The 60,948-nt window shown below is 39.8% G+C and overlaps 1 protein-coding gene, 1 long non-coding RNA gene and 1 pseudogene across 2 annotated transcripts in view; 1 reads left to right on the top strand and 2 right to left on the bottom strand.

Annotated features, from left to right (window-relative positions):
• Nucleotides 1–2,740: 2,740 nt before the first annotated feature.
• On the bottom strand, nucleotides 2,741–4,829 carry LOC113841284 (zinc finger CCCH domain-containing protein 11A-like). The gene is made up of 4 exons (XM_072041890.1): nucleotides 4,826–4,829; nucleotides 4,608–4,684; nucleotides 3,728–3,920; nucleotides 2,741–3,087 (listed from the first exon to the last, which is right to left on the bottom strand). The coding sequence occupies exons 1-4, from the start codon at nucleotides 4,827–4,829 to the stop codon at nucleotides 2,741–2,743; spliced, it is 621 nt and encodes a 206-aa protein (XP_071897991.1).
• Nucleotides 4,830–7,916: 3,087 nt separating this feature from the next.
• On the bottom strand, nucleotides 7,917–31,319 carry LOC140003078 (kinesin-like protein KIF27; annotated as a pseudogene).
• Nucleotides 31,320–52,867: 21,548 nt separating this feature from the next.
• Nucleotides 52,868–60,948, top strand: part of LOC140003061 (uncharacterized) — an 8,720-nt gene continuing 639 nt past the window's right edge. The window contains exons 1-4 of the long non-coding RNA XR_011811010.1: nucleotides 52,868–53,079; nucleotides 54,325–54,483; nucleotides 58,495–58,655; nucleotides 60,539–60,948. The exon at nucleotides 60,539–60,948 is cut by the window's right edge and continues 639 nt beyond it. This is a non-coding gene — a long non-coding RNA (uncharacterized lncRNA). The remainder of the gene's footprint in view (nucleotides 53,080–54,324; nucleotides 54,484–58,494; nucleotides 58,656–60,538) is intronic.

Below are 60,948 nucleotides of genomic sequence, written 5' to 3'. Positions count from 1 at the left end.
GTTCCCAGTGCTGGCAGCCTTGGGGACACCAGAGCATTCCAGACACGAGCTGGGGCTCTCTTCCGAGCAGCTGCGAACGAGGCTGTCCCTTCTCAGATCCGCTTTCCAGCCAGCAGCAGAACAGAGGCAGAACCTCTTCCTCCAGCTTTCCTGCTTCTTTCGCGCAGTTTGCCTGCCTGTTCTTTGTCTCCTTGTCCTGGCCAGCCTGTTGTCCGGCGCCCTGTGGGCTGGACACACAGCTCTCTGTCTCCTCAGGCTTTTCCTTAGAGCATCAACAAGTCCTGAGCCCTGCGGGTTGGATGGCTGAGAGAGGGAGTTAGGGGGATACAAGAAATCATTAGCCACTAAAAAGGAGGAATTATCCTTTCAAACAAGGCTTTAGAGTCCAAGGAAGAGGCTTTCTGCCCTAATATGTGATGCTGGGGCCTAAAAAATCATGCACAGCGCAGCCCGCTTCCTCTGTCTGGATCCTAAAGTGATGCTTTGATCCCTCCAGATGGGTGTTTGGACCCAAAGAGGAGGCTTTGGACTCTAACATTCAGGCCTCATCTCCTAGCATGAGGATTTGGGAATTTGAAAGGAGGGCTGTTCCTCTCCAATAAGGCCTCGCCATCTAAGAAGTCCGCATTGCAGGGAACCAGGTCCGTTGTGTCTGTTGGGACAGGACCTGCCACAGAGGCCCTGCTCCCGGTTCCAGAGATGGTCCCTGGGCCCTGATGTGGCAATAATAAGGTTATAATAAAATTGTGACCCTAAAAATAGGGGTTTGTTCCTTGTAAGTGGCAGCCTGGTCTGTAAGATTAATGTGTAAGCAAGAAAAAGCCACTAAAAAGGAGGGGTTACCCTTTCAGACTGCGGCAGAGTCCCGACTTCTCGCCCCGGAGTCCTCACACCAGCAAAAAGCACCAACCAAAGCCTGGGGGAACTTTGGTACAGCACAAGAGAAGGGAGTGGGGGTAGCGGAGCCGCATGGCAGAGCTGCTGCTTTTCACCATTTGATCATCCCTGATAATTGAAAGTAAGGCTGGGTGGGATGACCCCCACCCCCAGTCCTGGCAGCAAGCTTGGTCCACAACACACTGGAATAACGATTCTGCTCCCTCCCACCCCTACAGCTTCATCATCTGACACGGGTACAGTCAAAACAATGTCATACACGAGTAAAAGTCAAGAGTTGACATAGTAACTCCAGGATTTGGGTATCAACTGTCCGAGAAATCAGAACACCGAAGCTTCACAATGTGCCCAACATCGAGTTGTGCCAAGGGGGGAGGAAGGAAGAAGGTTTACGTTTAAGCCTTCAGAGCATCGCTCCATCAGAAGATCGATTTGCAGCCACCGTGGCGTGCCAATGGAGATCTTTCTGTGCCAAAAGAAGTGCTTTGTCCTCTCGATATCGAAGGTAGCCACCTATAGTTACAGAACGGATGCACAAGCCCTTAACTCTGACCAGCAGGGAAATTTAGGACAACTGAGTGCAGATCCTGCCAATTTCTACCCGTTCGGACTGTGCTTTAAGTCTCATTGCAAAGCCTCAGTTAGAAAAAGGATCACCTCGGGGTATCCAACAAGAAGAACAGTTTCAATTTTTTTTTTTTTTTTTTAAAATATACCATAGGACTACACAGTTCAACTATCAATCATCTCGGAGAGTTCAAGGAGGAGCTCATCCTCGTCCTTCCCTAGGTCTAAGTCAATCTCGGCTTCCAGTCTGCCTCCTGAGATTTCCCAAAGTAGCTTCTCCAAATCTTCATCCGCAGATAAGGGCGCGTTCCCTGTGGAACTCAGCCGGCGTGTCCATGCCTCTTCTAGCTGGGAAGAAGCTGAGGTCGAGGTCTCGAGATCGATCTCCATCTGCTCCTCTAATCTTGCCGGGCTTCCAAGACGCACTTCAGGTCTTGGGAGAGCAAGAAAGAACAATCAGGATGTGCCATTTCTTAACGGGAAATCCCTTTTCTGCAAACCGGCTCTTAAAACTGTAGGCAAGCCCTCCTACGCTTCAATCTTACACAGGGATTGTTATCAATCAACCCAGGGCTACATTTAGAGCCCGATGTGTTACCAGCTACATTTTTCAGTCTGGGGCTTTATCTGTGAAGCCAGGGCACCTGGAGTTGAGGTGGCATTCTTGAGGACCAAAAGGCAGAGGACACTACTCCTCATCTATCACCTCACGAGGAAGTAGAACTTCACCTCCTCCTCGTTCAGGTATTCAGACAACCCAAGAAGTCACTGGAAAGCTGTGCTGACTTGCAGCATTTAAAGAAAGCCTAATTAAGCAATCCTGCTAGCTGCTAGAAAGTGGTTTCAGGTGACTTATTCCTTTGATGGATTTTGGCTTTAATTATCTCAGAACCCTCCTTTTTACCCACATGTGACAGAACTTATGTTTCCCTGGGGATATACACTGATTAAGAAAAAGAACAAGTTGGGGTTGTCACCTGTTTTGGGCATTTTCTTCAAGTCTGATGGCTGGGGCGTGCTCCGGCACGTCTGAAACACCCTAGAAAGCAGCAAAACAGTATTTATGACACATGGGTAAAAGATTCCTTAATAGCTTTTTCCTCCACACTGCTTCTCCTCTGGCATTGCGGAGCCATGGCCAAAATACAAAACCAAGGTGCTCCTGAAGAAAGTTCACATTCACCTGGAGGTTACTCATGATCTTGTGTCTTTTAAGAACATGGCATTCATGGACAAAATCCCCCCCACCAGAGAAATCACAGCATCAGAGTACCGGTTAAAGAGTGCCATTCAGCTCATAAATACAGAAGGGTTCTACAAGCATCCTGTAGACAGCTACTGGATTTCCAAGGAAACAGAAGGCCTGCAGAACGTTTGCCTTTTCCACCTTTTCTCCTAGAGGAGGGTAGGAATTTAACAAGGGATCCATCTCTGCGTTAGCTCCTGGCCTTACCATGGCTGCTTTTTTGGCTGGAGGTCCCATAATGTCAGCATCCAAGGCAGTCCGGAGTTCCACAGCTGCTATGGCAGAGGGATAACTCCCAGGTGCCTTACGTTTCAGTGCCTTCTTCTTGGGGAAAGTGACTTTCCCACCCGAAGGCTTCGCAGATGTCATCAAGTTGGCTAGAGTAAAAGGAAGAGAGAACTGATACAGTCTTGCTCTGCCTCAGGAAAAATCCAGGTTCTCTTCATCATTTCCACAGTCCTTCTACACAGTTAAATGCATTTGGCCAGCAGAATTGCACCACCATTGCCTGGATTCTCAGGAATGTTTTCCACATAGTAAACTCTGTCTACCAATAATCCATACAAAGGAACCAAGAAACCGAATAGCTACAGTAAATAAGAATCCAGGACAAGGGAAACCTCAGACACATAGCAATCCTAAGTGCAAGCTAGGTTCACAAATATAGACAGCTTTTATATTTCAAGTCCTGCTCCCTCTAGGAAAGGGAAAAGCAGCAGTTAGAGTAGGACAAGAGCGTATGCAACTGTTGTACCAGCTTCCTCTCCCTTGCAGTGATGTCCCACAGTTAAGTTGTTCTACAAAGTCCAAATTTGTAGTGTCATTTTCTAGTCTCCCGTTCCTTACCTAACATCTGGCTGGCAGGAAAAGAAACAAACTAAGAAAAAGAAAGTCCACACTTCGCTTCGTAGCATTGCGTGGCAAAATGCACCCAGCCAGAGTTACAGCATGAGAATTGTCATCTTCTGTCTGTATTTCAGAAGACAACCTAAGTAACTCTTAACCTTCAACACTTACTTTTATCTTCCCGGCCCTGAAATTGAGCTGCCACTTTCCCTGCTGGTTCAGTATGAAAGAAGCCAGCAGTAGATTTGACAGCAGCTTCCTCCTTCCCAAGCTTCTCTTGTTGTTCTCGCTGTTGCCACTTCTCCCACCGTCTCTCTTCAAAGCTCTTCTCTGGACATTTACGAGTTCCACTCTGCTGAGTGGGCTAGAAGGAAAGAAAAGTAGTGCATGAATAGGACAAAAAAAAAAAAAATCCGTGCGTGGAGATTTCGTTAAGAAAATCTGATCAGCAATCCCTCCAAAATGGTCTTGATGTGGAACAGCATATTAATATCGTTCAGGTTACTGTTGTGTTCTTTTTTCCCTAAAATTCTGCCTGTAACAAGAGCCATGCTTTACTATGGACACAGTCTCACATATCTGCAATATCCACTATGGCAAGCTTCTTTAAACAGCTAGGGTGTTCTGCTGTACATCTATTTATCCCATTCTTTTTAAGCAGCAGAAAGTCATACAAGTTCCCCTAGACAGTATCCACTGAGAGATTGATTTCCTTCAACACAGAACTCTGGCCTTCTGTATTAAATCCTTCATGTCTGACAGATCAAGTCAGTAAGAACAAAAAGAATTCCCTCCACGTTAACTGTGTAGATTTCAGCTGGTGCTAACAGGGTTTCTTTGTTGCTGTGGTATAAACAGACTGATTCCAAGTTTGAGGAGTACAGAGTTGTCTGGAAATGCTGCTGGTGATAGGATTTAGACTGCACTGCAGCTCCTACCAGGTGCTGAAGGGTAAGAACACACTCAAGAGGGTGGCACACGGTGAGTAACCAAACTTGTCAGAATGATCAGAAATTGTACGAATGTATGTGTGTCTTCACAGAGGACTCACCTGTACATCAGGTACAGAGGAAAGTTTAGGAAAAGGCCGGTTCAATTCCACTGCCTTCTTTTCTTTTTTTAAAGCACCTGAAAAAGAAGACCAAAAAAAGTTTGGTCAACGGCAGAAATAAAGAAAGCTGGGTACTTGTTTCCTTTGTGCATTTATTTCCTTGTGCCCCATGAGAGAGAGAGAGAAAGGCTACAACGTGCAATCCATTCAGCAATTACCCATGAAGCAGATCCTGAGCAAACTGAACTTGCTCAAGATGGGAAGCACCTCACTGGGGCAGGCATTAAAGCATCTGTTTATGGAGCACCTGTTAGTTTTGTGCTCCATAAAGATTTCTGCTCTGCTGGGGCAGGTCCGGGTTGTGCTGAGGGAGCTGCACGAGCAGGTCTTGCCCCTGCGCTGGAATCTTCAGTTTTACCATGCCCTTCAGCCTTGGCTTTGGCTTGAGTTTCGCTTCTCTGAAGAGCTTTCTCACGACGGATTTCCTCCAGTGTTTTCACATGGATCTCTCCCATCGGCTTAGCAGCCTTCCCTGTCATCATCAAGAAATGAGGAGAAGCACCGACATTTAAAGAGAGTCCAGCAATAGTTTCAGTCTCCAACATTTGTCAGAGCACTAAGGAAAACTAATCTTGAGTGTTCCCAATAATGCATCTTAGAACAATATCCTTAGAACAACATTCTCCTCCTCCTCTGAGCCACTTGTATTTTGAAGACCAGCCCTATCCAGAGAGAACTGCTACACAGAAATGCTGCTTTACTTTAGTACTTTTTCAGACTGCATTTCAAATTCCTGCTCCTGGCAGTGGTTCTATTCTAATTGTACGGAACGGTTCACAGAAGCAGCTAAAAACCTTGACAAGGCACAAGTAGAAAAGAAACACACACCTAGAGCCAGATTTCTGATAGTGGCTGTCAGAAGAGCTTCAGCACTCAAGCAAGAGGCATCAGTTCTTTGTTTTCGTTTCAATTAGTTTTTAGGGATGGATGAAAGCAGTCCAAGTTCATGGAAAGGAAGGAGGAGAAAGCATATTTAATATCTAGCTGTTACCTCTCTCAGTACTGGTCTGTTTAGGAGGTAATCCCAGCCTGTCCTTCAGAGACTTGGCAACTTGAACTGCAAAACAGAAACAGAACGAATTAGGGAGGCTGCAGAATGTCAACTTCAGGTTCACATTGCAAAACAAGACAGGAAAGGGAACTTTGAATCCCAGTGATTACCACCTCAGCCAACATGCAAAAAGAAACATCACTGGAAAAGGACAAACAGAAAGACTAAATACAAAACCCAGGAATCCAATCCAGATGCCCGTTTAGTACCTGGATCTCTCTTGGGTGCTTTGTCAGCATTTCCCGGAGCCTCTACCTTCTTCCCCAGCCTTTCAGCAAGGCGGCGCTTCACTGGAAGGGTGCTTACATCGTCTTCAGAGAAAACAAGGAATATTGTAAGAACTTTTCTTTGCAGGAAGCTTTGAGAACAGTCAACAATAAGCTTCTATTTTTCAAGCATATTTTCATAGAATTGCCTTTCAGCTGATAAATGATTTTTTTTTTTGGCCATTTCTGCAGTCAACACAGATCTCCACTGCAACGTATTTGCCTTTCATACATCAAAAATACTCTTTAATGCAGTCATATATAGAAGGCAGCACCTACGTAACAGCTCATAAAAAGTTCTTACCCGCGGAGGCTTTCCGTTTTCCTTGTCTATCAGCAAGATCTAGTCGAACCACAGGTTCCTCCCCTAAAACAAAAGGGATTTTTTTTTTTCTATGTCACAGAAGCCAGTAGCCAACAGAAATATTATCCTGTTAGCCCATCTCCACCATATCAGACACTGTTTTGACAGCTAAACCACATAAACTCATATTTTAACTATAATTAACATAGAAAAAAAATATTAATAGTCTCAGTGCTTGCTTCAAATTCCAGCTGAGATAGTAGAGAGTGAATCTGAGTCTGCTTGACAGCTATACTTTGTGCAGAACAAAGCTGCATAAGCAAGCAGAATATTATTAGGTACAAATGCTGACAAATAGTCCTTTCGAAGGTGAATGTCTACAAGTAAAAGTACTTCCACACTTTTTTCCCTTTCAAAGGCATTTGCACAGCTCTAAACAATGTATACACAAACTCCTGTCAGACTGTGTCCACACCTGCCACTGTCAGCCTCTTTAATGCTTCAGAAATTGCTTCTTATATAGCACTGTCTTCTACAGCTCTTTCTTCTCGTTATTCTTCTGTTTTTCAGTTACCCCCCTATTTGCATACTGACACTTTTTTTTTTCTCCTGCCACCACACTTAACCTGAGCAAATCTTGCCAGTACAACCAGGGACTTTAAGCATAAAAGCACGTTTTGAACACAAGGCAGCACCAGAAGGCTCGGCTGCCTTCTGTTCAAAAGTTGATCCTTTTTGGCGCCCAACGTGGGGCTCGAGGAAATTCAGATAAGGATGATAGTTGATAGAAGTAATGGGCAAAATATGTGCAGGAAGATTGTTAGGAATGTATTAGTTGTGAAGAATTTAAGAAAGCACAAAAGCTGCCCACCTGAGTAAAACCACAACAGTCCTTTTTGGCGCCCAACGTGGGGCTCGAGGAATTTCAGATAAGGATGATAGTTGATAGAAGTAATGGGCAAAATACGTGCAGGATGATTGTTAGGAATGTATTAGTTGTGAAAAATTTAAGAAAGCACAAAAGGACTGTGGTGGTTTTACTCAGGTGGGCAGCCGAGCTCCACCACAGCCGCTCTGTCACTCCCCCTCCTCAAAGAGGAATGGGGAGAAAATGGGGAACGGGGGAATGGGGGTTATGGTCAGTCTACAGCGCTTCTTCTCTGCCGCTCTTTCTCGGTCACTCTCGTCCCCTGTGCTGTGGGGTCCCTCCCACGGGATGCAGTCCTTGATGAACTGATCCGGCGTGGGCTTCCCACAGGCAGCAGCTCTTCCAGAACTGCTCCAGTTATGGGTCCGTACCACGGGCTCCATCCCTCAGGAGAAAACTGCTCCAACCTGGCTCCCCCACGGGCAGCAGCTCCTGCCAGGTCACCTGCTCCTGCATGGGCTCCTCTCCACGGGCTACAGGTCCAGCCCGGAATCTGCTCCGGCAGGGGTCTTCCACAGGCGGCAGCCTCCGTCGGTGCAGGGCCACCTGCTCCACCGTGGTCTCCTCCACGGGCTGCAGCGTGGAACCCTGCTCCACCGTGGTACTCCATGAGCTGCAGGGGGACATCCTGCTTCACCATGGGCCTCACCACAGGCTGCAGGGGACTTGCACCTGGAGCACCTCTCCCCCTCTTTCTACACCGACCTTGGCACCTGCAAGGCTGTTCCTCACTCCCTTCATTCTCCCAGCTGCTGTGTGGCACAGCGTTTTTTTCCCTGTCTTAAATATGCTCTCACAGAGGCGCAAGACAACATCGCTTATTGGCTCAGCTCTGGAAAACAATGGGGCCCTTCCCAGACATGGGGCAGCTTCTAGATCTTTCTCACAGAAACCACCCCTATGGCCCCCTGCTACCAAAGCTTTGCCATGTAAACCCACTACACCATCAACAAAGAAATCTAACACAGTACCTTCAGTACCAACAGCTATTAAAATTCAATGAAGAGTAACTATGTCTTGGTGATACTAGACTTTTTGTCCATTTCGATGGAGTCTGGAGCAATAAAACTGACACCTGCACCAAGGCTTGAGCGTCTCAAAGATAATTCTGAGGGAGGGATACGACGTAGCTCTCTGTGAGATAATTTTACAGAGGTTACTCCTTGAAATTGTGTTATGGTCTCTCTTCTGTGGGTGACAGAAGGTAGCTGAGGATGAGATTTTGAAGGCTGAGCTTCATCTCTTCCTATTTTGTCATCACTAGTGCTTGACAAACGCTCTTTGTTGCATCCAAATTCTGATATATCTTCTCCAAGCTTGTATGAATTCTGCCGTGACCTTAGAATATTTGTTCTGTCTGCTTCCTTTACTTTTCCTGCTTGACAGTTGGTTTCCAGGTTATGTGTTAGCTTGAATTCCTCAGAAGCAGCTTGTGATTCATCTTGACTGGATGCCCTGTCACCAGCACTGTTACCTAAAATGAAATTTTTATCAGGAAATACACAGCTAAAAGTTATATCAAGAAACATTAGTAAGTTGGTATGCTTTTACAGCATGAGTAACTTGTAGTATGAAAGTGGTAAAAAATTACAGTAATCTCACTTTTTTCTGTTAAAAAGTTTATCACCTACAAAAATATCAGAGGGATTTACTTTCCGCTGGCTCTGTGCTTGTAATACAAGCTTCACCATTCTAACTTGCAATTTAGGCAATCTTAAAACAACTGAACCATGACAGTAAAATATGAAATTCTTCGTATTTTCAAAAGTAGTCTGCAATTTCAGTAGCAGAACACACAAAACATAGTCTTTGAATGTGACTTTAATGTACACAGGGATTTTTGTTATTTTTAAAGCTCATCACTTTTTTATTACATTGTATTATGCCCCAAAATATATTCAGAGGAGAGATAACTAAAGGTAATTATACAAAAATACTGAGCGCTTCTTACAAACGTTACAAACATACGGATTTGGAAAAGTTAGAAATTCACAGGGACATTCACCCTTCTACATTTCGCTACAGTTTGGCTGCGATGGATGTTTCCTCACAGCAAAACATGTCCTGGACTACATGCTTCTTTGTGTATTAGACACAGAATAATCTTCCCCATGCTCATTTACAGTCCAACCTGTGCAATATTCATGTTCACACCGCCACAGCATACTTTCGAGTAATGAACCTCTAGGCTTATTATCCTGCCTGGAGAGCTAAACCTCAATTCACTCTGGTAGCAACAGATGCATATGTGACCAGCATCTACGTGTTACAAAGACATGGCACTACCTCAAGTGTGACGAAATAGAACCATCAGTTAAGAGGAAGAATGAGTCACGCTGAGCCTTAAGACGAAACACGGGGCCAAGAAGGCTGCACTGTGCATGTGAAGTGGTGGTGGTGGCAGTGTGAGGTGTAAGACAACCAAGATAATGACAATGATTAAACCATTTTTCCTCCTACACTAGAACTACTTCATTCAAAATCTTTTCATAGTTGTTTGTTGGTCCTTTTTTTTTTTTTTTTTTTTTTTTTGGTCAAAGCATAGATCACATTAGGAAGTATGTCTTCTTACTACAAATATCTAGGTCTTTTAACCTTAATAAAGAATGATTTTAGTTAACTGGAAGTATGGACCTCCTCATTGACAATCTTCCAAGAAGTAACTTCTATGAAATCAAGTGCTGGCAGCAAAATCAAGTTGATTGTTTAAAATACTGGCATCTAAAAGCATAGCATATTACACATTTGTTAATTATAATGCCATTCAGAGTCTTTCAGATCATAAAATACCGTTTTCTCAACCACAACAGTGTGAGACTGTAGCTTCTGAAATTATGCTCGAATCCACAGAAAACCAAACACGAATTTAGAACAGTGTTATACCACTGCCTCTATTACAAACTGATGTTGTCTCTCCTTTGCAAGTGAGGGGAGATGTAGTACCTTCCTGGATAAGAGTTAGTTCAGTAAAAATATGAGTTTTATGTCTATCTGATATATTTCTGTCTGTTTGCTACCCCTCAAATGATCTACTGACAAACACAAAAGCATTTTAAGATCATGTACTTACATTTAGTAGGTGCCATTAGTTGATGGGGTGACTCTCCAAAAAAGCCCTTCAATTTCTTCTTCAGCTCTCTGCTGGTTTTCTCTAGAGTAAAAGAAGTCTTTTTCCAGTTGCTGGACTTTTACTTCATACTCTTTCAAGGTTTCTGCAATACCTTCACCATCTTGTTCTAGGGCAAGTAAAACTAGTATGAGAATCAAATCTTCACTTCACTTCTCTGTGCCAAAATCAAGATGCCCAGCTAGAGAATGTCCTGTATTTTGCTGACACTCTGCTTTCAGGGTGTACATTTAAACTAGTATGACAGAGGAGCAAAAAGCCCATGCCAACCCCAATTCTCCATTTTAATAGGAGCATTTAGAGGATAAAGATCAAGGGGATTGCTATCTTTCACCTTTCCAATGTCAACAAATTGAATATAAAAATGTGACAATTCTGACCGTTTTTTAAAAATGGTCAGCTTTTTTCTTTTATACAAGCACCTTGTGTCTGTTCATCAGCATCCTACACGACATCAGAATTAGTAACAGCCAAAATGTTATCTTTCTACCTCATATCTTCTATTTTCTTTCATATGAAACACAGTATTTCTCAACAGTGACTAAAGATAGTATCTGCTGTACAATTCCCCTTGGAAAACAAACAAGCACCCTTGAAATGATGCAGTATCAACTGTAGTTTTTTCTCATGTTCTCTGTGTTGTAGCGTCAGCTGCCTGTCACACTGCAATTTGATGTGCTCAAGTGCAGATTCCAATTCACGTATTATATTTTCCTGGTCTATGACCTTCATCTCCTGTTCTTCAGTCTGCAGTTGTAATTTACATTCAGACTCTCGCAGGCCAACAATCTAAGACAATCTAATACACTTCTATCAAACCATTTCAACAAATGCTTTTACAGTTCTGCTTAACAGATGAATGGATACAAAAGCAATTGTCTGTATAAGCTGTAAGCTTATACTGGAAACAGATTTGCCTGCTGACATGAGTTCACACTTCAGAATTGAGCTCTGTAGATTTTGATCACATGGACTAGTGGATTTTTTAATGCCCTGTGCAGAACTTAAACTGATGCAAGAGTTTTTTTCCTGTTTCTGGAAAACTGCCAATTTGTGTACCACAGACAACTTGTTCACAAAATCACCCAAGGTTCACCCATGGGCAAAGAGAGACACCAAGTCCTAATGCATTTCTTTTTTATGTTTCCAGGTGTCATTACGATTCTTCAGTATATGGTGGTAAGCGCTTGTTTGCAGAAAGATTTTATAATGGATTTGGAAAAAAGAAATACTATCCTGAGGTTGATAAAGACTGCAGGTGGGAAGAATTTCAATACGACACCACTGTTTAAATATGTTGCTACTTGAGAAGTTAGCAGCATAAAGCAGTGGAAAGGAGCAAGGAAATTTCCAGAGTTGCAACACCTTTTAAGCTAATGACACCAAAACAAGATACAAACAAGTAATAGAAAAGCATCCTTTTTTATGTTGATGTCAAGATGCAAAATATCCAAATTAACAACAGATGTGAGTAACCTAAGCAGGCTTTCAAGGAAAGTGGATTAAATTGACTTTACTTCTTGACACTATTTCCTTTAACTATTTAGCGCAATAACAGGTAATAGGCTAAAATATTGATCATTAGCCAAAGCAAACCTTGTTAAAGTATTTGAAGAGGATAGCTCTGAGCTCATCAGCAGACAAGGAAACTAGTTTTCCTATTGCATTATCCTCACTCTGTGAAAGGATCTGTGAAGAGGATCTAAGCAAGTACTGGTGACTCGGAATACTTTCATTCTTGTAATCAATAGCAGCCTCCAGGGCTTCAATTCCTTCTTCCAGCTGCAAAAGGACATGTTCTTCCTACACAGAAACACAGGAGTGAGATTGTATAAAAAGTACAAAACAAATCTTTGTGTGCATAAGACATTAACTTCATTCTCAAAGGTGAATCTCAATTTAAGAGCAAGACTAACTAGTAGTAGTACAGAGAATGGAATGGGAAAAATAAGAGGAAGAGTACAAATCTAGAACCTGCTTGGAGCAAGCAGGAAATGTCTTGATATCCCTTCCACAGACCAGAGTTCAAACAAATGGTTCATCACCACAAAAGCCTACATTCTATTCTTCCTCCATTTTCCCCTCCCCACAATTTGATGACTTCTATTACTTTTTCAGTTGAACTAGTTTTCTAATTAGCGATTAATGAACCAATCAGATCTGTAAGCAGTTTGGTGACCATTATCTGTGCAGGAAGGTGGCAGAAATTCACGCCCTGAAGTATTGCAGAAGATTCTGTGGAGTGAAGCAAATAGGATTCTTTCTGGCATGCTATCAGCTCAGTAATAGGCCCCAACTGCTGCTTCTCAAGACCTAAAACAAAACTGTGTATTTGACATCAATTTATTCAATCTTCAACTTAATTATACTGATCAATTCAAGTGTGTAACATCCACAATATGGCTTATCTTCATTGTAACTATATGGAGGCCTTCAGGTGAGGTTTGGTCTTTCACAAAAGCCTATGAAAAAAAAAATCAAGGGACATCACTATTAGAGTACTTCACCTTGTTCTATGTCCTGATAGGAAAATAGCTGCCTAAGATAAATTGATGGACATCCTGTTTCATTATTTCTAATTATAGAATTGTTAGGCCAGCGACATTTGTCCGGACTCTAGCTAAAGTAAGTAAGTCCCTCTGAAAGTATATGTTGTTCACTGTTATGGAAGTAGTGCCATTATAGCAGTATTTTCATGTCGGCTGTTAACAAAAACACCCAACCTCAGTTCCTTGATTCTCTACTGTCTAATACTGGGAGACATTTTAGGTCATGATTGGAATACTTTATTATACAACATTGCCTAAAACTTTGATGTATCTCAGAGGTAGTTACTTACTTCAGCTGACAACGCTTTTCAGTTACCCTCTTTCAGTTTCTCATCCACACTATTTCTTCTTCTGAGTAGCTGATCCCTTTCCTTCTGAAGAACCTGAATTTTTTCCAGAATGTCTGTCTTATCTTCAGTAGTGCTGTCCTGAAGCTGCATACCTTTATCACACAATTCCTGGTCCAGCATACTTAAGCGAGTAGACAATTTCATACTATCTTTGTTTAAAGCCTTTAAAAAAAAAAAAAAAAAAAAAAAAAAAGAGAGAGAGAGAGAGAGAGAAAGAAATAAGAGGAAGAATGAAAGAAACCGTAAGTATAAAACTCCATCCCCATAAACATGTACATGAGACTGTCGCATCCTAATGTGGAAGACCTGTCTACTTCTTGTAAAGGGACGCCATTTAGGCTAAGTAGACAGCTACCATAAAATTTACTATTTAATCAAAAGATGAAAGAAAACAAAGAAAAGCAATGTGCAGTTTTCTACATATCTTACATGAGTTAGTCATTACGGTGACAATGACATTTCAATTTCTGTTTCTCAGTAGCCAAAGTAAATAATACAGAATGTTTCTCTGCCATGTTCTCTACTTTGCAGGCATTGAGCAATTTTTTAGATATCGTTATTTAATGTGCTGCAATAACAGAACTTTGGAAGTCAGATTTTGTTTTGTTGTTAGAATTTCAGGGATATCATGTAAATAAAGGTTATTACATTCTATTACTCATGTTTAAAATGTTCATTTGATCAAGCCACACAATAATGTAATGGCAGCGCTAGAGATACAAGTCGCATGGCTTAAACCTCTTCTGTTATCCGGCTGCCCTCCTCCCATAGTCTTTTCAGGCAGTTCTACAATTGTGTTAAGTTTCTTTCTTTCTTTCTTTTTTTTTTTTTTTCTTGAATCACCTGGCTAGATCTCAGTTTCTTGATTTCTAGGAGGCTCTTCTCTTGCAATAATGCTTCTTTTTTAGCTACAATGGCTTCTCTTTTCTTTAAATCTTCTTCTAGTTCCGCTAACTGTTGGTGCTGTTGAAGAATTCTTTCCATTTCTTCATCCAGCCATTTCTTTTGCTCTTCTAACTTCTACAATTTAAACAGAGATCCAGAGAGCATTAACGAGGACTATTTGGGTCAGAATTTTATGACTATGTTTTTCCTCTTTTAGAGTAACTGATAAAACGTGAGAAATCAACATTTCAATTCTTAACATTAAGTGTTCAACAGAATCCTGATTCAGGATAATACAGAAATAGGACTGACTTAAGGAGAGGCTCAGCAATGTTATATTACTACATCTTATGCAAACAATTTTATCAGATGCTTTTAAGGAAATGTATTATTTTCCTAAAAACAGTTATAGAAATAGATGTCATATATAGAATGACAACAACTAAGTTTGAAAGGTACCACAAGAAATCAGCTAGCCCATCCTCATTGCATGATTCTTGCCCAAGACCAAGATTTGTGGAAAAACACATCGTGATGAGAAACTGTGATGCTGAAAGAAAAAAAAATGGGAGTTCTGATCCTGCTAGCAGAGTCTATTATAAGTCTCTTCTGAAGCAATGGTTTATCAGTGGGCATATTGCTGGTATGGCTAAGAAGTTGCTTTTATTTCGTTTTTTAAATTGATTTTCACCTCTAAAGACTTTGGTTAACTCATGAAACTCTCATGTTCCAATGTCTAGTTCTGAAATCATGCAGGTAGCACTGTTGCACAGGAAACCTACTATTCTAACACTGTCATGAACAACCAAAACCATAGCCGTCTGTCATATTTGTCAGATGGGAAAAGAAATAAACAAACAAACCGTGCAACATTTATAACAGAGCTCATCAGAATCACCTTCAAGCCTACCAGACAACCAAACTCGTTGAATTTCCAGCTATCTGAATTACTACCTTTGACAAGTCATAGAAAAAACAAAGACATTACAGCCCTCTCCTTTCGTTCATTCAAAACCAGTTAAAGAGCTTCTTGACTTGTCTCAGTTTTTGCTACAACAAAAAAATAACAATTTAAAAAAAAAACAGGGGAGGGAGGATGGAATACTCTTCTTCCAAACGCTTTACAAAGATGACAAGGGGTGAATAAAGACACCTTTCTTTTCAGTGTCCACACAGATTTGGAATAGATTAGCTACCTCTGATTTCTGTAAAGTCCCCACCGAGTTATTTTTCTTCTTTTTAAATGCAGCAATCTCTCTGTCTTTAAGTTTAAGAATCTTCTGTTGCTGTTCCATCTTAAGCTGAAGTTCCTCTAAACAAAAACAAACAAAACTTTCTTTCTGCCTCAATCAGTGTGTTTTTCAAACACATTTAATGACAGAATCTACACAATCATGAAATCAGAAATATTGAACTAATTTACATGCAAAATTGCAACTCAGGGCTAGACATCACATAATAACATTTAAAAACATAGCTGAAGAGAAAGGAAGAATGAAGATTTCTGTGAAAATACTTATACACAATTTCTTCAGTGTCAAGTAAGCAATTACTTAAAAGGACAAAATCTGGTAGTATAGTACATTGCCTTTGGGAAAACAAAGGTCAAGCTGGTTGATCTTATTCTTTGTCGTAAGGAAACAGAAAGAATCCTACTTTAATTTGTAGCTGGTCCCGCTGAAGCTCTGCTTCTAGTTGCTTCTTTTTTTCACTCTCCTCACGCAGTCTTTTCTCTAGCAGGGTCTGCTGATGCTTCATCTGAGCCACGTTCTGCTCAAGTTCTATTGCTCGTTTTTCACTTTGGTTAGATAGAGAAGCCAGTTTCTTAGTGTCTTGCTTCTTCTTCTGTAAGACCTGAATGTTCATGGAAAATTTCAGCTTAACAACAGGAAAACTTAAAACTAAAACCTGACTCAGGTTAATTCTCTATTTCACTGAGTTAGGACAGTGAGCAAGACTTGCTACATTTTGCCACAACAATCACACATTATCTCTAAGGTCTCTGAGCCTTCGTAAAATCATCAAAGACAGAACTATCTAACTACTTAGTTGTTAAATAGTAGTGGGTATAACTGTGTGAAGGTTCTCATTGGCTACTTCAATCCAACTAGCTTCAATTGTGTGAAGCTGGTGAGAGTTTCACAAGCAGAGTGTACGGATTTCAAAGGTGATGCTGAGACAGGAATTTGCAAATCCTAATGGTCATATTGGAAATACCTGCACTTTCAGCTTAGCTGTATCCATCTTCTTTCAGAACTCTCTTTGCAGCTTGGCTTTCTCAGGAAGCTCTCTCAGCTCCTTATTCTCCAGCTCCTGAAGCTGTTTTTGAGTTTCGGCCAGTTCCATTTTGGCCTGCTCGGATTCTTGCTCCAGTTTAGTTATCTTCAAAGAATATTGCCTGCTTACAGACTCTGCATCCTTACCTTAAAGACATCATATCCAAATAGTTTTAAAACAGCAAGATAATAATTTGCAATGTATTACTTAAACCTGTAATTGAATCGTTACTTACTTCATCCTGATTAAACCAAAAATTTCTGAGACATTTTCCAAACCTAAACAAACAGCTCCCTTATAACACTGAAATATAGATGAACGAAGGAATCTTAAATCTGAACTCTTCATAAACCATCTGATGTCACCAAAGAAAGTAACACCTGCGTGCCACATCAAGTGAAAATTTTCTGCCTACTGCAGTCCTTGACAAAATAGCTTGCCTGTATTATTATGTTTTTGTTGTTGTTGTTGTTGTTGTTTTGTTTTTGTCTGTTTGTTTGTTTGTTTTTCCCCAGAAGAATATGCTACATATTTCTCAGCTTTCAACTTGGTAATCAGCAAAAAACTCTCGATTGTGTTTCTACTGATTTGCCCTGTTCGGGCAATCTGATTTGCTCTGTTTGGGATTCCGTAAGTACTGTTACTGGGGGCGCACAATGTTTCTCAATGCCAAAAGACTGCCTCAGGAGAATATGTACACACTAGAAGAGTGTGATTGAAACAGGTAAGCACAGATCTTTAGGGTCATCACAATGATAAGTTTCTGGCAAGCATATATATATCAGGACAGGTGTGTAATGATATAGGCTAACAGGGACACTGACCTTTTCCCTCATCTACTTCTGACTCCTGCTTCTCTACTGCTATGATGGCAATGCAAGCAGCCAGCACAGTGTCGTATCTTCTCTCCTATCCCAGACACTGGGTGACAAACACATGTCCATGAAGAGATCAGTTGCACTAAGCATACGTGAAAAATTACACTATAGGTGGATAAACACAATAAGCCACAAAACACAAAAAAATATTTAACAAACAAATCTGCAGATCACAACTGAGTAGGACACAATAAAAATTTGCAGCCTTCAATGCACTCATAGCAAGTAATTCATAGAAGTTAGGAAACTGTAACTTACCAGAAGTATTCCCGCAGAAGAAAATTACCCAAAAACTAAAATATGCAGGTCTTCAGAAGTTTTGTGTCTTTTTTCTTGCTTATTTCTGAATGTCTTCATTTCAATTTTTCAGTCACTTACCTGTTCTTACTAATTCCTTAATAAGTTCTTCTTTCATTTTGATGTTAAGTGCAAGTTCTCTCATTTTTTGCTTGGCCTCAGTGAGTCTCAACTCTGAATTCTTTAACTTCTGCATGTTAAAAACATGACTTTTCTGGAGGCAGTCGATTTCTTCACCTTGAAAGAAAACAAAACAATGTGGAGACCAAAAAAAAAAAAGGAATAAAAAAGGAATAAAAGGAATACACTCTTTAGCCAAAAGACAGTGATCTGAAATATAGTATGTATAGAATTCTTACAAATGAAGTGAAAGAGCCAAACGGAGAGAGTATTGCAAAGAGTCTTTTCCCTGCCGTCTAAATATGGAAATGACAGCATGCATTAGCATTTCAAGAATGCTAATGAATGCTAACCTGAGAGAGAAAAAAATATATTTTTTAAGCATTTTCAGTGCATCTCTGATGAAACAATAGCATGTTTCCTTTTCTTGAACTAGTACTAGACTTGTATGTCAAGTGCTTTCTCGATAGTAAGTAGTACTCAAACATTAAGGTCACTGATGTCAATTTCAGAAAAGGAAAAGGAAAATAATTTAAAAATAAATTTATGTTGAGCTATCATGAAAAAAGTATTTGTAGCAAATAAAGACATTTTGATGAGAAAAATAATTACATGTGATAAAGACATTATTGCATATTCTAATATTATATCTAATACAATTTACTCTCATGACTTCCATTTTACCTGTGGCTGTATCAGTCTGTGGCACAGATTTGTCACATAAGCTGGACTTGTCAACTTGACATTTCATGTCACTTTGCTCAAAGGGAAAGCACAGAGAAGCCTGTTTTCGTGTCCATCTTTGGTTTATTGAACGCCTAAGAAAGAATGGAAAACATGATACATTCTAAACTCAAAGGGATTTTTTTTTCTTTTAACTTTATATAAAGTACATGATATTAAAAAGAAGAGTGCCAAACTGAGAAAGCTTACATAAGCATTTGCACCTTCTTCTTCCCTTGCTTGATCTTGTTGGATGATGTCCCCAAAACAAAGATCATGCAATCTTTATCGCATCAAAAAATGTGGTTTTTAAACTAGTTTCATAATATGCCTAGTTGGTCCTGCAAATTTATTTTAAGTAGTATCACAAATGGCCTCACATTACAGTAGGATTAGGCAGTAATATTATATTTGCTATATATTTATCTGTAACAAAAATTAAAGAAAAAATTACTTAATTAAGTAATAAGAAAAAAAAATGAAATTACTTTTGACTGTCTGTATTTTCTTTCTCTTCATCACTCTGATCAGAGAGGTGGCAGTGAAGGACTTCATCTTGATCTTCTATGTAGCTCAGTATAATCTGGCTACGAGCACGGAATCCTGCCATCATCCGAGCCAGGGAAAAAGCAGGGGGACTGGTATACACCTGCCAAAAAGCGCCCAAAAAACACTTGGAATAGTTCAGTAATTCTTTATTGATATTCCAATAGTATTTCAGTTTAAAAGTCTTTCACTACCTGACCTTGTATGCAAAATTGCAGGTGTTTAAATAATATTTCTGAGTACCTGTGTACCAGAAGGTTTTGCAAGAGAAGGTTCTGCTTAGAACACTTGTCCCAAGTGCAAAAGAAGGTACTGTTACCAACTTATTACCCAAAATGTTCAGTTTATCAGTACAGAATAATCATTCATTTTGGGAATGCTTCCTATCTGAACTGTTAAACATTGCACAAAAAGATCACTAAAGACTACAGCTTTATGACTGTGATAAATTCTGTGTTTTAAGTCAATTTGTATGGGGCTTTGAGCAACCTGATCTAGTGAAAGGTGTCTCTGTCCATGGCAGAGTTGGACTAGATGATTTTTAAAGGTCCCTTCAAACTCCAGCCATTCTGGGATTCAAAATGTAAGCCCATAGATTTTGGACAATTGGGACATAGCGTGTGTCGCAAGACATTCGAAAGTACTTTTTCAGTCTTCAATGCTAAAATGCTTCAAAGCCAAACAGCAGCTGACAATAGGTCACCATAATTTGTCACGCCCAATAGAATTATTGAACGATAACTGTTAAAAAAAATGTAATGCTTAGGTAGACCTTACCTTTCGTGTCTCTGTCCCTGAAGATGGGTAAAGGGAGTGTAGCAGACTCTTTGTGAGTGGGACACTGTATGGCCTTCTTGCAGATGCCGTAACAGCAGGCCCATCTCCACAAGCACTTGAGAAGTCCCAAGTTTTCACAACCATAAACTTCTGTATTTTTTCTTTTAGCTGATCAATAAGGATTTGCTGTTCCACCATTTTTTCATTCTCATATGAAAAAAACAAAAACAAAAACGGTTGCTGATCATCAGGTTTGCATCATACCTTTCTAAATTCATTATAAAGGTCAGTCTTCTTGTATATCATTCACCAACTCTAAATTCTTCTGCAGTGCACAGGCAAATTCTGCAACAAACTGAAAATTCTCTGGCATGACAGGTAGAATCTTACCTCTCCCCAAACTCCAATCATTTTTTTGAGACATTTTTGTCTCTAAAGGACCTGTCCTATATAAATTATGTCAGCTAGATTTAGACATCTAGTGAGAAGTAGATGACATATTTATCAGCCCTTGCTTGCCTTATTTGTGTGTTCATGGATAAATAAAACGGTAATTCAAGAAAAATGTTCAAATGAAGCACATGGTCTGAGTTTAAAGAATGAAATGTACATACATGTAGGCTTCCTCTTCCTCTTGGAGCGGTCCAACTTGAAAGATTATTTTTATTAATTAACATTCATAAAATTGGACGTGACCCCAGGATCCCCTGTATCAACCCTTACTTTCTTTTCTACCCAGCCTCAAATTTGTCGGTAATGCTAGTTTGAAGAACTTACTTGCCTTTCCTACAGCAATCTCTGTGCATTGTTCAAAATTACATATCTTCACTGAACTGATTTATCCATAAGGCCAAGACCATACAATTTTCAGTCTTCTCTGTTCCTTTCAGAATACATCGAAAATCTTGCCTACCAACAGGAAATTTGAATAACAGCTAGAGATAGTTAACTAAAGTATGCATTCTCCTACTTTGAATCATATATTTTTTATTTATTCTTTTTTTCTCATCTTCTTAGACTGCAAGTCCTTTCCCCATACATAGACAATGCCCCACAAATTGACATTTTGTTGGAATACAATACATAATATTTCTGTGTCATAGCAAAAAGAATATATATGTCAATACCATACATTTTATGATTGTGGAAGTAGTAATGGGCAACTCCACCTTGCAACTTTTTTTTTTTTTAATCCCTATAAGACTCTGTCCCTTATGCCCTTGTACATACAACCCCATAGTGCATAACCTGTTACATAAATACATGGGTACAAACATTTACATGCTACTTTTACAGTTCTTATTCTATCATGTATCATTGAAACGACACTTTCCTGTGCATACAACTTTAAGCCATTTGACACAAGCATTTGATTTAATTATTATACTGATTTTTCTGTTTTTAAGTAAAAGTGAGAGCTGCGATCTTTTGCCTACAGTACAACTGTTTCTGTTCATATCATCTGCCTCGTATCCTCCATAAGATACAATTATAAGCATAATCATATATAAGCATCTATGGGTATTAGAAGCATGGATTGTTTCAGTCTAATAAGCTGACAATATGCAGTATGGGTTAAAAAAGGAAAACACACAAAAAAAGCCTATCCAGAGATGACAGAACAGAAAAAAAGTTACAGAGGGAAGGAAAAGATGGTGACCAGTGTACTTACCTTTCATTCATTGACTCTCCCCAAGCCATCAGCAAAGAAGAGGAAAAAGGAGAAAAAGGAGAAAAAGGAGAATAAGGAGAATAAGGAGAAGAGTACTAACTAGCCATGTTTATGCTGTTCCCTTTAAAAAAGGTCAGATCTATCATCCTATAAAGTCAGATCTATCAACTATCCTATATATGGTCTCCTGGATCTTGAAATGCTATTCACTTACTACCCATTACAATTTCATTAGCATATACAAGATCTAGAGAGGGAAGGAGGCAAGCAGTGTTTCCACTGTGTCACTCAGCTTCTTGTAATAGTAAACTCTCAGAATACTAGGATGAAATTCTGTCTTAAAAAATCAAAAGGCAACAATACTTTACTCTCACACTGAATAAAGATATAACAAAGCATGTTTCTACACAGCCTTTCAATTAAAGGATTATGTAGGAACTTGATGGTCTTTTTGAGATTCTAAACAAGCTTTAAAAGCCTTTCAAGTCCTAAATCATGAATCGTCCTGAAACAACTTAGCAACAACACAGATCTGGAGGAAGGCAGGAAGCAAAGAGAGGGTGAATGAATCACTTAATATCATACAGGAAGGCTGTGGCACAGTTAGGCTGATCCACAAACTTCAGGAATCACAGTACTGTGATTCACCCACTAGATGATCTCAGCTCATTAGGGAATACAGCTCTAATTCAAACAAGGTGCTTGTAAGACTGGTAGGTGTTTACATCCAAAAAAATTCTGAAGGATCTGTCTTGAAATCATGAGTACATTCCTATAGTGGATGGATGGTTCGATATAGATACGTGTAATATATGCCAGAGGAAAAATACCTGTAATCTATGTGTTTCTTCAGCCTTCTTTAAAGATTCCAGTTGCTCTTCATTTTCCTGTATTAATGTCTTTATCTGATTCTGCAATATCTTCAATTCATGATCCTTCTGGATGAATACTTCCTCATCCATAGCTAGAGCCTGCTAGATAATAAAAGGAAAATTCAGCCAGTGGAAAAGCAGGCATTGTTATTCTTGAAGTTGGAAAATTAAATACATACATATATTTATTTGTTGTTCAAAGATGTGAGTGGAACTGCAAAGTTGGGACGTATATATGGCAAATTCTCCCACCATAGAATCACAGAACAGCTGAGGCTGGAAAGGACCTCTGGAGGTCACCTGGTTTAACCCCTGGCTCAAGCAAGGCCACCTTGAGCAGGTTGCCCAGGACCATGTCCAGGTGGCTTTTGATGGTCTCAGAGGATGACTCCACCTCTTTGGGCAACTTGTTCCAGTGCACAGCCACGGCCACTACACAGTACACAAGTGCTTCCAGATGTTAGCCTAGAAGCTCTTGTGCCCACTGCCTTTTGTCCTGGCTGCACGTTCACTGCACCTTCCCTTCAGGTATTTGTAAGACATTGCTAAAATCCCCCACTGAGCCTCCTCTTCTCCAAACTGAACAGTCCCATCTCTCTCAGCCTTTCCTCATTGGAGAGGTGCTCCAGTCCCTTAAGCATCTTTGTGGCCCTCTGCTGCACTTTTTCCATTATGTCCCTGAATCTCTTGCATGGGGGAGCCCGGAACTGAACAGAATCAAGCAGAATGCAGTAGAAAAGTTGGAAAGGACCTACAAAGATCATCAAGTCCAACTGGCTGACCACTTCAGGACTAACCTAAAGTTACACCATGTTATTGCGGGCAGTGCCCAAACGCCTCCTGAATACTGACAGGCATGGGGCACCAAACAGCTCGCTAGGAAGCCGGTGCCAGTGTCTGACCATCCTCATGGTACAGAAATTTTCCCTGATGTCCAGCGTGAACTGGACATCCCCCACAGCTTTGTGCCATTCCCATGCATTCTTCCCTCAGTTACCAGCAGCACAGACCAGCACCTTCCCTCCTCAGCAAGTTGCTGAGAGCCATGAGGTCGCCTCTTGGCCTCCTATTCTTCAGACTGGACAACACAAGTGTTCTCAGTCTCTCCTCATAGGACCTGCCTTCCAGCCCTTCTACCAGCTTTGTTGCCTTCCTCTGCACACTTTCAATTATCTTCACATCCTTTTTCAACTGGGGTGCCCCTGAGCACACGATACTCAAGGTGAGGCCACATCAATGCTAAATATGGTGGGAGACTCCTCTTTTGACTGGCTGCCTATGCTGTGTATAACGCACCACAAAATAGAGTTTGCAACTTCAACTGGACACACTACTCCAGCTGTGGCCTCACTGAGCGGAAGGATCACATCTGTTGACCTGTTAGTGACACTTTGCCTAGTGCAGCCAACAAAACCACTAGCCTACTTAGGAGGAAGGGCACATGGCTGACTCATGTTCAACTTGGTGGCCACCAGGACGCCCAGCTCCTTTTCTGCAGGGCTGCTTTCCAGCAGGGTGGCCCCCGGCATGCACTAGTGCCTGCAGTTGTTCCTCTTCAGGTGCAGGACTCTGAACTTGCCCTTGCTGAATTTCATGAGGTTCTTGTCAGCCCACCTTTCTAGGCTGTCAAGGTCCCTGTGGCTATGGCAGCATGGCCCTCTGGGGAATCAGCTGCTCCCTTCAAAAGTGGTTTCCACCAGTCGTTTCTTTACTTCTGTTTCTCATCTATTGATTTTGTTTTGACAAGTTTCTTTCTCCCAGAGGAAATAATGGACCCATAACCAAGACTACCTTACAAAGTGGGTATTTAAATCCAGTTATTTTCTTCGGTGTGCTGTGAGATTTGGCTGTAAAATCTCAGCATCAATCATAATATTAATACACTTCTCAAACAAAAAAATAAGGATGGCCCTCCTCATTTTTCATCTCAAAGAAGAGCCTAAAGATTAAAGAAATTATAATGTTATTTTTTTTCAGATGTTTTTCTGGGTAAGTAATCCAATAGTGATTGAAGGTTACTTCCAAATGTAGTTGGCCTTCCAGAAAACCTTTAGGAGCCAAATGCAAAGTATAGACACACTATGTCTTACCATTCTAAAGACAGATACTTCTGTACAACTCTATCTTTTCTGTACAACCTATATCTTTCAAGTAAATACAACTCTTAAGAGCTGCTCAAGAGCCCTTATTGCCCTGTTTATTTTAGCATCTCCCTAACCATCTCCTCCGAGCTGTGGATGGCATGCTCACCTGGGTATCTTTCAGTTTAAACCCAGCTCTTACACTGTTTTGAACCTGGGAAGCAGAGCTTTACAATAAGCCAGAGAAAAAAAATGAAGAATAAATAACAGAGCTGTAATTTAGGATGATGAGAACCAAGAAAAGCCAGAATTTGTGTATGCGATTGCAAGGTAACAATCTACAGGCTTACCAGAATTCAGTGTGAAAAATGAAAATAGGTTGATTTTATAAAATTCTAACTTGTTGGAACTCTATCTCCTCCCCCTACAAGACAGACACATTAGCTTTCCTGATTTGTTCATAGGTACCTAAACAATCAACTTAGAATGAAATACCTGGCAGTTCTTTAGTTCTCTCCTCAGCTGAAGAATTGTGATATGATGGGGCTCTTGCATGGTGCCAGTTCCAGTGTCAATTTGCTGCACGGTGAGAGCTTCCTGCTTTTTAAGCTAACATCATCATTCAAATCAACAAGGAATGGGAAGGCTTCGTCCAAACAGTTTCTGTAGCTGAAGCACTGAGCTGGAAGCCGGGTGAGCTGTTCTTCTAGCAAACTGATTCAGGTTCTTTCTTGATTTAAGTCATGTCAACACTGATTACCAACTTGTTGGTTCTGCAAAGCTTCTCGGAGCAATCTGATTTCAAGTTCCATTTCATCAATCCAGTCTTGATCGGGGTTGTAGTTGACAACTGGTTTATTTCTAATGTTTTTGGCTCTGTTTGCATATTTGAGCGAATTTAAAGATTCATCAAAGTCTGATGAGGATGGACTTATACATGTTATCATGACAGTCTTGGCGTTCCCTCCTAGGGAGTCTTTCAGAATGCGAGTGATTTTAGCATCCCTGTATGGAATATGTACGCTTTTCCTTTTTGGGTCTCCAAGCGCACTGATGACATTTCCCAAGGCCAACAAACCACTATTGATTTGAATTGATTCTTTGAATCCTTCACCGGTATTTCCAGTCTTTGTCACCCTCTCTGATCCTGCCAAATCCACAAAATGGAACTTTGAAGCAATCATCTGGACTGATTTCCAAGATGAATCCTGTGGATCACTATTTTTTTTGAGACTCTGCAGATTGTTTCTGACAAATACTGATAGTAAAAATGGCATGTGATCGACTAGAGTGTTCGTTCATTTGTGTTGTGCCTGCGTGACGAGATGCATTGCCACTTTCCAACAGGCTCATCACTTCATCTGCACATTCTACTTGGAATTCCTTAGCACCAACAATCACTTCAAACACCAAAAGAAAATCAGAATAATTACATTAATTTTAAACTTTTCAGTAAAAGTTTACTGCAATTATGAAGAGTCAATCTATAAACACAAATCACAGAAGCATACAAGCCTGCATTATTATAAGGTCGTAGCACATAGCTAAATAAAATAAAACAGTATGTGGAAAGCACGAAGTACAGCACATCTGAAACCTGCAGAAATAGAATATATGGGTGTATTTTGTCACAGCATTTGAAACAATATCGTAAACAGAATACACAGACTTAGGTGTTTACACATCGTCTTATGCAATTTGCAACCTAGTGCTATCTAGAAAAAAAGTGTGAGCAAACCTAGCTCAAAGCTTACTTTGTCAGTTAAAAAAAAAAAGACAGAAATTTTGAAAGTTTGTAGTAAAAGTGACTCCCAGCCTATGTTAAGAACATAGTTCTTAGTGGAATGGAAGCAGATATTTACAGCATAAGTAGCTTAACAAATATAACTTTGAAGTGAGAAGCAAAGGCTTAATCTTAAAGCATTCATTCAACTGAATAATCATGCACAATTGTGTTTCTATGCTGAATATGCAGAAACAGTAACAGTACTACCTTACCACCTGATGCTGCTTCTGGAGGAACATTGATATTGTTCATAGGAATCTCAAATGAAGGCTGCTTCAGATCAGCTAAACTGAATTGATATTTTGAAAACGTGACTTCGTCTAGTATTAGTCATCGATAAGCTCTCTTTTCAAGAGGTGGAAACAGTAATTTGTGCACACAACAGAAATCAAATGCACGAAGTTCTAGAGCTGAAATCCTACCTGTATTTCCCTTTTCATCTTCTCGGATATGTAAATCTTTCACAGAGGTCTCCAACTCCAATAAATCTCGAAGTTCTTCCTTGTAAACCTCTATATAAGATACCTTCACACGGAAATCGATGTTATGGTTTTCAGAAATATGCTGAAATAACTCCTGAATAGCCCGTGGGATTATGCCTTTTTCATCCTCTGAAACTGATGCTAAAATATAAACACAGATGTCACAGACACTTGCAGTCATTCTGTCACACAAATTACAAAGACTAAAACTAAAGAGAAGTCTGCGAGGTTTATCACTCAATATAATAAGGAATAGGAAGAGCTCAGTTTTCCCAAGTTTTCATGTAAAGATTTGCTTTTCTGTTGATCAGAAATGCATGGAAATGATACAGAACTTTACTACTTTCTGCGGGTACGAGACTACAAGAAAATTAAATTAGTAAAAAATCACGCTAGAAGAAAAAAATATTTTGAACTTGCTAATGAATTAATGATAAAACTTCAAATCCTTTATGCAAAAAGAACGAATACATAATTTTCAGGGTTTCAAATTCAGAATCAAGGACCAAGAAAAATCCAGATAGTCTTCTAATTCCTGCTACTCCACTTCTTCTCTCTTCTTCAGCAGAACAGACAAACAAATTGTGACTTCTCCATATGGAAGGGAAGATAACCAGAGCTGGTGATACAGGATTCCAGAGAGAGTCAGAAAGCAAAATCGTATACATGCAGAAGCTGAAGAATTCTTCTGCGAACTAATACAGAAAAATAGTAGTTTCCAGTCTCAGGTGTTTGAGAAACACTGACTTGGAAATACCAAGTAAGTCGAATAGTAGAGTTTCAGATATCTGCCTTTAAAAAAGCAAAATTTGAATTCCACATAAAGTTCAACAAGGCCAATATGCAAGGTTCTGCACTTGTGCTGGAACAGTTCCAAGCACAACTACAGTCTGGACAGAAAACAGATTGAGAGCAGCCTTGAGAAGGACCTGGCGGTGTTGGATGATCAGAATCTCCACCTGAGCCAGCAATGTGTGCTTCCAGCCCAGAAAGCCAACCATATCCTGGGCTGCATCAAAAGCAGCATGGCCAGCAGGGGGAGGGAAGTGATTGTCCCCCTCTGCTCTGCTCTCGTGAGACCCCACCTGGAGCTCTGGGTCCCCCAGCATGAGGATGTGGAAGTATTTGAGAGTCCAAGAGGGCCACAGGGATACTTAGAGAGATGGAGCACCTCTCTTACGAAGACAGGCTGAGGGAGCTGGAGTTGTGCAGCCTGGAGAAGAGAAGGCTCTGGGGAGACCTTACAGCAGCCTGCCAGTGCCTAAAGGGGGCCTACAGGAAAGCTGGGGAGGGACTCTGGAGGGACTCTTTGGCAGGTGGTGTAATGATAGGACAAGGAGGAATGGCTTTCCAACTAAAAGAGGGTTGATTTGGATTAGATCGTCAGAAGAAATTCTTTACTCACAGGGTGGCAAGGCACTGGCACAGGTTGCCCAAAGAAGCTGTGGATGCCCCGTCCCTGGGGGTGTTCAAGGCCAGGCTGGATGGGGCCCTGGGCAACCTGGTCTAGTGGGTGACATCTTTGCCCGTGGCAGGGGGTTGCAACCGGGTGATCTTTAAGGTCCCTTCCAACCCAAACCACTCTAGGATTCTATTCCATGAAATTTATCTATGAAATCTCTTTGTCAGTCTCTGAAAAAAGTCCAAGAGTGAGTTTGCTTCATACAATTACCTAAAGCAGATACTTTCTAAGTAGGATAAATGGAGCCAAAATTTCTAAAGCACTGTGTTTCAGAAAGTAGGGTAAGTTGCCTGTTAGAATAGAGAATGGGAAAGAGCACTTTTTTATTTTTTTTTCTCTCATACTTTTGGGATAGCCTAATGGACACAGAATTTGTGTTTAGAACACAACCATCACATAAACTTTGGAATATATATGTCTTTTTTTGCTATGCATTTTTTCATTATCTCTTAAAAATTCTCAAGCATCATCTGTTATGTATTAAATACTTAATTTGCAGAACTACATTGTTCACACACACACAAAAAAAGACTTTTTACAACGTACCAATGTGACCACCTCCAATGGTGTAAGTCTTCCCAGAACCCGTCTGTCCGTATGCAAATACTGTAGCATTATATCCCTCAGCCAAAGACACTAGAAGAAGTTTAATGCAAACTGGATAAACTTCTTCTTGGGTTGAGTTTTTGCCAAATACAACATCAAAAGTGAAGACATGGTCTTTCCCAATGATTATTTGTTGTGTATTTGGGACTAATCTCACGCATGCTTGGTGGTTATGAAGTACTTCCTTGGAAAGCAGAGGTCTGACCCTTACTGCAACTTTAACCAGGATCTCCTCCATGCCGGCCTCCATCTCTGTGCTCCCCACTCAGTATTCAGGAAGATCTGTTACAATTCCTCTGTTCACCTCATTTGCAATTTTCTGCACCTAAGAAAAAATGTTTTCCGAGTTAAAGAAGAAAGAATTAACTCCCTGCTGAAGCAGAATGTTGAAGAGTTTCCCAAAGTGTATTCTTATAAGCAACATTACACCCTGGAAAGGAACTGTGATAAAAAAGCAGATATGTTAACAACTGTTAAACCAGTGCAGAAACTAATTTTGCTTCTATTACCTTCTAAGCTAGCAGACTTAACCTTTGGTCTGAAAGTGGTCAGACTTTCTGTTTGGACGTTATACTGCCGGATGAAGCAACAATATTGTAAGATCTTGTTAATGAACTCTTGATAAAGCATAGACTTACAATGAACCTTATTTTCTCACTGCTACAGTACCGATGCATAGGCAACAGAAATTATTCAAAAAAACCTTTTTATCCGGAATGAATACCTATAGACACACACGTGCTTGAAAGCCATCTTCTGCTTACAAGGGCCAAGTATTTAGAATTTCAGAAGCACAGAAAGCTGTCGTGTTGCTTACATGGGGGGTATGATTTTAAATCGTTGTGATTACTACACACCAAGCATTCCTCTGATTTTAATCCGTCTCTTTATGCCCATATGGAACTATTTTTTATTAGTTATATATTTCAGCAACCATGGCTCCTTATACTGCCCCCCACGGATTAATTCTGAAGCACAAGAAGAAGCATCGAATAGGATTTCTTTACAAATGTCTACCAGAAACACTCCAAAGCCTCGATGGGTATCAAATGCTGCCGGATCCCAAACACATCTTCTGCTCTTCTCTTGCTGATTCTCAGTCAAAGAGGCTTTGCAAGAGCCTGAAATCCTGCTCATTTCAGAAAGGGCACGGCAATCACGAGCACATACTGAAAACTTACTGACTCCCTCCCCCTCCCAAAATGACACCCAAACCAGTCGCGGGAGGGGAGGGGCGGAGGAGGGGAGAGATCCCATTTCCTACTTCCTCAAACAAACACCAAGCAAAATGCCGGCTCAGCGGCGCTGTGGGGCGGCTCCACCCAGCCCCAGCCCCAGCCCCGGCCCCGGCCCCGTCGCTCCCCGCTCCAAACCTGCTCCGGGCGGCGGGAGGCAGCCTCCGGGCGGGCTGAGGGGCCGGCGGGCCGCGCCTGGGCCGCCCGCGCTGCTGGTGACAGCGCCTCGCTAGGCAACGGCCGCAACCTTCGGCGGCGCCGCCCCGCCGCGCACAGCGGCCCCCCGCGGCAGGAGGGCGCGGGCGGAGCGGGGGTTGAGGGGTGGGTGTGAGGGGACACCGGGGGGCAGCCCCCGGCCCCCAGGGACGCGCACAGCTCGCCCTCGAGTCCTGGGGAGGGTGGAGGGGGCCGTCTGCTTGTGGTCAAAGCAGGGGTGCGAAATGCGGCTTCCATCGCCGCGCTCGTCATGGAGGAGAGCGTCTCCTCACGGCTCCGGTGGAGCTCAGCGGTAAAGGCTGAGTTTTCCCTCAAACACAAGCGGTCTCCAAGTAGGCGAGCCACGCTCACAACTGCTCGCAGCTGCTGGCCCAGCAGCCGCCGGGAGTGCCCAGGCACACGTCCACACACAGACACATCTGTAGACACAATGCCGACAGAGCTCAAGGAGCAAAACGCGAACGGATTCTGTCAGATTTGTATATGAAAAACAACAGATAAGACCAAGTCGGTCCCATTCATGACATGGAACACTGCTTTAGCAATTTGTAAGTGCACAGAGCTTACTCCACCCTAAAGACTTGATAAACAAAGAGACATTTAGAAAGCTAAGCTGTGAAATGACTGAAACAAAAAGGTGTATTTCCAGCTTCAGTTCCCTAAAGCATGCAAGTACTTTTCAGAAACAGAAGACAGGACAATGTAAAGATGTAATCTGTGATTAAGTAGTTCTTCTTTCACAGGGAAAACCAAAACCAATGACTTTTCAGGGACAGCAAAAACTCTTGATGAGACAACAACCTTACTCACTGTTGAAAATATAATCCCTTTACATCATTGGCCTCACTCTGCTGCTGTTCTCTCTTTTTTCTTCTTTTCTCTCTTTTCTTCACATTTGTAGATCTACACTCTGAAGCTAGAGATTTACCAGCACGTCGGCCACTTCTGCCTTTTCCAGGCTCTGAATCAGTATCACTTTCCAGTTGTAGTAAGGCAAAACGAGATGCAGTGGTAGGGACTGAACTGATTAGAGCAGATTCCATTGCCATGTCTGAAATTCTACTGAGCTGGCTTCTTTTAATTATCAGTTTCCTGGGAAAGTAGCACAGAAGGTAGAATGAAAACATTGTTTGATCAAACAAGCAATAATTCATATCATTAAACCACAGAAGTGTTTTTTTTTTTTTTGGCTCAAAAAGCATAAGACAGGGCTGGAATTGGGGGAATGAGGGAGAAATCAAAAAGATACAGTATAATTTATTTATATTGTAACTGACTACACTGTGTTACCTTAGGTAAATAAAGAAGAATTACATAAAAAAAAAAAAAAAAAAAAAAAAAAAAAAAAACCAACAATCTACCAAACACATTTTAGGCTAATACATTCGCTCTTGAGAGATTTTGTGGAAAAAAAAGGTGGCTCTAAAAGAAGCTGGTCTTCATGTTCTGGGCGGAAAAAGACACAATAGAATAGAATAGAATAATTTAGTGCTTAAAAACTATTTCAGATGCCATCCCCAGAGCCTGACAAACACAATTTAAAAATGAAGTAGATAATACACATACGCAAGCTCCAGTTTGGGGTAAGCAGCCTTATCTCTTCTTTTACAATAAGTTTAATTTTGTTTGCAATGCACTGGAGATTCAGCAAGCAGTTTTCTCCACAGGGAGGTGAGCCCAGCATTTCAGCTGGTACCGTCCACAAACATCAAGTTCACCTGTTCTTACAGCAAGACACAGAGGATACGCTGGGGGGAGACGGAACTAAGCAACACTTATGCCTTCTGTTGTTGCCTGTAGCTAAAAGCAACATGTACATCCCTGGGACACCATTCTAAAGATCAAATCATTTACCTAACATTAAAGCTAGATCCTGGGTATATCTATGTTTGTCCAACTGCAGTTTTTCCATGCAGAGTTTGGTCAATTAGCAGAGTATTGAAAGTGATGATATCCATCTCTGATTACAAATTGCATAGAAAACAGACATCTAGATATGCTGACATATTATGACAGAGGTGTAGTGAGATAATACATACTTCTTGAAATTACTGTTCAAAAGGAATCTTTAGAGTTTGAAACAAGTTCTTGAGTTATCTGCTTAGATAACCTACAAATCTGTTCCTTATTAAGTACTATTACAAAAGAACATGAGACTCTGCAGAAGTTTCCACAGGCTCTCTTTACCACTTAACTCCAGAATTTCTCCAGTCCAAAATTGTATAGGTGCTCCATATATACTCAGGTATGTCAACATGCAACAATAGCATGGCAGAGACCATTCCCCAAAATAATGATTTAAAAGGAATACGTCATTTCACTTTTCAGAGATGAAAGAACCATGCTCTACTCTTAAGTTTACAGGAGACAAAAAGGTTACAGAAAAGAGCATTCTCGTCACACAAAGTTACTCAACTCCATTTCTCTCAAAAGAAGAGAAGATGAAGCTGGTCATCTTAGGAGAAAACGGCCATTGAGCTGTGAATCTACTTGATGCTGATATTCAGATTAGCTGATCAGACCACAACTATGTATCTAGAAAATACAGGTCAATCATATCTACATCATAAGTAATTCATATTTGTCACTCTTTAAATGACAGAACAGGATACATTTGGATTTTTGTGCAGACAAGACTGTGCACATATGCACACGTGTGCATACATTGACAAATATTTTAATGCTAAAAAACTATATAGTTAACCAGCTGAGGAAATTAGTTAAAGTTGAGAGACTTCATGCTCTTACTAGCTGGACACGAAATATGTTGAAACTTGAAGCTCAGAGAAAAGATTACAGGTGCATCTTTACAGCAAGAAAAAGCACCAGATAAAAGTGCTCAGTCATGTTCCACAAGAACTTATGATGCTGGATGTTGCTCTAAAGCAGACAACACTCAAAGTTTTGTCTGCAGACTCCCTGCTGTGCTTGGCTTAAGAAAAAAAAAAAAAGAACTATAGTATGACTCTTCAGTAAAAGCTTGGAATTTCTAGTCTCTCTCTACTGTGGTGTATTTATAGTTAATGTAAACAGTACAACGGCACAACAGTCTTTATTTGTACAGTGGCAGCAGTGGCTAATGCTGCCAAATCCTTCTTTTTGCACATACAATCTGAAAACAATTACACGTAGCTGAACCTCTACACAGGTACATAAAGTGGCTGCAAACTCCCTTCTTTCGTCTATAAATACACCAATATAAATACACCAATAAGTATACCTTTGCTGTCTTATCGTAGTTGGCATGCAATTAGGAGCCCAGCTGACAAGTACATTTAACAAGTACTACCCATGGAATTCTGCTGTTCCAATTCACTGAAATACTACAGTGACAACATGATATCAATTTACAAAACCTTATTCCTGAATTCGGTGTTTCTACATCATCATCATCATCATGGATGGCAATGAGTTGATAAAGTGAATTGCAAATACATGAGATTGCAGGTTATTTTCTAGTTGAGTCGCAGATAGTTGTTAACATTGCTAATTCAGTTGGTAGGACATTTCAATACTATTCATATTACAGCAGGATCAAATTATCCCACTTCTGCAACACCTAAAGATGGATCCAGTGATTCACCAAGGCCTACCACCACGCCAGGCTTCATATTTTAGCACCACACCTACAATTCTGGCAGACCCATTTTATTAAGCACCTAGCACTTCAGTTTCAAAGTATGGCTCCCATTCCCCCCCTCCCTGAAAAAACAATGGGCTGATACCTCAAAAGCTTTCAGCTAATTAGAGGTGCTTGCTAGCACCCTTTCAGAGGCTGGTATAGTTCCCCCCACCTCAGGAATTATGAGCAGTGTTATTCTGTATTGCTATAGAAATAACCAGCCGTAGAAAATTAAAAACACACTGGTGTAATTGAGCTTGAGGCTTTGTTTAAGGAAGCTTTTTGATCACAGAAAGAAAGTGTTCAAATATGATTCAAAGATCAAAGCCGAAATTCCTTTAAGTGGTATAGTCTTTATTGCAGCGCTGGATGATGCACAGGGGATCTCTCCACCTATCGTGCATACCCAAGGCGGAAAGCAGTCTTGAATTTATACAATCAATCTCTCAATATTCTACAAGCGCCTATACATATTCCTTACCTATCCCCCCCTTCCCTCGCTTCTCATGCTAATTAGCCTTTTGGCACCTTGCGCCTGCGCAGAGCCTCCCAAGAATTGTGGGCAGGGGTCTTTGGGATGTGGGCAGGGGTCTTTGGGAGGAAGACCCTGAGTCTTCCTCACAGTGTACTTTTCACCTTTGGTCAGGAATCTGCTGAGCTGGCATGTTTCTTAATTGCAAGCGCTGGTTGTTGCTAATTCTTCCATTTGTTGTATCTTTATAACAAATTCCAATGTCCAGTTTTGAGATTTATAGTCCTTCCATTTGTTTCTCTGTCCGTCTGCCGCTTCCTTATCATGAGTTGCAGCGTCTTGTTTCGAGATATACAGTCCTTGTCTGGGGATTGTCCTTGCCTCCCCAATGCCTCCCCAATGCCTCCTTAATCAAATACCACAAGGAGTTTCATAATTCCACAGATCAAACTATGACCTGAAGCATCATTTCAACTTCTACAGTAGTTTTCAAGGAAGAGTTTTGAAGTGCGGTAAAATATTGGAAGTAAATAACAGCCTGTTGCCCAAACCCTATTTATCTGAACACAATATTCCCTACTACATAGGCTACAGGAAAAATCCGCATGAAGGTAAAAGGAAGCAAAGCCTGCTGGCAAGTATTTGAAATTGTTTCCATTTGTGTTATGTATTAGCAAGAGCCATAGTCTTGAGAGAAGGCTTTCACTAATGTGTCAAGGAAGTAAGTAACCCCGTTACAAAAAGAGCCCTCAATAATCCAACTTGCAACACCATCATGGCATGGATTGACAGCTCCCATAAATGACCCAGTTTCCCAACTTTCTGATCTGCATATCACTAGCAGGCTGTTAGTGCAACTCTCTGTGCAGTCTGCTCCAAGCAGTAAGAGTTGTGAACACAGCTCCTGCAGCCAAAAGTACCTGTTACTCAGATTCATACATCACCAACAGAAGATGAGCATTGTGAGGAATGTGTTAACAATTCGTGTCCATAAAGAACAATTCTGTTTGAATCCTGTCTGCCTCTGGGTCCTGCACTGGCAATTTAATTCTTGAACCACAGATGCAGTGTGTCCCAGTCTCCCCCTCATTCTAGTCAATTTATCAGGTCTTCAGAAAACACTCCTTAAATTTATGAACCTGTTTGCTTTTGTTATTCTGGACTTCTATTTCTAACAGTTACAGCCTTTTTTTCCTGTCTTCTTCGAGATTAACTTAACACTGCTATAGATGTGTCTGTGAATGGCTGGGGAAGAATGTTTTAATTACTCGTGAAGCGTCAAATAAGAAAGCTGTCTGTGTTTGATGTCTGGGAGTTTCAGAACAACTGATAACAACTAGTGACTGTTATGGGATACTATGCGGATCTTTGGTATCTGGCTAGGAGGCCAAGAGATTAAGAGGAAGGAAAAAGAAGCTGAAGGACGGCTGGGAGACAAGACCTGTAGAGAGTGTTCCATAAACTTGGAATGGTGCCGAGTGAGTACAAAGGGTGAGAGGAAGACTACGAGCCTTCAGCATGAAAGACCCGTAGAGACCCCCAGAGGAGACTGATGCGCATGCTCCAGTAGGAGGGACTGGACCCCGGAAGCTAATTATAATCTATTTTTTTAGAAGTAGTAATGAATATGTATTAGTCTAGGAGCATAAAAATCAGCTGCTTGATGTAACTGGTGTGCGTCCTGGTGGAGCGGAGACTCCCGGTGCACCCAGCGCTGTTTGCTTACCTCTATTCCTTTATATTCTTTTAATAAATCCTATTTTTTTATTTAATCCTAATTTGAATCCTGAGCCATTTATAACAAATCTGTCCAGATCTCTCTGCAAGGCCTTTCCACCCTCAACAGTCAACAACTTCAAGTTTAGTGTCATCAGCAAATTTGCTCAAAACACCTTCTAGTCCTACATCCAAATTGTTTATAAAAGCATTGAAAAGAACTGGCCCTAAAACGGAGCCCTGGGGGACCCCACTGGTGACCAGCCACCAGCCTGATGTAGCCCCATTTACCATAACCCTCTGAGCCCTACCCGTCAGACATTGCTCACCCATCGTATGATGTTTTTTATCTATGCTTGACATTTTTAATGGGATTGTGTATATGGTTTGCTTTTCTTGTTCTCTAAAATGACTTTTTGAGAAATCCTTTATATAATGAACATGAAGTTGAGGAATCACAGACAAGACAGGTGACAAGAACTTCTGAGGTGCTCAAAAGAGTACACCATAAAAATATCCATTTCTGCTTCCTAGCTTTTTTCCTAATCTGTTGTAAGTGCATTGTCATCTTTCTCCCGTGACTGCATTCTACAGGGCTGAGTTTTTGGGATACTAGCTAGCACTCCTGAGCACATTACTTCAGGTTTCTAGGCCAGTCTAATAAGCGTCTTCCACCACTGTGGCACCAGTATGAATATGAACCAGTCCTTTTTGTTAGAATTGTAGGGGTTGGAAGGGACCTCCAGAGATCATCGGGTCCAACTCCCCTGCCAAAGCAGGTTCCTTAGAGCAGGTTGCCCAGGTAGGCATCCAGATGGGCCTTGAATATCTCCAGAGAAGGAGACTCCACAACCTCCCTGGGCTGCCTGTCCCAGTGCTCTGTCACCCTCACCGTGAAGAAGTTCTTTCACATGTTGGTGCGGAGCTTCCTGGGCTCCATTTTGTGGCCATTGCCCCTTGTCCTGTCCCCACAAACCACTGAAAAGAGGTTGGCCAAATCCCTCTGTCCACCACATCTCAGATATTTATACACATTGAGGAGATCCCCTCTCAGTCTTTTCTCCAGGCTGAACAGCCCCAGGTCTCTCAGCCTTTCCTCACAGGGGAGTTGCTCCAGGCCCCATTATCGTCTTTGTTGCCCTCCGCTGGACTCTTTCCAGGAGACCCCTGTCTTTTTTGTACTGGGAAGCCCAGAACTGCTGAACACAGTGCTCCAAGTCTAACTTTTCTCAATTGTTTCAGGATCTATCTATGCTATATAAACCATGGAGCTTTCTAGGCAAACACTGGCAAATCGTGAGCCAGGTGCAACTCAATGCCGACGTTTCCGTCAGTGTGTTAGGTGTGATAAATTAGTAGGGGTTTGTTCATTGTCCTTGAGAATTTAAAGAATCTACTGAGGAGATAAGGTTTCACAACTCATGGCATTGTAACATGGGGACAAATGGGGAAGGAGGGTTGGGTAAACATCTTGTTAAATCCTTGTTAAAACAAGGATTTTGTAAGATACCACCCACCCACCTCAAGACATCCTATTTTGCCCCCACCTGAACACAAGCACAACGCATGATCACCGGAGGAAGAATAACGACCCCCAACAACAGACTGCGCAGCCTCAGAACAAGTCTCGACAAGTCGACAAGTCGACAGGTCAAGTCTCGACAAGCCAGAACTTGAATGCTCTAAAACAGCGACACTGGAAAGGGGAAGTTGCGTGCTGTGGTGGAGCGGAGACTCCCCAGCTGCCCAGCGCTGTTTTGCTTGTGTCTGCTTACTTGATTAATAAAATAATTTCAATAGACCAGAAAATTGTGTGGTCTAACTTATAACATTAGGGGTGGCAGCTTTTTCCAAGACTGACCTACGCCTGGCACCTAATCTGCGTTTCAGTAGACGTACAGAAGGGAACAAAGAGCTGTGTTGTTAGCACTGTATTTAAAAAGCTACCGTGAAGAAGATGCCTGTGTTGAGCGGACAACAGGAAGCTTTCATTGCATCTCCAGGCAAAGGAGAGGAAAAAAACATATCACTGAGGCAAAAATGTGTTTCTTCTTATCCACTTCAAGACGATGTTGAAAACCTGGTATCCTAAATGCATCTTTACCTATGGAACCACAATCAGCTCATTGCATTGCAACTGGAAAATTTCATACTTAAAAGGGAATGACAGGCAACGAGGAAGCAGGAGCGTTCCTGGCATCAAAACTTTTGCTCTTTGAAGTTTTGGGCAAACTTCTCCCCGTTATTAGTCGGGAGAGAAGAAGACCTTCACAGTTAAATATATATAAAGGCGTAAATCTCGGTTGTACATGAACAGCTGTCACAGCTAAGGGTTCCCAGAAGCCCCATTCTGTTTTTTCTGACTTGGGGAAAAGATCAACTTTTAGCGTCTGAGGTAAAAACATTGCTAAAAGCAGCGGTATGTGGAAACACAGCGTATTGAAGAGAAGTACGTAGTGGGAGTTAAAGCAAAACGTAGACTAAGATATCTGGACACGTACTGAAGGAAGAGCTCCTCTTTATTCAACTTGGAGGTGGAAAAAAAGGGGGTTGGGGGTGGGTTTTTTGTTTGTTCGCTGTTTGTTTGTTTTTTCTCCAAAGGTTTTGGGGGTGTCCCAGCCAGCCCCGGAGGGCATTCCTCCCTCAGCACCGGGCACCTGAGGGGAACTCGGGGCTGGAGAAGCCGAGGTCGGGGAGCCGGGCGCCCTCAGCGCCTTTATGCCCTGAGCCGAGGCGAGCCGAGCCGGGCCGGGCCGGCCGCCGCCTGCCGGGCGGAGCGGCTCCGCCCCGCTCTCTGCCGGGGGAGGCTGAGGCACCGCTGCCCGCCGCTGCCCGGCCCTGCCCGGCCCTCAAACCCTCCCGGGGACGGGGCGGGGAGGCTGCGAGGCGCCGGGAGGATGCGAGTGGGCGCCGCGGGCTGCGAGGCGAGGGCCCGGGCGGCCGGCGGAGCTGGGACTCGGCGACGGCTCAGCGCCCGCCCCGCCGGCAGCGGACGACTCCCGGAGACGCAAAACGGCGGCGGCGGAGGAGGAGGCAGGCGGCGGGGCTGAGAGGAGAGGGGGGCGAGGCGGCTGCGGGAGGCGACCCCAAGCGGCCACGGGAGACCCCCGGGGAGAAGGCGAGGCGCTCCCCCGGCCGGCCCTGAGGAGAGGGGCGGCTGCGAGCACCCCTTCCCCGGCTCTGTGAGGGGGGGACGGGGCGCGGTTGGGCTGTGACAGAGCCGGGGGTATGGGGTCACACGGGCAGGGCGAGCAACTTCGCTTTCCGTGCCTTGAAACGGGACGGAGCCAGCCGAGACCGGGCTCCCCCCCCTCTCTATGTACACACACGCGCTCGGTGTGGCGGTGGGAGGGGAGCGGGGCCATGTCCCCAGCCCTGCCGGGGGTTTTTGCGGTGCCGGGGGCCGCCCTGACGCCCGTCTGTCCCCCAGGTGCTGCGCGGTGCTGGAGATCGGCAGCCGGCGGGGCGAGGCGCCTAATGGAGGCGGCGGCGGGGCGCTGAGGGAGCGGAGAGGCTGCGGCTGTCAGCGCTGCCCGGTAGGTGCTGGGGCTCCCCGTCAGGCTTGACGGAGGAGTTTGGCTTCGTTGAAGGGTGAGTCAAGGCTGAGGTGGCGGTCCCAGCCGGGACAGGCGCCCCAGAGAGCGCCTTGGGGCTGTCAAAGTGCACGGCGATCCGTGCAAAGGGGGCTTTGTTGTGGAAGGCCTGAGGTGAACACGAGCAGTCCGCTGGAGGGGGAAAGGAGAGGGGAGTTTGGAAAGCTGCGCTGCTGGTGTTAAGCAGCAGCCTGTGCTGCGTTGGTGTTTGCTCAGAGGGGTTTCACGCACGAGGAGCTGGTGGGTGCTCTGAGGAACCTGGTCCAGCTGTGGAGAACAACCTGTATGAGGCAAACCCCAGGACCCAAATGCCATAGGCTGTAAGTCCAAACCTCCCCGAACAAGCAGACATTAAGTAGAAAACCCATTTGTTACCGTCTTGAAACATTGCCAGCAAGGCAGCCTCTGCCAGTTACGCTGTTAATTGGGTTCCCCGGAGCTCGTTAGAAGGAGGTGCCATTTTTTCTAAACGAGGTGACTGCTAACTTCAGGCTGGCAGTCCTACTAGCTTTCCTCAGCCAAAAAGCCCTCTGCATTTCCGTAAAGCACCTGTGCACTGTGCTTGTTTAACAAAGACAAGTTTGAGAGAGATGAGGAAAAGGCGGAGGTGCTTAATGCCTTCTTTGCCTCAGTCTTTAGCGGCAAAACCGGTTGCTCTCTGGATACCCAGTACCCAGAACTGGTGGAAGGGGACGGGGAGCAGGATGTGGCCCTCACCATCCACGAAGAACTGGTTGGTGACCTGCTACGGCACTTGGATGTCCACAAATCGATGGGGCCGGATGGGATCCACCCAAGGGTACTGAGAGAACTGGCAGAGGAGCTGGCCAAGTCCCTATCCATCATTTATCAGCAGTCCTGGCTATCGGGGGAGGTCCCAGCTGACTGGCGACTAGCAAATGTGACGCCCATCTACAAGAAGGGCCGGAGGGCAGACCCGGGGAACTACAGGCCGGTCAGTTTGACCTCAGTACCAGGGAAGCTCATGGAGCAGATCCTCTTGGGAGTCATCATGCGGCACTTGAAGGGCAAGCAGGCGATCAGGCCCAGCCAGCATGGGTTTATGGAAGGCAGGTCCTGCTTGAGAAACCTGATCTCCTTCTACGACAAAGTGACGCGCTGGGTGGATGAGGGAAAGGCTGTGGATGTGGTCTACCTTGACTTCAGCAAGGCTTTTGACACCGTCTCCCACAGCATTCTCCTCAAGAAACTGGCTGCTCTTGGCTTGGACTGGCGCACGCTTCGTTGGGTTAGAAACTGGCTGGATAGCCGGGCCCAAAGAGTTGTGGTGAATGGAGCCAAGTCCAGTTGGAGGCCAGTCACTAGTGGCGTCCCCCAGGGCTCGGTGCTGGGGCCGGTCCTCTTTAACATCTTCATCAATGATCTGGATGATGGCATTGAGTGCACCCTCAGTAAGTTTGCAGATGACACCAAGCTAGGTGCGTGTGTCGATCTGCTCGAGGGTAGGAAGGCTCTGCAGGAGGATCTGGATAGGCTGCACCGATGGGCTGAGGTCAACTGTATGAAGTTCAACAAGGCCAAGTGCCGGGTCCTGCACCTGGGGCGCAATAACCCCAAGCAGAACTACAGGCTGGGAGAGGAATGGTTGGAGAGCTGCCAGGCAGAGAAGGACCTGGGAGTGATGGTGGACAGTCGGCTGAATATGAGCCAGCAGTGTGCTCAGGTGGCCAAGAAGGCCAACGGCATCCTGGCTTGTATCAGAAACACTGTGACCAGCAGGGCTAGGGAGGTGATCGTCCCCCTGTACTCGGCTCTGGTGAGGCCGCACCTCGAGTACTGTGTTCAGTTTTGGGCCCCTCGCTACAAGAAGGACATCGAGGTGCTTGAGCGGGTCCAAAGAAGGGCGACGAAGCTGGTGAGGGGCCTGGAGAGCAAGTCCTATGAGGAGCGGCTGAAGGAGCTGGGCTTGTTCAGCCTAGAGAAGAGGAGGCTCAGGGGTGACCTTATTGCTCTGTATAAGTACATTAAAGGAGGCTGTAGAGAGGTGGGGGTTGGCCTGTTCTCCCATGTGCCTGGTGACAGGACGAGGGGGAATGGGCTAAAGTTACGCCAGGGGAGCTTTAGGTTAGATGTTAGGAAGAATTTCTTTACTGAAAGGGTTGTGAGGCATTGGAACAGGCTGCCCAGGGAGGTGGTGGAGTCACCATCCCTGGAAGTCTTTAAAAGACGTTTAGATGTAGAGCTTAGGGATATGGTTTAGTGGGGACTGTTAGTGTTAGGTTAGAGGTTGGACTCGATGATCTTGAGGTCTCTTCCAACCTAGAAATTCTGTGATTCTGTGATTCTGTGATCAACGCATTGAGTTTGTAGGTGTTTATGTCCTTCATTGGATGTAGAAATCTTGAGAATTGTTCTACTCATAAATACAATTTCATACACAATGTTGGAACTGAGTAACTGACAAACATTACTGTTAGCTTTTGTCGCCTGAATACCTTTGTGATACTCCATGCTTCACAGATTTAGCATTAATATTGGTTCCCTAATATCACTGAATTCAATGGGGCTGTGTGTTATGTATGGAATGCAAATAAATTCAATTTATTTGCATTCCATAGGATTTATAAGAGAATGATTGTTAATTCTTCCAAACAGTCAAACAGTATAGAGAAATAAATATTTAAATCTTGAGTTTACATAAAATAACATTTGAAAATTACAAGCTGTTTTCTTTTTGTTTTCATTTTACCTTCAATGCTTTTCTGTATTTTCTAAATTTTGGTGAAGAAAACCAGAAATGAACCAAAAGGAAAATCTCTGAATAAACGGATGTTTCAGAATCAGTAAGTATTGTTTTTTTTTTGTTTGTTTGTTTTTGGTTTTTTTTTGCTGTTTTTGTTGCTGTTGAACCATACATGTAGATTGTGTTTTGGTATGGCTCAAGTTATTGCACTGAAAGCTTCTTAGAGGGGGAATTACTGTTTTCTCTAGCCATTCGGGGTATTGTTCCTACTAAACAAAGATAACTTCTTGATATAAAGTAAATCTAGGGTGCTTTGAATGTTGTCCAACAGGCATTCACAACAAGCAGCAAGCTCTGACTTTCTGAATATCAGTGAATCAGTTTTGAACTGTGCCTTTGCAGTTGCAGGAGTTTGTGGAATATGTTGCACATGTCTTGAGGCATTTTTTGAGGTAAAATTTACCAATGAACAAATGAAAAGATTGTGATTGAAAATAGATGTGTCTAGATTGCATTAGTTAACCTCTTCTATGACGAAAGTAATCTACAAATATGAACAGAATATTCTGTGCAATAGGGCTGGAGTTACCTAGCACAGTGCTCCTGGGAAAGGGGACATTGTTCGTACAACAGCAAGGCAAACATGATATATGAATCACTTTCTTGAAGTGCGTATCTTAACTGATTACAGAGGTAGCCAAGATGACTATCATATAACAAATGTCTAACTTTTGGATGGTTCATGAATCCCTCTCCAAACAATTTATTTTAAATGGGCATATTTCATTTGAACACATTAATCTTTAAAAAATTTGGAGTCTTTATTTCCTTACTTTCTTATTGTCTCCAGAAGATGCTCATGTTTCAGCTACTTTCAATACCTAGAAAGGGATAAAATAGAGCTTTTAACTTTGCATATTAAGGGAGTATTTTGGACAAAAAGACTGAAGATTGTTCTTTCTCTGATACAAGAATGGTCCAAATATTTAATTGTCAGAATTAGACTTGGATTGTATAGATGCAATATTATTTCTATGTATGTGACTTGGAACACTTCTTAAATTGATGTAGGATATAATATATTTCTATAGTATACATATATGTGTATATATATATATGTATACTATACATATAGTATACTCGATGTGTATACTCGATATACATATACTCGATGATCTTGAGGTCTCTTCCAACCTAGAAATTCTGTGATTCTGTAATTCTGTGATTAATTCCAAAGCTCCTATGATAGCTATAAAAGCACTACTACAAATTGTTGTGATAGGACTCAAGTTTTATAATTTAAACATTTGTACCTAATGGACAAGATCATAAGTGGGAAGATATATAGCAACTTTATGAATAGGATACAATGTCCTTGGTATGAAGTTAAACAGAGTTTTGAAATGAAATAAATGAGAGCATTCATTCTGTTTTATTTTATGCCCATGTGAATATAGCAAAAAAGCAGTTCATACTGCCCCTATCCATGTCTTTTCTATAGGCTACAGCTGTTAAGGAAATCATGAAAAATCACACACCCCACTCCCCAGTAACCCCATTTCTGTGTGTTTCTGATGTACTAGAAGTAGAGGGCAGTTCTGAAAAGCCTGAGTTAAGCTGTGGACATTAAAATTCCCAAATCCAGTAAATCATTTAAAACAGCCATAATGAAACAATGCCAATATAATTAAGTATAAAAACTCTGCAAATCATACATTAATTCTTCCTTTAAATTTTCTGCATCACTTTATTTAAAAAAATAAAAAAAATAATAATAATAAAAAAAAAAACTGAGCACATCTGTTGATATAAAGTTGCTATGTATAAATTTTTGGAAAACTACTTATCTTTTAATAGCTCCATTTCCATTACATACATATTCAGATGTGTAATTATGGCAATCCAAAAACAGTCTGTATAGTGCACTATTAAATACAAGGCAGATTTTAAATAGAAACAGTAATACAGGTAGTACAGGTTATTAAAATACCTTGTTTGTGTTACTACTTAATAGAGTAGTGATAAAGCCCAACTTTTAAAAATTTTGATTTATATAGAAACCAAAGTTTCTGAAAGCAATATGGTAGCATTCATAAGAATTGCAACCTACTGTAGATGGTCTTTTAATATCTGAAAGTTAAAACACAGTGATTCTTGTCAAAATATTTTGAGTATTGAAATGTTTTCCACTTGTGCTCATAACACCTGAAAATTGTGTTGGCGTTTTTACTTTCTTTTAAATTCTTACTTTTTTTTTTTTTTTTTTTTTTTAATCAGATTTTATTTCAGCAGTTCAAGTTCAGGGAAAAAAAAAAAAAGGTTTTAAAATTCAATTTATTTGCATTCCATAGGATTTATAAGAGAATGATTGTTAATTCTTCCAAACAGTCAAACAGTATAGAGAAATAAATATTTAAATCTTGAGTTTACATAAAATAACATTTGAAAATTACAAGCTGTTTTCTTTTTGTTTTCATTTTACCTTCAATGCTTTTCTGTATTTTCTAAATTTTGGTGAAGAAAACCAGAAATGAACCAAAAGGAAAATCTCTGAATAAACGGATGTTTCAGAATCAGTAAGTATTGTTTTTTTTTTGTTTGTTTGTTTTTGGTTTTTTTTTGCTGTTTTTGTTGCTGTTGAACCATACATGTAGATTGTGTTTTGGTATGGCTCAAGTTATTGCACTGAAAGCTTCTTAGAGGGGGAATTACTGTTTTCTCTAGCCATTCGGGGTATTGTTCCTACTAAACAAAGATAACTTCTTGATATAAAGTAAATCTAGGGTGCTTTGAATGTTGTCCAACAGGCATTCACAACAAGCAGCAAGCTCTGACTTTCTGAATATCAGTGAATCAGTTTTGAACTGTGCCTTTGCAGTTGCAGGAGTTTGTGGAATATGTTGCACATGTCTTGAGGCATTTTTTGAGGTAAAATTTACCAATGAACAAATGAAAAGATTGTGATTGAAAATAGATGTGTCTAGATTGCATTAGTTAACCTCTTCTATGACGAAAGTAATCTACAAATATGAACAGAATATTCTGTGCAATAGGGCTGGAGTTACCTAGCACAGTGCTCCTGGGAAAGGGGACATTGTTCGTACAACAGCAAGGCAAACATGATATATGAATCACTTTCTTGAAGTGCGTATCTTAACTGATTACAGAGGTAGCCAAGATGACTATCATATAACAAATGTCTAACTTTTGGATGGTTCATGAATCCCTCTCCAAACAATTTATTTTAAATGGGCATATTTCATTTGAACACATTAATCTTTAAAAAATTTGGAGTCTTTATTTCCTTACTTTCTTATTGTCTCCAGAAGATGCTCATGTTTCAGCTACTTTCAATACCTAGAAAGGGATAAAATAGAGCTTTTAACTTTGCATATTAAGGGAGTATTTTGGACAAAAAGACTGAAGATTGTTCTTTCTCTGATACAAGAATGGTCCAAATATTTAATTGTCAGAATTAGACTTGGATTGTATAGATGCAATATTATTTCTATGTATGTGACTTGGAACACTTCTTAAATTGATGTAGGATATAATATATTTCTATAGTATACATATATGTGTATATATATATATGTATACTATACATATAGTATACTCGATGTGTATACTCGATATACATATACTCGATGATCTTGAGGTCTCTTCCAACCTAGAAATTCTGTGATTCTGTAATTCTGTGATTAATTCCAAAGCTCCTATGATAGCTATAAAAGCACTACTACAAATTGTTGTGATAGGACTCAAGTTTTATAATTTAAACATTTGTACCTAATGGACAAGATCATAAGTGGGAAGATATATAGCAACTTTATGAATAGGATACAATGTCCTTGGTATGAAGTTAAACAGAGTTTTGAAATGAAATAAATGAGAGCATTCATTCTGTTTTATTTTATGCCCATGTGAATATAGCAAAAAAGCAGTTCATACTGCCCCTATCCATGTCTTTTCTATAGGCTACAGCTGTTAAGGAAATCATGAAAAATCACACACCCCACTCCCCAGTAACCCCATTTCTGTGTGTTTCTGATGTACTAGAAGTAGAGGGCAGTTCTGAAAAGCCTGAGTTAAGCTGTGGACATTAAAATTCCCAAATCCAGTAAATCATTTAAAACAGCCATAATGAAACAATGCCAATATAATTAAGTATAAAAACTCTGCAAATCATACATTAATTCTTCCTTTAAATTTTCTGCATCACTTTATTTAAAAAAATAAAAAAAATAATAATAATAAAAAAAAAAACTGAGCACATCTGTTGATATAAAGTTGCTATGTATAAATTTTTGGAAAACTACTTATCTTTTAATAGCTCCATTTCCATTACATACATATTCAGATGTGTAATTATGGCAATCCAAAAACAGTCTGTATAGTGCACTATTAAATACAAGGCAGATTTTAAATAGAAACAGTAATACAGGTAGTACAGGTTATTAAAATACCTTGTTTGTGTTACTACTTAATAGAGTAGTGATAAAGCCCAACTTTTAAAAATTTTGATTTATATAGAAACCAAAGTTTCTGAAAGCAATATGGTAGCATTCATAAGAATTGCAACCTACTGTAGATGGTCTTTTAATATCTGAAAGTTAAAACACAGTGATTCTTGTCAAAATATTTTGAGTATTGAAATGTTTTCCACTTGTGCTCATAACACCTGAAAATTGTGTTGGCGTTTTTACTTTCTTTTAAATTCTTACTTTTTTTTTTTTTTTTTTTTTTTAATCAGATTTTATTTCAGCAGTTCAAGTTCAGGGAAAAAAAAAAAAAGGTTTTAAAATTCAATTTATTTGCATTCCATAGGATTTATAAGAGAATGATTGTTAATTCTTCCAAACAGTCAAACAGTATAGAGAAATAAATATTTAAATCTTGAGTTTACATAAAATAACATTTGAAAATTACAAGCTGTTTTCTTTTTGTTTTCATTTTACCTTCAATGCTTTTCTGTATTTTCTAAATTTTGGTGAAGAAAACCAGAAATGAACCAAAAGGAAAATCTCTGAATAAACGGATGTTTCAGAATCAGTAAGTATTGTTTTTTTTTTGTTTGTTTGTTTTTGGTTTTTTTTTGCTGTTTTTGTTGCTGTTGAACCATACATGTAGATTGTGTTTTGGTATGGCTCAAGTTATTGCACTGAAAGCTTCTTAGAGGGGGAATTACTGTTTTCTCTAGCCATTCGGGGTATTGTTCCTACTAAACAAAGATAACTTCTTGATATAAAGTAAATCTAGGGTGCTTTGAATGTTGTCCAACAGGCATTCACAACAAGCAGCAAGCTCTGACTTTCTGAATATCAGTGAATCAGTTTTGAACTGTGCCTTTGCAGTTGCAGGAGTTTGTGGAATATGTTGCACATGTCTTGAGGCATTTTTTGAGGTAAAATTTACCAATGAACAAATGAAAAGATTGTGATTGAAAATAGATGTGTCTAGATTGCATTAGTTAACCTCTTCTATGACGAAAGTAATCTACAAATATGAACAGAATATTCTGTGCAATAGGGCTGGAGTTACCTAGCACAGTGCTCCTGGGAAAGGGGACATTGTTCGTACAACAGCAAGGCAAACATGATATATGAATCACTTTCTTGAAGTGCGTATCTTAACTGATTACAGAGGTAGCCAAGATGACTATCATATAACAAATGTCTAACTTTTGGATGGTTCATGAATCCCTCTCCAAACAATTTATTTTAAATGGGCATATTTCATTTGAACACATTAATCTTTAAAAAATTTGGAGTCTTTATTTCCTTACTTTCTTATTGTCTCCAGAAGATGCTCATGTTTCAGCTACTTTCAATACCTAGAAAGGGATAAAATAGAGCTTTTAACTTTGCATATTAAGGGAGTATTTTGGACAAAAAGACTGAAGATTGTTCTTTCTCTGATACAAGAATGGTCCAAATATTTAATTGTCAGAATTAGACTTGGATTGTATAGATGCAATATTATTTCTATGTATGTGACTTGGAACACTTCTTAAATTGATGTAGGATATAATATATTTCTATAGTATACATATATGTGTATATATATATATGTATACTATACATATAGTATACTCGATGTGTATACTCGATATACATATACTCGATGATCTTGAGGTCTCTTCCAACCTAGATGATTCTGTGATTCTTTATTGCAGTATTAACTCTTCAGCTGAATGCTTTTCTTTGACACTTTCTTTGCAGAAAGCAAATTATCTCAATGGACAGAATTGCGCTACTTCCTCATAAGGTCATACACATTCAGATAGATGGTTTTAAGACATTATTTTGATTATATTTCAGAGATATAAAATCAATTTTCTATGAAGATGAGTGTATAATTAATGAATTACGTAAAAAGATAGTGGTTAATGTGTGCATAAATGGCAACACAGCAAGAGAAACTGACTTCACGCCTACCCCTTCACCTACTCATTTTAACCATTTTTGTTGTAACTATCCATGCCATTTCTTGATCTGTTTCCATATAATTATATTGAAATTATCTTTCAAATTATTCAGGCTTCTTTTCCAGAAGTCTCCGCTGTTCAGTCTTTTATGAAGCCAGTTTCTCTTCAGTCCCTGGTCATCTATTGAAGGACTTGTCCAGAACTTTTCCACGCTTAGCCAATACAGATTTTTTTTTTAGAGTTATGAATTGCTAAGCTAATCAGTGACTTTAACAGAAAGTCTGAGTTTGACAAGGAGTGTTGTTGGCTTTATTCATGTTTATCTCTGCATCATCCTCAGAACTCATACTAGAAAATAGTACATAGTTACATAGTAGATATTCTAAAATACATTTCTGCTTTTTATTTCTATTGTCTTCTCTATTTTTAGATATTTCTATTTCTATAGGTCTTTTTACTGAAGTGTTATTTTATATTCAACATTGGCTTTGTCCCATTTTATGTGTACCCCATTTGTTTCTGTGTTCTCCTTCCAAAAGGAATCCATATTTCCTTCTGCCTTCTAAGTTATTGTTTCACAAGTAATAAATAGTATTCCTAAGAACATGTGTTTCCTTGCATCTCTGTGTTTAATTTATTCTTATTAGCCGATTCCTCTGTCTATTCATAAAGCTTTATCATTTTTTTTTTCCTGAAATCTCTTAGTCTCCTATAACATTTATTAGCATAAGTAGCAGCATCTGTTCTCTGTTATTAAGGTAGCTTTGGTTCAGGTATTGATACTGTGACCTGCAGTGTTCTGTAGGGCTTTATGCTTGTTTTCAGTCTGTATTGGAGTACTGAGCTTAGTAGTTCGTGAATACCTTACCCCTTAGATATCTCAGTGAATCATGGCTAATCAAACAGATTAAATCATAAAATAATTCAACAGCATGCTCTTCTTGTTTTTATATATATCGCTTTCTTCAATAGCCTCGGTGTCATTCGTCCATTTGGAAATGAAGAGCTGTATTTGTGCTATGTATGCTCAGAAAAATTAAAGCAGAACAAAGCTCTCCTAATGGGATATGTATACTTCTGAAGTTTTGAGTTACATTGTGACAAAGGAGTGCTTATTCCCTTAATAAATATTATCCCATGCAGAGAGGTTTCCTCTTTGAACTTGTGTGAATTGACTAAAGCTTTGTTACAGGTCTCTCTGGAGAACTGACATTCAGGTTGCTGACAGAACCCTATTCTACTCTCTCTTTCTCCTCTCTGGCTTATTCATGAATAATACAGTGGTGTCCTGTGTAAGATAATTTATTTTCTCTTGAGAGGCTTCATTGTAGACTAATGATTCACATTATCCATAGGCCCCAGATTATCAATCGCAGTACAAACGTCTGTGCTTGAGGAAAGTTATTACCAACTAAACGGATGAACTTTATGATCTAGAAGTACCAAATTATTAGGGTGCCCTTATTTGTGACTGGCCCTGAGTTCTGCATAGAAGCTTCAATGTCAGTTACATGCGTGTCAAGCTACAATGAATCACAATTCAAGAAAGAAATGCTTAAACCTAGGTACAACTGTAATGATAGTTTAACTGTTGCTAATATAGCTGCATTTCTGATATTGTGCAGATTGATACTAGCTCATTTTTGCAGTCACCATATTTTGGTTGTCATTCCACGTCCACAGAGACTGTTTCTGGAATCATTTACTTCATTTGAATAAAACTTGTATCTAGAGATACAAGCACCAGTGTAATGACTTTCATGCTTCCCTCATCCTAGTGAACTCTTAGGACTGTCCTATCCCTTTCCCACCGTGTTCTCTACTGCTGAGTTGCTGTACACTTACTCTGTATGGCTATGTCCAGTCCCTTTCCACTTGCTTATTCTGTTTCCTTATCCCCACAGACAGGTGTGTAAGGACAGAAACTCTCGTCTCTCAAGAGCAACAGTGTGGAGGAAGATGGCACACCAGCTCTAAGTTCAGGTACAAGGTCCCTGATTTGACAATCCTACCACTTGTGACAAACTAGAAATACTGGACATCTGCTTCTCATAAGTTTAAATGAAAATTTCCACAAATAAGTCATACTAGATCAACAAAAACTAGCCTGATTGGGTTGTTTCAACATTTCACTATACAGTGGAATTCATCCAGCGTTTAACTCACAGAGCTGGTAATTTTGTATATTTCCCAGGATTTCTCATTAGGAAACCTTATTTTAGCACATTTCTAATTTTGCTAGATTTAATGTTGTTTGTTTTTCTTAGAGAGGGATTCCATGAGCTTTTTGGATCTTGTTTTTATTGCTAAAATTTATGAAAATGCATCAGTTTCTAACTAGTTAAGGAAATAAAGGAAAAGGTTTTTCTTCAAAGGTAAATATTTCTATTGACCCTCCCTGGAAAAACCTTGGTGCCACTGTATTTGGAAGAGGGGTTGAAAATGTGACAGGAAGCATGCCTTGAGTTTCTTTTCCAGTCCAAAGAAATGTAACATATGCATTTGTAAAATATGCAAGTTATGCATTCTCAGATGTTTTTCAGTTTTATTCTTTAAATATCACTTCTGCACTAGACAGTCTTCTGTCCAACCCTAAGTGGTTTTATTACTTTTGTTTACCAGTCTGCAGTAACTGCAGAGTATGATTGATACTGAAATAGGGACACTGGCTTTCCCGTGCATTCGGTTATTTCAGTTAGTCCAGTGAATGTTCTTTGTAAATCTGGTTTTCATCTGTGTTGATGAAAGTATGAGGTACCAATCCATAGTCATAGAAAACTGCAGTAGATAACTGTGCTATGGATCTAAAGGTTTCATCTCTTATTACATATATCGGTCACTTAGATCATGCCACATAATGGGTTTAAAAAAAAAAAATTCCTAAAAGTTTGAAAGTGATTTTGCATACAAATATCTTGGATGTGATATATTCTGGTGTTATCCCGGGCATTATATAATCCTGTAAACACCTCAGTTCCCAAGTACTATTCTCCTTTAAAACAATATGTCAGTTTCTTATAATGTGCTTTAACTTGTTATTCTGTACAGTATACTTTTTGTCGCAGTGTTATCAAGTTTCTCTTTTGAGAGAAGTGGAGAAAAACAAAATAAAACTTCAGGGAGATGGGAGCCATCTGCCACTGTTCCAAAGAACACCAAGGGGATTTCATCACTTTTCTGTTTTTCAACCAATGGCAGATTGTGCTAAGTCAGGCACGTATTAATTTAAGAAATGCCAGTGTTACTGATTCATAAAGCTTTCTAAAAAATTGACTGGCCCATATTGTTTCAGAAAACATTTTCAGTGATCTATCTGAAGCAAACCATATGGACATTTCAGCTGATCAGATAGGAATCAAAAATAAACATTTGGGCAGCACACTATAAAAGCAGTTCGCCCAAATAAATATGGAGATAATTATTGACAATTACTAGAGCTGGTCAAGAACAGAATTTTATATTTTGGAAAAAACTTTTTTTCCTGCATTTATCGAAAATGGAAAAATTACAAAATGAAATAAAACCAGAATCAATCAAAATCTTTCATCTCAATACACAAAAACAGTTCTGGTTTGTTTTGAACTTTCTTGATTTTCCAATGATACAGTTTTGTTAATATTCATTATAATATTAACATATTTATATCTAATATATTCCTAAAGTATATATCCAACGTATTTATATTGGATATTAATTTTTCCATGTTGGAGAAGTTAGCTTAGGTGGCTTAGGGTTTCATCACAAGGATTTTGTGATGCCATGCTTCTTTCAAAATTACTTTTTTAGACTAGCTGTGGTCCGCCTAATGCATAAATAAATAAATAATTCTGCCTCTTAGACTTGATACCTTTGTGAAGGTGCCATTTATTCTCCACTTAACTATTTCCCTTTAAAAACTGAGAATCTTTCACAAATTTTCATGAATTAGAAGCATGAGGCTAATAGGGTTTTCTGTGTATCTGATGCAGTCCCCTCCTTCCGTAGACATAGCATCATGTAATACTGTTATAAACTTTAAAGGGAGCAAAGCTTTTTCTCCTTGCTATTCCTATAGGAATGCACTTACAAAACTTGCGTGTTAAAACATCTCACAGTTTCCAGGCTAAATTTATTGATTGCCAATTAAGAACCATTTGCTATTATGCTCGCATTTTCTTTTAGTTCACATAGCTATCTTACGTGTTGAGCCTTCCTGCAGACATCCAGGATTCTTCTGGCCTTTTTCTTGCTAGACTGAACAAGCTCTCTGTCCTCTGCCTATGATGCTTCATTTCGGATAATGCCAGCAGCCTTACGCTTCACTTATTTCACTATGAATTCAAATTGAACATGGATGAACATAATAGTGGTAGTACACTTATTCACTGCATATACTGAAGATGTTGCAGGTATGTTTGCTTTTACTGACAATAAAAGCTGCTCTGTATAATTAAGGTAGAAAACAGCTTTTCACTCTTCACTGGTTTTAATATTAGTTAGAGGACCTCTTGTTGGAATGTTTAACTATAGGCTTCTAAAGTTATGAGAGTTCCTTAAGACTGCTTTAAATAGTTGCTTAAAAATGTATCTAAAAACAAATGAAAGGTATGGCTGCATAGTAAAGATGCATGAGATTATGTTTCCTGTATTGAAATCCATTGTTTCAGTGGAAGATTCCTAAAAATTCTACTACAAGAATTGATGTTAGTGAACAAGCGTTGTTCGTCCAAATGAAAGCTCAGGTGGAAGTGAAAGCCAAGCAAAATCCTTTTCTTTTCGTGCATCATCACCATCCATAAATATTCCATAAGCTCAGTTAGAGCCTAAGCTACACCTGTAAAGTTCATTTTGCAGTGAGGTTGCAGAACTATAAATAAGGACAGGAATGATTCTGCAATTGGTAATCCAGGTCAGATTCTCAGTGGGTATAAATCATCAGACATTACCAACTTCAGTGGAGCTCTTCTTATTCTTAATACCTGCCATGCAGTTTATATGCCTGCCAATGTTTGGTGAGAGAAAAGAGAACATAGCTCACTTTCTCATAGGCTCTTCAAGGCTCATGCAATAAAATAATGTATTGTTTTGACATTAAAGTAAAGAGATGAGATTTGGAATACAAAGCAGAGATAAGAGCAGCTGAGTAGGAAGGTGACATTCCAACAAGATCATTTTTTCTGGTGGCTCTGTATTTGCAAATTTTGATATATTATGATCTGAAGTAGATGGCTAAAGTTATCAATGCAGGATAAATTCTGCACTGCCATTGTCAGAGCAGTTATTTATGTGCCAACAAGATGCTATAACATAGAATATCAATCACAGAGTAGAATAGCTGCCAATTCTAGTCTTCATTTTTCTGTATTTTATGGAACCACTAATTCTATTCTACTTCTAGCTGAATTTCTGTGTTACTGGATTAGCATAGCTGCAATCTTGTGCTTTGTGTATGCCATATATTTGAATGAGTATATGCTGCAAACATATTATTCCTATGAAAATAAGTTTGTGATTCTGTAGAACACATTCAAAGATGAGTTGTTGGATTATAACGCTTTGTAAAACTTGCAGTATAAAAGCATAGCCAGAGCTACTCTACGCTGATTTGATTCCATATGCTAGTTTCTCCTCAGTGAGCATATCTTCCTTCTTAGGTTTCCGTCCAGCTGACAGGGATGGAACTTCCAATGCTACTTCCTTTCTACTACCTCACTGTGAGACTGAATCCTTCGTTCCTGGGTGGCAGCAGGAACCTTCTGTAAAAAACAGAGGTTTTTGTTCTCCAGCAATGAAAAAAACTGTACATAAGCTAGGTATATAATTCCATTTTTATCCGGGCATCATAGTTTTAGCAAATCAGTCTTTGAAGTATCATCAGAAGGGAAAAAAATGTCAAAGTCCAGCTCTCATAATCATTTTTTCAGTTCTCAATTAAAATTAACATTTGCCTTTCCCTCGTGAAGCTCTTTTTTATTTATTCAAGTTATTCTTGGGAATTTGATATCATTGCTGATCTTACAAAAAAAAAAAATCTTTGTAAAAAGTAATTGAATCTATTGTTTTTGTTTTAAGTATAGTTTTATTTTTACAGGATTCACAGTCTTCACAGTCTTAAGGTGCAAGTATATCTTTGCACTGAAAAAAAAAAAAGCAGAGTGCATTTACTATACACTTTTAGGCAATATAAGACCAAAAGCATGTACCAGATATACTTTGAAATGAAAGCTTCTATGTGCACACACATCAGTTATATGGGATTCCAAGATCTGAACTTCATGTGGTCTTAATGCCCAACTATTCCTGAGCCTCAGCAATTATGACCAAAAAATACATGACTATTCATGGAAAACAGGTTCTTACGTCTGTTAAAGGAATGTAAGGGCATGTGTAGAACTACCTCAGAATAGTAATTGAGATAATGACATATAAAAGTTTATCTTATTAAGGGCTACTGGAAGACTCTTCCAACCTAGAAATTCTGTGATTCTGTGATTCTGTGACTCAGGTGGGCTTCCACTTTAAATCAAATCCAAAGAAATGAGTTGATCACTTCCTGAAAAGGTTAATCACCCAAGTCATTTGTACTTCCTTCCCCTTGAGGGGGAAACACAAACATTAATAATTCCTTCTGTTAACTACTTGTTCAGTATCGTTTAAATCCTTTCAACTTGCTGTGCCTATGAAAAGTAGTACATCAGCAACACTGGAGAGTAACTACAGTTTTTTTTTCCACAGTATCAGGTACAATATGGACTGCTGCACAGTAAGCTTCTGTAAGAACCATATGGCTGATTTAGAGGAGGTCATATAAATTCCTAATTAAACATACCAAAATTCAGTGAGAGACTAGGCTATGTTGCTCTTTGAAAGCACTATAAATCAGTGTACCCTTTTGTAGATTTTATTAAAGTCTAATAAATAAAAATAATCTGAAGCAAGTACGGTGCTAGAAGTGCTTCTTGCCAAAGTGAGAATAAACTATACAATTACCAAATCAGGGTAAGAATATTTTTGTATGTTAATATTGCATTATAAGCAGAGCATGATATTAGTCAAGGTGCCAGAGGAATATAATCAATATTGAAACTTTTATGTAGAAGGGCAAGAATGTATTCCATTTACTTTTAAATGAAACTAAAGAATTTGATTAGAAGTCATGTTTCCAGATTATTACCTAATATCTCGAGGCTCAGACAAATGGTCACATTATCCACCTCAACGCTTAAACTGTAGAATCTGTCTAAAGTGTAAACTTTAGCTCTCAGAGAATTAGAAAGGAAATACACTTTAACTGTTAATATTACAAAACTAGAAGATGAGAAAGATGCAAAACAGTAAGTTTTAGGGGAATAATTAGTTACAAATATAGGTGAGGTAAAGGCAAATATGATACTTGATGATCCTTAAGGGTCCCTTCCAACTCAGGATATTCTATGATTCTATGATACAAGAGTGGATAGAGTTAAGGCATTTCAGGAATGTGGGTGCTTTTATTAAAGCTTAATGTTGGACATGAAGAGCTGGAGGATAAGATAAAACACAAAGTTCAACCTGCAAATGAGAAAATGTGATGTGTAACAGGGATTTATGGCAGAATAATTATCCTTGTACCTCACTTGAAAAATATTTAAAAGCTGGATGTTTCCTGGGTTTTTGACTTTTAGTCTTTCCATAGTAGCTGTTAAGCCTGGAGAGCAACATCTTATTGAATTGCTGAGAAAACTTGTTTACTTAATTTTTATCATAGCTTTTAACAAACTTCCAAAAAATTGAATGGGAAACATGGCTTAGTATCCAGTCATGTGATTCAATCACACCAAAATAAAATTTATGCTGACATCATCATACAAAAAATTCACTTTAAGCTATATATATATATATATATATATATGTATTTTTTTTTTCGAAATGGCCACATGCCATGAAATTCTCACATAGTCAGAAATGAAAAAGCAGTTCCTACTTCTTAGTCTGAGTCAGAAGCCTAGGGTATCACCCTGCTTTTTTAATGCAGATGCAGGTGCCAACCTATGTGAAGTCTCAGTACAAAGCCAGCTGGCACCAGACACTTGTTGACCTGCAGACCTGAGCTGGGAACTACAGGAGTCAGATCCAGAAAAATCAAAGTATTCAGTTTTAAAAGAACTTTAATGAAAATGAATCACAAACCAAATGGTGCACTATAAATATTTCAAGAACGAAATACATAAGTAGTAAAATTTTATGTTCCATTAGGAAAGAAAAGATACTTACTGCTGGAATCCTAATAAACCTTACAGTGTGAAGAAGTACTAAAACATGGAACAGCCTGTTGGGGCTAAATTATCTTTGTGCTTTAGATGTTAGATCAAGGGAATGCTTGTCTTTGTGTATCTATCTGTTTTGAAGATGGGTCCCTTTGCAAAAGTGTGAAAGTTCCTGTTATTTATTACATAGTAATAGAGTCATAAAATAGTTTGGGTTGGAAGGGACCTTTAAAGATTAGATTGGGTGTTGGACTATACAGTCACTGGCATAAAGGGTGTCCTTTTACAAATACATTAAGTGGATGCACTAAATTTACTATCTTGTTTCTAAGCAGAGGTGATCTTTGTGCTCTGCAAAAAGATCTATGTTTTTCCTGTTTCCTGCTAATTTTACAGTTGGAAAAGTCTTTTTGCTCTGTTTTTACAGCAAGTTGCATAGCACAGTTTTGGTCAGTGACCAGAGCTCCTAGTTGCTGCTGAAAGTCCGTATACTTAATCCTCTTCTTATAAGTTAGCTCCGTAATAAGTTGGCAGTATTTTTTTTACTTTTTTTAGTAAATCAAACTGCATATTTATCACTAACAATGATAATAGTCATAATGAAATCTCAAAAATCTTTTCTCTGACCTCCTTGTTGGAGGTTTGAAAGTTGCAGAGTCCTACTAATAGGCAGATATAGTCAGAAATACATTATTGTCTCTAATTTTTGGCTAAAAAATATATATTTTGAAAATACAATGAACTTTTGCTAGAGAGGTGATTGTTAATATCAAGTGTTAAATTTTTAATTGCAATAATCAAATGCTTTGGCCTAGAAAAAAGTTTAACTCAGTAGTAAGAGCCCTTAAAATGTATTTATTTGAAACACATGGATTTTTTTTTTTTTTGACAAAAGTACTTTTCAACAGAATTTCAGAATAAAAATGGAATTTTATCTAGTGATAGTGAATGAACAAGACTTTTAAGGTAATAGAGAACAGAAAAGCAATGTCTTTTCTGGTCATTTTCTTATTTTAAGAGAGTGATTTTAAAAAACTATGGGCTCTCAACAAAAACAAATTTTCGTTCTTAACAGGTAGCTGGAAGAATTAAAAGAAAGCATAGTAAATCTGACCATTTCCCTGTTAATTTTCTTCCATTTCAGAATCTGACTCTGTTCAATCACTGAAGTTTTTTTTAATTGAAGTTATTTGAAAGAAATGAAAAGAATTAGATATTGCAGATAGTGTTGCAGAAGTAGCACAAGATTTTTTGGGGGGACAGTGGCTGAAGAAAATAAACTGCGCACATAATTTTATATGTCCGTAGTGGTATTTGAACTTGGTATTTCAGATGCTGTGTAGATAAAACACTACATCACAGGTAGAACACAACGTTAATAGAAACAAGGTATTTTCTTAAATCTTCCTCCATAAGTGTCACCTGTGTTCTCTCTGCATGTGAACAGACAGAGGGAGAGGGAGACTGGGAGAAACTGGTCAACAAAATATCTTTCTGTTCCTGCCATTCTGTCCTGACCTGACTTACTGTTGCACTTGAACATCAAATAGTCATGTCTGTGTATCACATGCTCCTTAGAAATGATACTCTGAAAATAAAACTAGACTCTGGAGAAAGAAGAGAACAGAACTGGAGAAAACTGAGGAAAACAGAACTGATTTGGGAGGGAGGAATCTGTCAAACAATATGACATCCAAATAAAGAAGGAAATGTGCGAGTTACAAAATGGATGATGAGGGGTGAGTACAGATGTCCTGCAAGCACAACTTGTGGTAACGATGTAGCCTTTCTTTGTTAGCCTTCTTTGGTCATAATAATATATATATGTGTGTGTGTGTATATATATATATATATATGTATAAAATCCTATTATAAAAGTTAAGGAATCAGAGAATGAAAGAGATGGGAAAGACCATGTGTTCATGTTGTGCACCTCCGTGCCTATAGAGTTACTCCCTGTTATGCACCTATCTGAATTCTTATCTAAACAATTGTGCAGTAGTCATCCATGTGTCCCATATTGCTTAGGAGGAAACCATTCTATTCTAGAGTGAAAATAATTCTGATTTTTCTTCATGGTCTCTGTTTTAATATATCACTTATCTTATTTCCATTGTCACAGTATGTACTTCCTCATATTCATGTGAATTATATTTTTCTCTTTGCTTCATGAATCATAGTTGTATGTGTGGATCATATTAGCCAGTGAGAGCTTGGTACTGAATGGACTGCATGAAACTAAGAGGCTTGTGATTAATTTAGAAATCAGAGTTCAAATTTTATTGGAATTCATCAGCTGTTTTCATTGCATGGGAAAGACAGCAAGGCAGATGGGTATCTGCATTGTTCTTTGTGTTCAGTTGTTTTATTGTAAGTTATTATATTACATAAACTAATTTAAAATTGATTTTGCTCTTTGTAGAGCTAAGTGGATAGTAACTCTGGTTTATAAGATAGGTACTTAACACAATTAATGCAACGTCAGTAATTCTACATGGCCATGATTAAATGTCTTAAAATTTTCATCTCAACCCCACTATAATTAGCAGTGGGTGCAAGGCTCTCTACTTACTTATTTTTTTGTGACAGAATACAGATTGTAGAAAATAGTTTAAGATTTCTGTCTTTGTAAACTGTAGCCTCAATTTCTAAAGTGTAAAATCTCTAAAAATGATACAAAGTGGGGTTCTTAGTCAAAGATCTAGGTGAATTGCTGATATGAAATGCATTCATAGCTCAAGTCTATCCCTTACCATGTGTCTAAAGGGGAAAAAAATTAATGTAACACAGGAAGGAAAGGCAGACATTTTTTAAATGACAGACTTTATTGTGAACCTATAGAATAATTACTAAACTACTGGGTTTTTTTTTGTTTGTTTTTTAAAAGACAATTACAAATTTGTTTCCTGTTAAAGAAGGATAATATATTTTTATTACTGCTGAACTGAGTACAGCTAAATGGGTTTTGCTGAATCAGTAAGATTCAATATTCTAACTGTTGTGTTCTAAAGTAGTCTCTTTGCTTATGGGAAAAGCAAATGATAATATCTTCTAAGATAAGAAAGTTCTCTTTTTGTAGTATGAAGTAAAATAGCATTTGGCTTTATGATATATCACAAGAATCTCCCTCTTGTGTTTTGGTATTTTTGAAGCATTTGGATTAAAGAAAGTACAATCAAGAAAAGAATGTTTAATCCAAAAGGAAAATGTGTTTTGCAGAGAAAGGTCAAATGAAATTCTTTATGAGTCACTTTTTTAATGCAGCAGAATGTCTGAGATTTAGAGGAAAATCTTTACACTTTCTTGAAGAGAGAGAAGCAAATTAAAACATTATTATAGTACTTGAAGCTTTATATTAGAAGAGGAGCCACTGTTTTCAGTGCCTTGTAAGGCATTACACAACAGTTCACAGTCTATGTAGCCGTAAGATATAATAGTGTGGAGAGGACTGGGCACACGCTGATTTTCCTGGTTTCACTTGATAAGGTAGTCCCCATTCAGTGGGTTATACTACTGCTTACATGGGAGTTAATGCATGGGAAGTGGGACAGAAGGAATGACTACCTTTAAAACTACCTTTATACCTAACTATAACTACCTTTTCTGCTCTTACTGCACGAAGCTTCTTCAGAGTGGAAGCACAGAGCGTAAGAGCAGCTGTATTTTGGACATACTGCAGTGATGGAAGATGAATTTTACCATGAGGTTTGTAGTATATTTGAGTGCTGACGATATCACTGAAACTGTTGTGTGCCATATTGTGCATGTCTGTGTGTGTAAAATTGTGATTAGGATCCACAGGCTCCTAAGCAACTCAAAGCAGTGTGGTTAGGAATATGATATGAATATTGGGTTTGGGCATTGGGGATAGGATTCATCTCACTCTGCACTAAGGGGATTCACCTTTCCTTAATTTTGATGCTTAAAATGTAGAAGTTCGTGTCTGACCAGTATGTCTAGGTTCCCATGTCAATAAAATGAATCAGTTTATTCAGTGGAACCAAGACAGTTACCAAGCTAATTAGAGGTACC

The sequence above is a fragment of the Anas platyrhynchos genome, chromosome 8 (genome assembly GCF_047663525.1).
Source record: "Anas platyrhynchos isolate ZD024472 breed Pekin duck chromosome 8, IASCAAS_PekinDuck_T2T, whole genome shotgun sequence".
Classification (NCBI taxonomy): domain Eukaryota; kingdom Metazoa; phylum Chordata; class Aves; order Anseriformes; family Anatidae; genus Anas; species Anas platyrhynchos.
The sequence above is the reverse complement of the archived record's forward strand: the minus strand, read 5'-3'. Positions and strand labels throughout refer to the sequence as shown.

What these genes read in the sequence shown, in the direction of transcription:
- LOC113841284 (XM_072041890.1), bottom strand. An exon ending in CCTCTGTACCTGATGTACAG is followed by an intron (nt 3,921 to 4,607) that starts GTGAGTCCTCTG and finishes CTTTCCTTCTAG; the next exon opens with CCCACTCAGCAGAGTGGAAC. An exon ending in TCAGGGCCGGGAAGATAAAA is followed by an intron (nt 3,088 to 3,727) that starts GTAAGTGTTGAA and finishes CTTTTACTCTAG; the next exon opens with CCAACTTGATGACATCTGCG.